The sequence below is a fragment of the Bos javanicus genome, chromosome 6, assembly GCF_032452875.1.
Source record: "Bos javanicus breed banteng chromosome 6, ARS-OSU_banteng_1.0, whole genome shotgun sequence".
NCBI lineage: Eukaryota > Metazoa > Chordata > Mammalia > Artiodactyla > Bovidae > Bos > Bos javanicus.
This window is the reverse complement of record NC_083873.1, coordinates 3,639,554-3,711,642: the sequence shown is the minus strand read 5'-3', so window position 1 is coordinate 3,711,642 and position 72,089 is coordinate 3,639,554. Positions and strand designations below refer to the sequence as shown.

Sequence of the window (72,089 nt, the reverse complement as noted above, 5' to 3'; positions counted from 1 at the left end):
GGCACAGTATTTTTGTTGAAAGAAATAATGAAGCTCTCAAGATCCTACTCAGAAGTTTCAGGAGACTGACAGTCACCTGAATCCACCCTTATCAAAAACCACTTATGTACTCATTCTTTCTTCCTAGTCTTCAACCCATCTCAATTAACCAGAATAGGCACCCAGTCCCCTGTAAGTGGCCCAGTTCCTACCCCTACCTCCACTCTGCCAATGTCTCCTGTATATCCAGAGTTGCTCTGTTCCACCCAAGACTATCAGAGAAGGCTCAGACTTCTATCTCCAATATACAATTAGGGCCTGTCTCACTCAGGGGGTCTCCTCAAGCTATTGCAAAGGATAAGCCTTTTCTCAAGTTCCAGGCCATGACCTCAACAACCTATTGATATAAATAATTATGTAAGTACCATGATGTCCTGTTCTTCCTCCTACCACAAATATTTTTAGGATCAGGCCATTATAAAACATGCATCTTCTAGACAGACTAATAATATGGCACACCTACAAAACTATATTTCACAAATATATGTTCAACATGTTTTAATAGTAGCAGGACTAGTGCCAGCAATGAATAATTTTTGTGAAGCTGTCATTTGTTTTCTTAATTTCTTCTTTAGAGAACTGTGTATGTTAATGGGAATGAGATATAGCAGTCTTCTGAAAATAATACCCATGTTTTAAATAAGATGATGAACCTTTTTGGCATCCTCTGTAACAGGTTAGCCTTCATGACCTCCATGAAAAAGGTGCAGTTGGCATAAAGAAATAACATCCTGAAATAAAACGGCTAGACAGGAAAGAAGCCAGGTAAGAGGACTGCAGAGAAAGCAAGTATTCAATAACACCTATTATTCACATTGGGAGAATAAAAGATCAGAATTAACATTACAAAAACTTGAGACCATGAGGGAAAGGACAAGTTTGAGATATAGTCTCAAAGCACAGAGAAAAATGATAAAGAAATGAAAACCAAAGTAAATACAGAAGAGAGATCCAACCTAACAGGGATTACATATTATATTTTTCCCTCAGGAAGAGATCAAAACAATTGGAAAAAAAATAAAACCTATAAATAAACAATCCTTTAAATTTTAAAAGGAGTCTTGTTATTTCAGATTAAAACAGTTCACCTCCTTCCAGGGAAATCATTTGACACAGCCTGGCAAATTTTTTAAATCAAAATAATAAAGAAAAGAAAATCTTATAAACTTTCAGTCTGATGGAAGCAAAGGGAGAAGAGGAAGTAACACAGATTGGTCTAATTTTTCTTGGTCTAAATGTTCTTTTAGATTGGTCTGAATTTGGTCTAAAATTGGTCTAAATTTTGAAGGGGAAGTAACACAGACTGGTCTAATTTTTCTTGGTCTAAATTTTCTTTTAGATTGGTCTAAATTTGGTCTAAATTTTGGTCTAATTGGTCTAAATTTGGTCTAAATTTTGGTCTAATTGGTCTAAATTTTCTTTTGGATTGGTCTAAAATTTTCCTATTGTGCTCAAGAGAAAAAAAGAAACATCTCCAGCTTTTGAACAATAACACATTTTACAACAAATCAAGTTGTTTTTCATGTGGAAGATAACAAAACGACATTCACAAATGCACAGACTTGAAAAATACTTCACAAATGTTCTTGCTCAAAAAACTCACGGATTATATACTGGCCAAGAAGAATACAAGTCAAAATAATTAACACTAATATCAGGAAATCATATATAATAAGATTAATAAATCCTTGCTGGAATTAAATCCCAAATTCAGAAATTTCGTTGAATTATCTATACTCACGTGGAGAAGACAATGGCACCCCACTCCAGTACTCTTGCCTGGAAAATCCCATGGACGGAGGAGCCTGGAAGGCTGCAGTCCATGGGGTCGCTGAGGATCGGACACAACGGAGCGACTTCACTTTCACTTTTCACTTTCATGCATTGGAGAAGGAAATGGCAACCCACTCCAGTGTTCTTGCCTGGAGAATTCCAGGGACGGGGGGGCCTGGTGGGCTGCCGTCTATGGGGTCGCACAGAGTCAGACACGACTGAAGTGACTTAGCAGCAGCAGCATACTCACGTCTCTCTCTGAGTTCCTCTTTGTTGATTTATTAAAAAAATAATGTGTAAGCACCTCCTTTGTGTCAGGCGCTGCATTGGGCCCTTAGACTATAGCAGTATATCAGATAATTGTAATTACTTCCTTTAAAAAACTTGCAGCCTAGTGTTTCACTTCTGCTCCTTTCCCAGTAGAAAAGATCATTCTTGGGTCATATTCTTCATACTACATTTTAGGCAAGAAACTCTTCTCATATCTACTGTCCACTTAAAATAACAATGTTATTATGTTCCAGCAACTTTAGTTAAATTCTTCTGTGCTGCCAGAATTATTCTATGAAAGACTTCTTGCTTCCCCTTAACAGAAGCAGAAATGCACAGGACAAAATAAGTCATTTTCATTGCTAAGAAACTCAGATAATGACTTTCTCCCTCTTTAAACATCATATTAATGAACACAGTCATTTGAACTTTTTAAGTGGAAAAGATGCAGATATTATTTGTCACCAATCACATTTTCATATAGCCTTATATACAAGAGTCAGGGCTGTTTCTGTGTTGACTATGTCTTAAAATTAACTCTTACAGCAAGTAAGTACATGAAAATGTTCAGAGTTCACAGGGGGCCTTAACTGATCTTGACTTCATTACCCTCTCCTTTAGCATCCACTTCCCTTATCAAACAAGAACTTGGTCCCAAGACCTGGAATATTTTGATTCAGTGATCTTTCTCTCTCCCCAGCTTGCACTGGAGGTGGTACAGATCTAAACAAATGGAAAAGAAATACCAGAATAGTATAGAACAGAGTGTTCCAACCCTTACACGAAATTAATAACTAAGAAAAATAAAGGTTATTTTCAAAATCTAATTCAATTTCACAAATCCTTCTTCCTTTTAGAACAATTAGACTGACTGCCCAAATATTTTTTGTGCCCAAAATTCAGGTCAATAAATTATGTCCAACATAACCAGTGTGAAACATTCTGCTGCCATTAAATAATATTTAATTAAATACTGATATTTATATTAAATATTATGTTTATATAGAACTTGAAACAGGAGACTCATTAGCCAGGTTGTGAGGGAAACTATAACCATCACATTTGATCAGAGAAGCAGATCCACTACAGAATATATGTAGTTCATATTTGGAGGGGGGGGATTTATTCCTTGTGGGATCTGATTAAACAATCTATGCGTGTCTGGTGTCTAAAGACCACAGAGCCGACAGGAAGGGAAGGTGGAAACAAAGTGCTATCAGAATCTAAGATTTTAACCTACTTACAAGCTCCTAAATTAGCTTTTTACTGTTCGAGGATTCTGGCAGTAGACATGAGATAAAGTCCTCTTGTTACTCACAGTACAGCAAGCAGCATGAACGAGAAGTTTGTTTTGGTTCCCCTTGTTCCCCAGTCCCATGCGGGGCAATGCAGAGTCCCCAATGGATGCTGCACAGCAGTGAATTTACATCCCAGCTGAGAAACACTGAGTTGAGAAAATTCACCAAAATAAATAAGTATCATAAACAGTAAGCAAACTGTTCTCTGTCCCAGGTGGAGGTATTATCTCTTCCTCAAGGTGGCTTGCTGTAAACACAACCCTGAGAAATGTCCAGGCAGAGGCAGACCTGTATTCCTGGCACTCTGAGTGGGAACGTCCACAGATACTCACAGCTTGTGGTGCATTACTTCCCTCAGCCCCTGGGAGGCTGGGCTTGAAGCCATATGGATGGACTGGACCCTGCCTCAGTCCCTCACCATCTCCGGGTCTCCAGCTTTGCAGGAGATGCAGCTGCCCTTCACCATAAAGCTAAACACACACCTAAGCCAGGAGTTGGGGAGTAGGGCACTGAAGGAGGACAAGTCAGGAGCTGCAGTTGACGCAAGTCCAGCTGCTGTGCCATGCCAAACAGATGAGCCTGTGGATAAATGACAGCATAACACGAGCTGTAACAGTGCTTCACTAAGCTTTAGAGCATTAAAAAGCAAGATCACTGGCATTCCACTTCTCCCTTCCAAGTCCTATGCAAAATCTCTCTCGTGACCCACGCTAACCTGGAATTACACAGCAAAGGAAATCCTGGAAAACACAATTTCATCTTAGCTAAATGAACCTAATATAATCCCCCACGGGCCGTGGACAAATGGTCTTCATATCAACTTCCTTCCAAAGCTGTTAAGCCTCGCTGTCCGTCTCCAGGCAAAGAGACTCCTATCATTCTTGTTTCCTGAAGGAATGGCTGAGAACCAAGGGGTAACAGAGACCACTAGTCACATTATCTCGGGGGTTCCCAAGACCACCCCAGGCTCAGTCATTCTCCAGGAGGACTCTCTGGTCTCAGCATATAATCATATTCACAGCTAAGAGTTATTACGGTGAAAGGATTCAAAACAAACTCAGCAATGGAAAAGCCATATGCAGAAAAGTCTGAAAAACACCAGGCACAAGCTTCCAAGAGTCCCCTCCCTGTGGGGCCCCATAGGATACTCTTAATCATCCTAGCAGTGAGTTTTAACAACACATATGAAAAGTTGTGTGCCGGGGACGCTCATTACTGATTTCCTGCCTGAAGTTTTCCCTGGGGGCTGGTAACATCGGCACTCTGCCTGGCATGTACCCGAGTTCCAGACTCCCAGAAGGAAAGCAGGGGTTCTGCATGAACCATACTGTTTGCACAGCACAGACCCAGTGAGCCTCTCTTAACAGTTGTAGCCACGATGGGAATCCTCTCAAAACCTAAGTTCCCAGATGCCAGCCGAAGGCCAACCAGACACTCTGGTTTAGAGCAAAGCAGGAGAGCACAGGCTGCGGTTATGGGGCTGTGGGCAGCAGTCTGTCTATGTGGGCAGAGAGTGGGGGCCAGGACTGCAAAGATGGTTGGGGGTAAAGAGGAAGAGATTTGAACTACAGAACATGATTCGGGTTTTACAGAGTTGCCTGCAAGAAGCTACTGAAGGCTTCTGGGCAAGTAGAAACAGGATGAATATGAGACCTCAAAAGTAAACCAGTGTTTTCTTTTTTTTTTTTCCCATCAACATCCCCTAACACACACACACACAAGCAGCTTTCATACAATTTTTTTTTTTTTTTGCTAATCACCACTCCACATGAATTTTTAATACCACAGGTATTCTGCTTATTTGCTTATGTACCTATGTATATGTATGTATGCTTTATACACAAAAAGAGTAAATTCTTTTCAGCCCCCAAGAATCAACTTTCACCCTCTTAGGGGTGATATTGCCCCCACTGAAAATAAACAGATTGTAAGATGTATAGAACTGGAGGGTGATTTATCAACAGCTGGGAATACAAAGGATTTCTGCGTTCCTTGCAGCAACCCAAGCAAGCGAGGAGGGGGAGAGGCTGGGGCCTAACGAAAGAACACGTGTTGGGTCAGAGCACAGTTTGGCGGCAGACTGAGCCTAGGGCAGGACGTGGAGCCAGGAGGACAAGGTGTTCAGAAGGTGGCCACTTCGGGGCGATGAGGCAGCAGCTTGCAGCTGGATTGCCAGGAGCAGAGGGAGGCAGAGGAGCATGGCACCAGGGCATCCGAGAGGGCGACGGGGCCCGCCAGCCATGACGACCCTGCACGTGTGCTGCGCGGCGGCCGACTCACGAGACCACCAGCAGGAAAGAGACTGACGCGAGACAAGGGTGCCGGGAGGAGCAAGGAGGCGCCAGTGACGTGCTGGGGGCCTGGGGCAGAAGCCGTGTCTGGAGGACAGAGCTGGAGCCCAGAGGTCAGCAGCAGGGCACCCTGAGACCACTCTCCGTGAGGCAGGCAGGGACACAGTTTAGTACTGCTTCCTGTATGTCACACTGATCGGCTTGGTAACAGAAATGGAGTCAAGGGAAGGAGCGATGCTGCTGGTGCCGAGGGAAATAGAGCGAGGGCCCGGGAACTCAGCAGCACAGGCCAAGAGGCTCTCAACAGCAGGGGCCGCTTAAAGGGCATTTCAGGACAGTTTTTTCCCCCCAAGGGAAATAAAAGTTTGCTTTATTTCAAAACAGTAACTTCCTTATATTGGAGCACTGGCTAAAATTCAATACTGATACAAATATAAATTCCTTAGGAAGTCAAAGTATATATATCAGGTGAATTTTCTGAATTCCTTTTAAAGACAGCATTTTTAAACCACAGAAAACTAGAAATAATTTACATCAACACATGTGTAAAATAAGCCATAGTTCAAATCTAAGCTGAATAACCAAACCATGAAAATTACCTCAACTAATATTTGCTATTATTTAGAACATTGCATGGATTTTCAACAACTTAAAACTGAATATATATTCTTTACATCTAATTTCCCCAGGAAGTAGAGCCCTTTTTTGTTTTTTTGTTTTTTACTATATTTCATTAGATTAATTAGGTGAAAGTCTGAGCAGTTATGAAACCTGGACTCTAAAAAAAAAATTCAGATGCTAAAAATCTCACAAAAGTGAGACTGGGAGGGAAGTCATCAGCACGAGGGAAAGGTCATCAAATGTCTGGGAACTGGAAGACGGGAAGGAGAAGTGATGTTTCACGAGTCAAAAATACACAGAAAAGAGGCTGCAGATGATGACAGACAGTCTTCCCCATGGTACCGCAGAAAAAGCTTTTGACTCACCAGTATTAAGGAGCGTGGACATGAGAATGGCATGTAGGACCTAAAACAGAAGAATTAATTGAAAATCTGTCTTTGAAACAAACCTCCTACACACATAAAACACTGGAGCTCAAGAAACCTAAGAAAGGAAGGAATGAAGGGAATGAGGGAAGGAGGATTGGGCAGTGAGGAACGAGAAGAGAGGGGAAAAGAGCGGAGCACAATGGAGCAGAGAGGAGAGTCCTAAAGATTGCAGGGTATGTCTAAGGAGAACCAGATCAGTGAGTGAGTACGGCCATCCTTGTGGTTAAGCCACACACGTGCTGGTATTTAGAGGTGCCCACTGTGCAGCACGTCTAGAGAGAAATCAGCTTCAGGACAGAAGTCCCAGGAGGAAAAACGTGGTCAAGGTGCCATACACTTGCAACAATATTACCAACACTTAAGAAACAACAAAGGCAGACAGCCTGAGGATGGGAGATAAAAGTACACCAGGACGGAAATAAAATCACAGAACACAGCCAGGTTAAAGATTCGTCAATACTTTCAACTTTTCTATTTCAAATTGTAGGATCAATAAACTGACAAAAGACTTAATTGGGATCATTGACCAGGGTGTACATAGGATGAATCCTGACCATTTAAAAAGTAAAATGACAGTTGACGAGAGGTGGCAGATGGACAGAGGAGAGAACTTGTGAAGAGTCTCATGTACCCTTGCCTTCCAAGCAAGGGGTCTAGAGATTCTTCCCATTGTATCTTTTAATGATACATAGGTAACCTGAGAAGAACTAAGAGCAACATAACTACACTGAGAGGAGAGGGAAGATGTGAGGAAAGTAGGATAAGTGTTACCATCTATTAAATCACAGAACCAAGAGCAGGTCTTGATATGAATAAATGAGGAAATAGTCTATATATACATAGTAGTAGTATAAGTATTACAAATATACATATCTCTATCTCAGATATAGATAGATATATAGGTTTTGTTGTTGTTCAGTTGCTCAGTCGTGTCCAACTTTTGTGACCCCATGGACTGCAGCACTCCAGGCTTCCCTGTCCTTCACCATCTCCCGGAGCTTGCTCAAACTCGTGTCCATCGAGTGAGTCAGTGATGCCATCCAAGCATCTCATCCTCTGCAGTCCCCTTCTTCTCTTGCCCTCAATCTTTCCCAGCATCAGGGTCTTTTCTAATGAGTCAGCTCTTCACATCAGGTGGCCAAAGTATTGGAGCCTCAGCTTCAGCATCAGGCCTTCCAATGAATATTCAGGACTCATTTCCTCTAGGATTGACTGGTTTCATCTCCTTGCAGTCCAAGGGACTCTCAAGAGTCTTCTCCAACACAGTCTCTTGATGCTTTTAACATTCCAAAAGCATCAATTCTTTGGCATTCAGCCTTCTTTATGGTCCAACTCTCACATTCATACATGACTACTGGAAAAACCATAGCTTTGACTACATGTACCTTTGTCAACAAAGTGATGTCTCTGCTTTTTAATATGTTGTCTAGCTTTGTCACAGATTTTCTTCCAAGGACAAGTGTCTTTTAATTTCATGGCTGCAGTTGCCATCTGCAGCAATTTTGGAGCCCAAGAAAATAAAGTTTATCACTGTTTCCATTGTTTCCCCATCTACTTGCCATGAAGTGATGGGACCAGATGCCATGATCTTAGTTTTATGAATGTTGAGCTTTAAGCCAGCTTTTGCACTCTCCTCTTTCACTTTCATCAAGAGGCTCTTTAGTTCTTCTTCACTTTCTGCTATAAGGGTGGTGCCATCTACATATCTGAGGTTATTGATATTTCTCCTGGTAATCTTGATTCCAGCTTGTGCTTCCTCCAGCCCAGCAATTCGCATGATGTACTCTGCATATAAGTTAAATAAGCAGGGTGAAAATATACAGCCTTGACACACTCCTTTCCCAATTTGGAACCAGTTTGTTGTTCCATATCTGGTTCTAACTGTTGCTTCTTGACCTGCATCCATACAGGTTTCTCAGGAGGCAGGTAAGGTAGTCTGGAATATAAGTTAATGCATCTATGAAACCTATGGGTGCATTACAACCAGGGATCCCATAACCTACTACTATTCCTCAAAATTGGCACATTATTATTACTGATTTACAAGATTTCCTTTTTAATATACTTTTACACCCTTTGGGAGATATTCACTTTCTCTCTCCCTTATCCTAATCATATCGGGCTTCATAAAAGATTTCAATAGACTGTATTACCTCAAGGTATGCTTAACAGTTCTACTATTTGTCAAAATTCTGTAGCCAAGACTTTACATCCAATGTGACAACAATTCCCTGATGCATATATCATTAATAAGATACTATAACTACAAAAAGGAGAAATGATATTTTTGACACTGAATGGCCATGATATTCTTTAGACTCCAGAGAAAACTGATTAAAATAAAATCTTTTTTGAAATTACAAAACTGATTCTTCTTACACATGCAGTTAGAAAAAGGTTAACTTGTTGAAATACTTTTTTGGAACTCCAATTCTGCCTGGAAAATAAAAATAGGCCTAAGAAAAAACCTAAAGTTAACTCTTATCATGTCCTTGGGATACACAGCCCACTCTATCTGGGACTCCAGCCATAAACAAATTGGTGAAAATCAAAAAAAAAAAAAAAAAAAGGACAAAAAGATATTTTAAATTTCAAGCGGAAAACTATGTCTGTCTGTCTATCTAAAATTATCTATGTCTCAATCTATGTCTTTGTTTTTGGATAATACGAAGTTAATGAGGTCTATTTAAATTCAAGTTCATGTGAACTGAAAAATATTCAATATTAAATATAATGTTTATTTAAATATAAATATATAATTTAAATATAATTGTTTGCTAATCTAATAAGACATATCTTAAGTCATCAACATTGTATAATACTTTTATTATGCCTAGGTTTAAGGTAAAACTAAATTTGTCAACAAAAAACTAACTCTTTATATATATATAAATATATAAATAAGATGAAAACTTTTAGATAAACTCTATTAAAAATAATTATAGTTTAAAAAATGTCTATCTAAAATAATCTCTTAAGATTGCGGTAACTTAAATTTCTAGAATTGTACTAAATTAAATGATAAAAGTTTATTAAATAGCTAGGTTATTTCCAAATAAAGTAAGATTTTAAAACATTAGTTACTGAACACTAACTTCCTCTTACAAAAAGTTACAGAAAAACTAAAGAGATTTTAGACTATTAATAAATTTATATATTTATATAAAATAAATATATATTATAATATAATAAATGTATTCACCAATATATAAAATGCTAATATACAAGACACTTCATAGTTTCTAAAAAAAATATGTATGCTTTTAATAAAAAGATATAAGAAATGGCAAAATGATGAATATGAAAATATAAAAAAGGCTTATGACAATGAAAGAAAATTTTATGTTAAACGGATGTAACTCATTTCCATGAACTTTCTTCCTCTTCCTTCTTATGTGTCTCGATGGATACAAACTCTTCTCTTTTATGGACCACGCCTCTCCGAGGTGAAACTACATGACATGTTATAACCCACCTGATAGCTTACTTTGCAATAATGAAAACACCTAATTCTATAAAAACAGACAATGGCCCTGCTTATATTTCTAAACAGTTCAAACAATTTTTACATTCATTCTCTATTAAACAGATTACAGACATTCTTTATAATCCACAAACACAAGACATAATGAAACAAGCACATTAGACACTGAAACTACAAATAAAAAATTAAATAAGGGGGAATACACAGAAATACTTTTATCTTCCTTATCCAGAACACACTTTACTAGATTCCAATGCAATATATCCTTTAAGCCTATAACTATTGTTAATATAGCTTTATTCCTGTTTCCAGTCTGTAAGATTCTTAAAACAAAATAACATCAGCTTCAGTGCCTATTTCACAATACAAAACAAAAACAACATAAAAAAGACACTATTTGCCAAATAAGTTATTTGTTCCTAAGAGTATCAAAAGTGCAAAATATTCACCTTCTTTTCAGGTCTGTCTTGAAAATATAATCATCTCCCTTGACACACTGAACAGAGAGATTCAACAATTGCCAGGCTGCATTTCTTTCCCAGAGACAAGGTCAGGTATTTGAATGTGAGCAATGTTTCATTTATCAAGTTGTTCTGCATCAGCTTTTCAGTAATTTCACTTAAAAAAAAATGTTTGAGTGTTTGCTACTAATCCTTTGCCCCAAATAACACAAACCACTTAAAACACAGATCCCATTTCTTTTTATGTTAAAAAAAAAAAAAGTATGTACTAAATGAGGAGAAAATCAACCCATTATTTCAAAACCACAGCCAAATTTTCATGGTTAGTCAATGATGACAGCAAGACTGTGGTGCCTCATGGGAGTTAGGACAGGCTTGCTTACTGATACGTTGCTTGGTTGAAGCTGATGAACTCTACTTTAGACAGAATGTGCCACCGACACCTGGGCCTAATGAAAAAATATTTTTGAAATGGGTGCATGTGTCTACAAAGGCTTATTTGTCCAGTGTTAGGCTTGTTAGGCCAGTGACTGTCCCATCTGTTAAACGTAAGGCATAAACTGTATCAACCAGAAAAACCTGCCTCTAACAATATCAGTGTTGTCAGTGCCAAGATACCCAAAGACCAAGAAGTTAACTTAAAGCCAAAATTGGGTCTGTTTGATTTATATATGTGACAAAGAAAAACAATAACATTGGCTGAGCAAGATGGTGGCTCATACATGAGACACAGAAGTAAACAAATTCATGGAAACAACATTCAGGAAAAAAGGCTTAGGTAGTCAAGAGTCAAGTTCAGTTTAAAATAACAGCTTCTCGGTGTCCTCTTGGGGGACATTATCAACCAGTCCCCAAACAGATCTCTAGATAATTGTTTTTGGACTGAAATATTTCCCAGAAATGTTTTCATCCTTATCACTTTCCTTTCTTTCTATAACTATTGTTAATATAGTTTTGTTTTAAATTTTTAAACTTACTGCAAAGAGATATTTTGACAAAAGCAAAAAAAACATTTTGAGACATTGAAATACACCTCCCTTCCTTTGCCCATTTGGTATGTAGACGGGTTAACTATCAATGAAAATCTAGAAAACTAATCTTACAGGGAAAGGGGTAGCTTCTATTTATCCAGTAGATCCAATGAACTCACATGGCCTCCTCTTCAGAGGATTTGACCTCAGGGGGCCCCCAACATTCAAACTAGAGACAAAACAGCAAAAACCCCAAGGAAAAGAAATTCTAATACAAGCCATGGCAGCTTTAAAAATTTCCAAAAAACGCCGTACTTGATGTCATCGACCTCATGATTTCCCTACTTGGAGACAGATTAAAAACCCTTCCTAATCAAGCTGAAAATCTGATTTCTCACCAGGGAATGCCTCAGAATCCTAAAAATATTTTTGTCGTTATGCTTGCTTTGCTTGCTTTTGCTTCCCCCCGCTCAGGCTGACTTGATTGATTACACTTATTGGGCTTATATACCTAACCCCCCTTTTATTGTAGGTTATAGAATGGACATATACAGGACCAATCGTATCCACTAATGACTCAACACATATGCCCCCTCCTTGGAGCTTGGAGGGGCCCTCTCATCCTGAGGAAGAAGGAAGACTAATTAACATTTCTCTAGGCTATGAAATCCTTCCTTTATGCATGGGCCAAACAAAATTATGTATTAATGTGTCAACAAACATGGGCTTTCATCCTGCCTCCAAAAAGGAACTTCCACACATTGCTTGGACTGTTTACTGCCCTGTCCTTTTATAAAAACCATGACAATACTACCAAAACTCTAGGAAAAAGACAAAAGTTAAAATATAAGGGGTTTACTTATAAAGACTTTAAATATACTCCTGTTTATTGAGATAAATGTCAAGCTAAATCAGGGAAATTAATGTTTATGGCCAATTACACCATTGTTGACTGGGGACCCCATGGTATGTGGGTATCTAACTGCTCAGATGGTATTAATAGCACTTTGTATGACTATGCTACTCAAGTAGCATAGAAGGTTACTAACACTGCAATGGAGCATTACCATGACAAAGGACTTCTTGGGTGGCTTGATGGTGGAATGGCCCCCCTTCATCCTCAAATCTTTCTCAATAAACAGATTGGGCCTGAACAATGGGACATCTGGAAACTTCCTGAGATCACCAAAGAACTTGGGACTTGGACTAGACATTTCACAGGGACCAATCGTAGTCATAGAAACTATTTCTTTTGTTATAATCAATCACATTTCATACAAGCTTGTGTTCCCCTTCCTTTTGTTCTAGCTATAGGAAATTTATAATTCAATAAGACTTTCCGTTCTATAACTTGTATAAATTGCAAATTATATACTTAACTCTTCTGTTTCCTTAAGAAGTGAATCCCTTTTGATTCTTCGATCTCGATGTAGTCTGTGGTTACCAATAAATCTTCAGTGGACCTGGGAAGATGGTCCCGTAGCATGATTTTGCTTCCTGGTTACTTACTAAATTGCTCCGGCAATCTAAACAATTCATTGGATGGCTGATTTTTGGCATGTTGGGATTAACAGCTATTTGCACCTCTGCTGCCATCACTGGTGTTGCTTTACAAACCTCAATTCAAACACACAATTTTATCCAAAATTGGACTAAAGATGCTTATACTATGTGGGCCACTCAGGCTCAGATAGATGAAGATATTCAAGATGAAATACAAGAACTAAAAACAGCTGTCAAATGGGTTGGAGATCAATTAATAGATGTACAAAAACAGGTGATGCTAAAATGTGATTGGAATTCTACTCAATTTTGTGTTGCTGCTGCTGCTGCTAAGTCGCTTCAGTTGTGTCCAACTCTGTGCGACCCCATAGATGGCAGCCCACCAGGCCCCCCCATCCCTGGGATTCTCCAGGCAAGAACACTGGAGTGGGGTGCCATTTCCTTCTCCAATGCGTGAAAGTGAAGTCGCTCAGAGTGTCCGACTCTTCGGGACCCCATGGACTGCAGCCTACCAGGCTCCTCCGTCCATGGGATTTTCCAGGCAAGAGTACTGGAGTGGGGTGCCATTACCTTCTCTGCAATTTTGTGTTACTCCTGTTCAATTCAATAACAGTGCCTACAACTGGGAACAAATCAAATTTCATTTACAAAACATACATGATAATGCCTCTCTGAATGTACAATTATTACAAAAAAATCTTTGAAACCTTTTATAAAAATCTGTCCTCTTCCACTACTTTGAAAACTTTAGCTGAACAACTAGCTGATCAATTATCTGGGCTAGACCCACTCGGATGGTTTCAAAGCATCACTCACAGCTTCGTGTCTAAAACTGTAATTTTGGTGATTATCTTGGCAATTATATTTGTCATTTACAGTTGCCTTCATGCAAAAATTGTTAAAACTAAACAAACTCAAATGGTCAAAACCCTTTTTACAAATATTATGAATAAATAAGGGGGAATTATCAGGGAATGTTTAACAGGAGGATTCCTACATGCTGTTTCTCATAAATCCTCTGTTCTTTATTAGTTTCTGTTACCAGAAACCAGTGGAGCGGCATGCTGCTCCCAGGACTGAGGTCATAGGAAGAGACAGGCTTGAATCTCCTTCAGTAAACATTCTCCTTACAACAAAACTGCTTAGTCTCGATCCTCTTTCTTGAGATATGGAATGTCTCCTGAACTTGTGATCATTTTTAATCCCTTGTTCCCTTGGTAACGGTTGCTGTACATTTGCTTTTCTGATCTTTATCACTGTCAAAAGCAATTTCTTGTACAACAGCCTATATATACTCACAGAAAGATCACTAAAGCACTTTTGCTCCATCAGAGCATAGGTCTCCGTGTCTTTCTTTCTTCCCCCACTCTCTCTCTCCCTCCCTCCCTCCCTCTGGCTCTTTCACTTTCTTATCGTGGACTCCAGACCACCAGGTTCTGGTCCATTAAAGGACCCCAACACCATCTCTTTAAGAATTTCCATTTCTTGTGATCCACACAGTCAAAGGCTTTAGCGTGATATTCAAGCTGGTTTTAGAAAAGGCAGAGGAACCAGAGATCAAATTGCCAATATCTACTGGATTATCAAAAAAGCAAGAGAGTTCCAGAAGAACATCTATTTCTGCTTTATTGACTATGCCAAAGCCTTTGACTGCATGGATCACAACAAACTGTGGAAAATTCTGAAAGAGATGGGAATAGTAGACCACCTGACCTGCCTCTTGAGAAACCTGTATGCAGGTCAGGAAGCAACAATTAGAACTGGACAAGGAACAACAGACTGGTTCCAAATCAGGAAAGGAGTACGTCAAGGCTGTATATTGTCACCCTGCTTATTTAACTTCTATGCAGAGTACATCATGAAAAACACTGGGCTGGATGAAGCACAAGCTGGAATCAAGACTGTTGGGAGAAATATCAATAACCTCAGATATGCAGATGACACCACCCTTATGGCAGAAAGTGAAGAACTAAAGAGCCTCTTGATGAAAGTGAAAGAGGAGAGTGAAAAAGTTGGTTTAAAGCTCAACATTCATAAGACTAAGATCATGGCATCTGGCCCCATCACTTCATGGGAAATAGATGGGGAAACAGTGGAAGCAGTGGCTGACTTTAGTTTTTGGGGCTCCAAATTCTCTGCATATGGTGACTGCAACCATGAAATTAAAAGACACTTAGTCCTTGGAAGGAAAGTTATGACCAACCTAGACAGTATGTTAAAAAGCAGAGACATTACTTTGTCAACAAAGGTCCATCTAGTCAAGGCTATGGTTTTTCCAATAGTCATGTATCGATGTGAGAATTGGACTATAAAGAAAGCTGCACCCGTGGCGGATGCATGTTGATGTATGGCAAAACCAATACAATATTGTAAAGTAAATAAATAAATAAATAAATAGATAAATAAAGTAAAATAAATTAAAAAAAAAAAAAAAAGAAAGCTGAGTGCTTAAGAATTGCTGCTTTTGAACCGTTGTGTTGGAGAACACTCTTGAGAGTCCCTTAGACTGCAAGGAGATCCAACCAGTCCATCCTAAAGGAGATCAGTCCTGGATGTTCATTGGAGGGACTGATGTTGAAGCTGAAACTCCAATACTTTGGCCACCTGATGGGAAGAGCTGACTCATTTGAAAAGACCCTGATACTGAGAAAGATTGAGGGCAGGAGGAGAAGGGGATGACAGAGGATGAATTGGTTGGATAGCATCACTGACTCAATGGACATGAGTTTGCGTAAACTCCAGGATTGGTGATGGATAGGGAGGCCTGGCGTGCTGCAGTGCATAGGGTCGCAAAGAGCCAGACACGACTGAACGACTGAACTGATCCATGTCTCATACATATATAGAGATATATATCCATATATGTGTGTTTGACAAGTCGCTCAGTCGTGTCTGACTCTTTGCGACCTTATGGACTGTAGCCTACCAGGCTCCTCTGTCCATGGGATTTTCCAGGCAAGAGTACTGGAGTGGGTTGCCATTTCCTATGTGTGTATGTATATATAAATGTGTATATATATATATATATATAAAACCAAGTTAATCTCTGGTTCCTCTGCCTTTTCTAAAACCAGCTTGAATATCTGGAAAAGGCACAATGTGTGTGTGTGTGTGTATATATATATATATATACACACACACACATACATTCTACTTCTGCTTCATTGACTATGCTAAAGCCTTTGACTGTGTGGATCACAACAAATGGAAATTCTTAAAGAGATGGTGTTGGGGTCCTTTAATGGACCGGAACACACACATATATATGTGTGTGTGTATATCTATCTATCTATCTATCTATCTATCTATCTATCTATATATATATATCTGAAATATGGATAAAGTTTCCTGGAAAAATTTAAATGAAAAATGATAAAAATGTTTAAGGCTTTTGATACCCACCCCAGTGGGGAATGGAATGGGCTGGGAAGTGAAAGGATAAAGGCTTCTTCCTTATAGTTAGTTCCACCCTTTTTTAATTGTTCCATTTATTGCTTTATTAAAAAACAAAGAAATTTTTCTTTAATAAGTTACTTCATGCTGTAATAAGCTAGTTAGTTCCAGAAATAGGGAAGTAGCAGGAATAGAAAGGAGGGGGCAGATGTGACAAACATATTGAAGGAAGTATTATTTGGACTTGATAATTAGTTAACATGAAACACAAAGAAAGAGAGGATATAAAAATATTTCCAAAATTTTGAGACTGAATAATTAAAAGAATTTTAGAGCCATTATCACAAATAGGGAATTTGGGAGGGCAAACTCGTCTGTGGGATGTGTGATGAATATAGATTCAGACATTTGTGTATAAAAGCCAACGTTTTAAAAGATGAATTTAAATTTTTAAAATATTTCTCCATTTCAAATATCAAAACCCAGAAGACAAATTCCCTCTGTAGAAGGTGCACATTTTCTCTATGTGTACCTCTGGCTGTATCTTCAAACGTTGTCAGGTTGAAAAATGAAGAGAAATATATATCATGCATAGAAAATATCCAAAGACTGTAGGAAAAGGTGACAGTCCTCCATGCTCCATTGCAGGGTTGGGAGCAGGAGAGAAGGTGAGACTAAATTAACTACCAAACATCCTGGGAGAAAAACAAATCAGTGCTTCAGAAAACAACACTGACTTGCCTAAACCAGGGAAAGCAAGATGATTCTAAGCTACCAAGCTACAGATGAGTAACCTAGAAGGGAATTAAATTTTAAATTCACTTTTTGTCTGAGGGTTGAGGTGAGGAAGATGTGTAGGAGTATCTTCTGTTGCTGAAAAATGAACAAGCTCAGTTGATGTAGAAGTGCAGTTTGTAAATTTATGCCAACAGCACCACCTACTGGGCACAAGATGACTGTCACAGACCTGGTATGAGAGTCTTCAAAGTGTGCATGTGTACACACACACACCCACACACCCACACCCACACACACAGTGTACACACACACACACAGTGTACACACACACACACACACACACACATTCGAGGGGGAAAAATACCCACAGAGATTTTTGATCTTAAGTATATATTCAAAATCCAGTGATAAAATATTTTTCCCCCATCTATGTCAGCTAAATTAGCTAAGGGTATGTATATGATTTGGAAGTTTCACTTATACTTGGGATATAGAATATCATTTCTACCCTAACAAAGAGAAAATACTGTGTGTACCACAAAGCATTTTTTTGGAAACCATCTGTGGTTGGCAGAAAAAATGTCCCCACTCACAGCAAAAAAAAAAAAAAGTCAATGTCTTAATTCCTGGAATCTGTGAATACATGATCTCATGTGGCAAAAACGTATTTGCAGATGTGACTTTGAAATGGAAAGAGGGCCTAGACTACCCAGCTGAGCCCAGTATTAACAACAGAGGTCCTTAAAAAGGGGCTGGGGAGGGAGTCAGAGACAGAGAAGGAGATGAGAGGTCAGGAAGCAGAAACTGGAGTGAACTGATTGCTGTTTTGAAGATGGAGGAAGGCCCCAACGTGGAGGAATCCAGGTATCCTCTAGAAGCTGGAACAGACAGGATGGATTCTCCCCAGAGCTTCCAGAAGGACACAGTCCTACTGACACCTTGATTTTAGCCCAGTAAGAATGATTTTGAACTCTAACCTCTCAAACTCTTAAGATAGTAATTTGTGTTATTTTAAGCCACTAACTTCATGATTATAAAGAAAGCTGAGTGCCAAAGAATTGATGCTTTTGAACTGTGGTGTTGGAGAAGACTCCTGAGAGTCCCTTGGACTGCAAGGAGATTCAACCAGTCCATCCTAAAGGAAATCAGTCCTGAATATGCATTGGAATGACTGATGCTGAAGCTGAAACGCCAATATTCCGGCCACCTGATGTGAAGAACGGATTCAATGGAAAGGACCCTGATCCTGGGAAAGATTGAAGGCGGGAAGAGAAGGGATGACAGAGGATGAGATGGTTGGATGGCATCACCAACTCAAAGGACGTGAGTTTGGGTAAACTCTGGGAGTTGGCGATGGACAGCGAGGCCTGGCGTGCTATGGTTCATGGGGTCACAAAGAGTCAGACATGACTGAACGACTGAACTGACTGAACAACTTCATGATATCTGATTTCTATATATTAAAAATCAGATGGATGAGAAACGGGATATTTCCTGCCATATAAGACAAAGGATGTCACAGTCATCAGTGACCACGGCCCTTCAACGGGAGCCTTTGAGACCCCAGGGAAACCCAGGAAGGAGAGGGAGCCCTGCCATCCAACAGGTACAGACCACAGCTGCTCCCTGCCGTGTGCACCAAGATAGCTCAGGGTGTGAGAACAGGAGGCGCTGGCCCCAGAGAGCCGGGGTGCATATCCAAGGGGTGATCTCAATGAGCCCAGACTCCTGCATCTTCCTGTACAGAGAAAAGTGCCAAATTTCTTGAGGTATTTGGTTTTCTTTAACAATGATCCTCTGACATTCAGACTACCTGCCCGTTGTTGCTAGACTTCTATATAACCTGGCTCCCCGCCAGCTGCCTTGACACCCTGGAACAGTTCTCTCAGGGTTCCCTGAGATGCTATCACCCAGGCCTGAGGTCCTAAAAATTCCTGTCAAAGAAAACGTAACTCTCAACTTTCAGCTTGTGTGTATTTTTTCAAGTTGACAATAGATATTTTAATTTGTAGTTTAAAACTACCCTTCTCCCCAAAATAGAAAGCTCATGACAGGCTTCAATGGCAAACCCACTAAACACCAAACATAAAAGGAAACAGGAAATTTTTCATACCAGCTCTACACAAACCCACACAAGATAGATTAGAAATACTTCTCAGTTCATTTTATGAGGACAGGTTTACTGTGATATCAAAACTAGACAAAAAAGTATTTCAAGAAAACTACAGTCCCGTATCCCACATGAACACAGAAAAATCCTCAAACAAGTACTAGAAAAAAACCCAGCAATACATACAAATGATAAAGCATTGTTGACAAAGTGCAGTTCCATCCTGGGAATGCAAGATTGTTCAAGATTTGAAAACTGTCGACAAAAATCTGGAGCTCGCCAAGGACATTTGCCATCTACCTCCGTGGGGACTGAGTCCTGTGCGCTGCAGCTGTCGACCTTTGACATGCCTGAAGAGTTCAGGGTGGACAACAGGAATGAGGCGCTCTGTGCTCCAGGAAAACTGGTGTACCAGTTATTTTCAGGAATTGATTTTATGAGCCCAATGCTTGCATCTCTTCATATCCAATAAAAGTACTAAATCCCTTCATGGTGACATCACCTCCTCATCACTAGTAGAAAACATTTTGTGCAGTAAGTGCTTGACTGCATGAACTCTCCCTTCACCAGAATCACATAAACTGACCTTCCCCCGCACCCCACCTCTTTGGAGCAGTCTCTCAGAACCATCTGAGGTGCCATCTCCAGAGTGGCAGTCCTCATTTAAATAAATAAATAAATAAATAAAACTTAACTCACATCTCTCACGCTGTGTATCTTTTTTAAGTCAACAACATCAGTTGATGTAATTCACCTTATCAACAGAAAAAGAAGAAAAACCAAGAGTCTGGTTCAAAACGGCGACATAGAAGGATCTTGAATTTATCTTCTCTAATGGACACTAAATCTACAGCTCAGAAGGGAAAATTTTCCTCTATGGGAGATGGAAAAGAAAAAAAAAACACCTAGCTAAGTAACTCCTATGCATCAGACAAATGAGGAAAAACCTACAATGAAGCTAGGAGGAGAGACTGAGACACAGTCTCACCATAAACCTCACCCCAGCACACTCACTCCACCTTGCCCCAGACTGCCAGGATCTCCCAGGATTGCTTGCACATTCACTCCGCCTAGCCCCAGTCTGCCAGGATCTCCCAGGACTGCTTGCACACACACTCACTCCACCTTGCCCCAGACTGCCAGGATCTCCCAGGATTGCTTGCACACTTGGTCTGGCACAGCAGTCACAGAAGCTGCTACTCACGAGACACCTCCTGGTTGCCTGGCTCTGGTGGCCACTGGGGCTTGCACGCAAATGTCCCACAGGAATGTTACAATCAATCAATCCTTGACTGGTTGCCCCTGCTCAGGGACAGCAGCTTGAAAGAAGTAAAACTGTCATTATTTACAGGTGACATGATACTAAAAAGAAAACCCTAAAGACACTACCAAAAACTACTAGAATAAACAAATTCAGTAAAGCTACAGGATAAAAAAATATATATACAGAATGCCCCTGCATTTCTATACACTATAACAAACTACCAGAAATTAAAAAAACAATCCTTTACTACCGCATCAAAAAAAATAAAATAAAATATTTAGGGATAAACTTAACCAAGGAGGTGAAAATTCTAAGAAACTAATGAAAGAAGTTCAAGAAGACACAAATAAATGGAAAGATATATATTCCATACTTATGGATTGAATAATTAACACTGTTAAAATGTCCATGTGACACAAAGCAATCTACAGATTCAATGCAATCCCTATCAAAATCTCAATAGCATTTTTCACAGAAATAAAACAAACAATCCTAATTTTTATATAACCACAAGACTCGAGATGGCTAGAGAAATCTTGACAAAGAAAAACAAAGTTGGAGACAACATGCTTCCTTATTTTCAACCATATTATACAGCTATGGTACCAAAACAGTAAGGCATTGGCTTAAAAGGGCTTCCCTAGTGGCTCAGATGGTAAAGAATCTGCCTGCAACGCAGGAGACCTGGGTTCAATCCCTGGGTTGGGAAGATCCCCTGGAGAAGGGAATGGCAACCCACTCCAAAATTCTGGCCTGGAGAATTCCATGGACAGAGAAGCCTGATGTATAGTCCATGGGGTCACAAAGAGTTGGACACGACTGAGTGACTAACACCAACTATTGGCATAAAAACAGACATATAGTTTATACAGATCAACACAGCAGACTAGAAAGCCTGGAGATAAACCCAGGGATATATGGTCAATTAATGTTCGACAAAGGAGCCAAGGATATGTAATAGGAAAAGAATAGTCTCTCCAGGATACAGTGCTGGGAAAACTGGACGCCACACGTAGAAGAGTGGAACTGGGCCTACACCATATATAGGACTTAACTCAGAACGGATTGAAGTTGTGAATGCAAGACCTGAAACCACAAGACTCCCAGAAGAAAAACATGGATGGCCACCTCCTTGACATCAATCTTGGTGATGATTTTCTGGACACCAAAAGCAAATATAAACATATGGGGTTACATCAGTCGAAAAGCTTCTGCACCGCAAAGGAAACCATCAACAAAATTAAGAGGCAACCTACAAATGGGAGAAAATATTTGCAAATCCTATGTCTGAAAAGGGGCTAATATCCAAAATATTGGCAGGTAATATCCAAAATATATGAAGAGCTCAAATAACAGTAACAACAAAAAATAATCTGATTTAAAATGGGCAGAGGATCTGAACAGACATTTTTCTACTTAAGATATAAGATGGACAAGATATACATGGTGTGGGGCGTCTCCCCAGGCTCACATGAGTCATCTTCGCCTCCACAGAGCAGAGGGAGGGCTGTCCCCAGACGTGTCCCCCTGAAACCCAAATGCACTCCGTTAACCTTCATGACTCATAGAAGCCGCAGAAAAGAAAACATTAAGACAGATCTGGTAACATGTTTTATTCATATGACTTTTCTCCGAGTGACTTTCACATCAGGAATGTTTGGGTTTTATTTTTTAGTTTAGGTTTTTAAATCAACTTTTCCAATAAGCAACTAGTGTTAGCCCACATAAATATGCTACCAATAAATGAGAACGCTTAATGGCTTATTACATGCTATGTATGTGCTTAGTTGGTAATTTGTGTCTGACTCTGCAACCCCATGGACTGTAGCCCACCAGGCTCCTCTGAGAGTCCAGGGGATTCTCCAGGCAAGAATACTGGAGTGGGAAGCCACTGTGTTTCCCAGAGGATCTTCCCCACTCCAGCATCTCTTAAGTCTCCCAAATCAGCAGGCGGGTGCTTTACCGTCTGAGTTACCAGGGAAGCCCCCCAGCTTCAACTCCTCCCTCGTCCCCTACGCACAGGAAATTCATTCTGCAGTGTTGTTATTTCATGCTTTTCAACCAAAAGTCAACTTTTAATAACTTTTGACAATTCAGTTGTCAACTGATAACACTGTCAACTGATTAGCCTGAAAAAAATATATTCTTGTTCAATACGTAAATCAAGTAAGTTTTCTAGACATACACCCATGAGAAATTCAGGAAGACAGATATGTTTATTATTCATTAATCTTTTGATTACAACCATTATAATTTTTTTGGTTTAACTTGGTAGCAAACTTGATTAATAACACTTCTAGGAGTTCACAATTTCAAGGCTAAGGTTCCGATTAAGGTAATATGGTTATCAATTTAATATAAATGAAGCTTTTTAAAAAGGGTGAAAGCAGTCTGCCTCTTACAGGAAAATATAAATGATCCAGACTTTAGTCCTAATAACATAAGTACACTTTAGTGCTACAACAGTTAAAGAGAAAGATCTTAACTAAAGATCAGAAAGGAGCACCGCTACATTCTTCTACAACATTTATGTTTTGGCCACAGCATGCTAGCGTGAGGAAGGCAGTGTGCTCAGCACTGGCGTGCAGAGTGCGGTGAGCTGCGCTGCAGGAAGGCAGTGGTGCCGGGCGGACAAGGCGAGGGGCGGCTCCCCAGGCTCCCGTCAGTCATCTTCACCTCCACAGAGCAGCAGGAGGGCTTTCTTATAGTCCCCAGACGTGTCCCCCTGAAACCCAAATGCACTCCGTTAACCTTCATAACTCACAGAAGCCACAGAAAAGAAAACATTAAGACAGATCTGGTAACATGTTTTATTCATACGACTTTTCTCCAAGTGATTTCACATCAGGGATGTTACAGAGAGTATCCTACTGATAAGACTGATGTTTACCTTTTAATTTTACCCCTTAAAAGCTCAGTCCTGTCTAAGACAGTTAAGTGTGTTTTCCCCTCCAGTAACACAGCGAACAGGTAAGCTTTTATACCATGTTCAACTCAAGCTTTCTGAACAAACTTAAGTCTCTGTCACACGGTATATGTCTGGCCATGGTGGGTGGGCCACACTGGGACTGCCTGGCTGTATGGCTTTGCCTCAGACAGGAGGGCAAGGTACATTTTGCCTCTGCTTGTCCCATGCACAGATATGTGTGACTGGTTATGTTTCAAGCTTTGAGTCACCGGGAGGACTCTGTAGTGCCCATCAGCCGAGCCACATCTCACACACGCACGCAAGGAAAAAGCTTGCTCAACTGAAACGCTGCTCTGCACACAACCCACATACCCCTTTATCAAACATAAAGACAGAGACAGGAAGGAAAGAGGGAAGGAACAAAGGCAGGGGGGAGGGGGTGGCGGTGGTAGGGGGAAGGGAGAAGAAAAACTCAAAAGGCTTTAAGCCAAATTTAATCACAAACCAGTGTCCCTTGCTTTTAAAAGAACAAAAATGATAGCAATACTTAAGCTCTTTACTTATACCTAATATGACCTGTTTGGTTCTTTGCTGAACTATGAACCAATACCAGAAACCAGGTGATAACAGACAAGAAAGAAAAGACCGATACATTAATAAAAGAAAGGAGAAACTGATAAAGACAGCTGGAACTGATAAAAGGCAAAAAGAACAAACATTACTGTGGACAAGACTGGATTTAGTGAGTCATCTGTCACCACTACTAAATAACACTCCTAAGCTCACCTAGAGCCTCAGCCTCACCAGGAGCCAACCCTTCACCCGGGAGCCAGCATCTGCACTTCAGGAGACACTATGCCAAATTCTGTACCTCAGAGCTCTAATCACAACACTAGAATTTTAAAGTTGACAGAAGAATCGGGTTCTCCCATCCATATCTTCCACGTTATTTATTGTCCTGCTGAGGATTTCCAAACATAATTTAAAGAAAGGTTTTACTACCTTAATCATGGAATAAAGAGAGGTGCCAAAATTCTTCCTAAACTCCTTCCTGATGTTATACAGATCAATCTCACTTCTGGAAACCACAACTCTGATGAGGGTATGATCATCTGTTCCAGCTCCCTTTGAAAAAGAAAAAGAGAGACACACATTGTTTAAAAATATCAATTATAGCATCAAACTCTCCTGAGTTGGGTGAGTCAATAAAGTAAAACAAGTAGTAGAATTCAACCACCTGTTTTAAGGAGGGGAAAACAAACCTCAAGGTCTGTTCTCTAAAACATATTACAGAGATAATTTAGATAGAAGATTCAAGGCATGCACTTACCTTCATAGCATAGTAGAGGGTTTCTGCAAGGTAGGCAGGTATACTGCGAATGGATTTCACTAAGAAAATAAATATAATGGTCACAGGCTATTCTCATGTGAAAAGGATTAAGTAATTAAAATCAAAGGTGCCCCATGCCTATGGCTCTTCTTAAACACAAGTATGAAAGTAACGCAGGTCAAAGAGCTGCTCATTCACAAGCTGCTCTGATTTCACAGAGCATCTCCACAGACGGTGGCTTGAGTTCTCCTCAGAGTTCTGAAGTCTACACAGAAAGGCACGCGGCACAGGGGCTGCTGTCACCCCCTTTCTGCTATGACCACCTTTCTGCCGAAGTTTTGGCAGCCTGCGCCGTTAAGCCACAACCTCCTTCATCCCCACGAATTATACAGATCTCCTAGGAGTTTTCATTTCAATATATTCAAGCAAACAATGTACACCATTACCCTATGTAATCTGCCAACCTCAGACTATCTGCCTGTAATCTTAATCTAGGTATTCCCTCTGTATTCTATAACATCCATGATTCACACAGAGCCGTGTGAGACTTGCCCATTTTGGTAGAAACACTCAGACAAACAGAAGAGCACCTTCCCTGAACATGTACACATCTACTGTTATGTTAGGACTCCTCAGAACGCAAGTCCACTAGCTTCAGAAACTATCACATAAAAGTTCCTTAATATTCAAAAACAGGGAATTCCCCAGTGGTCCAGTGGTTAAGACCCTGTGCTCTCACTGCCAAAGGCTTGGGTTCAGTCCCTGGTTGGGGAACTAAGATCCCATAAGCTGCATGGTATGGCCAAAAAAAGAACAGGAACACTTAATACACAAAAATAACAAATCGCTGATTGGAGGCTGTATTTTCTCTTTTCCAATACTTAAGAAAAACAGCTACTGGTAACTAAAACTGTCATAACTTTTCTGTGCATTCTATTTTGAACGGACCATCTAAAAGACTTCTATTAAAATTCATTAACTACAGATTGAAATGAAAGGCTACTGTTACTGCTGGTTCGTGCACACATTGAGCTTATTTTCCAGAAGACAGACAGCACAAAAACTTCAGCTCAACACCATATACTTGGAACAAACAGCAGACAGAGGTTCACTCCAAACCCATAATGAAAACTGGGACTACAGAAAACTTACAAACTAGATTTTCCCTGGATCTGGAGAGTATGTAATAATACTACAGTAAAATGCACAAACTCGGTCCTCCAATTTTCCACGTTATTGAAAATATTTAGCTAAAATAAAACTAAACTACTTATTCAGGTTAATAACCACTATCACATTTTCCATTATAGCAAAGATACTTTTTCTAAATCAGATCCCAACTTCTCAGTGTGCTTCAAAACTGTGACAATGGTATTCTAAAGAAAAAACTCCATGGGTATCAGAAATAACATTTACAAGAAAAATGTTTACCTCTTGAGATAACAATGCCCATACTTCAAGTTCACAATGAAATAGTAATATTTTTAATGCCACTTCAAAGTGATTTCTAAAAAAAAATTCTCTTAGTGTTTCCATAAGATAAAATGAAATAACCAGATATTACACTTTTTTGCAACATCAAAACAGATTCTGAATTGGAAATCAAGGAGTTTGCTTCACCCGTATGTCATGATTAAGTTCTCTTTTTATATAAAGAAATTGATGGTTATTTTTTACATATAGCTTCAACAGAATAAAATACTTTAGCTCTTAACACAATGAATATTATATACATTATAAAATTACTTACCAACAGCAAGGAGAAGCTGTTCCAAATTGCCGGAAGTCTCCCGGTCAATGGTTTCTTCAATTTGAAACCCGGATATAGTCATGTATTTGTCAAACACTAGAAAACATGAAGACAGTTTCTTAATCACATAGGAACCACTCTTTCCAGAAAGAAGACATTTACTCTAACCAAGTACTGTCTGACCAAACACAAATTTCCCCTTGATCCTTGCTGACAAACCTTGATTTTGCTCAGAGTCTCAATGTGCCAAGCTCAAAACAACAGATTATAAATGTTCGTTGTTCACTCATTTCCCAGCCCCTCCTTACCAGTTATAACCAGTAAAACCCAAAGGTAAATTTGCTGGAAAGGATTCTGAAAAATCTTTCTCTTTACTTACTAACTAAAAGTAATGGACGAATAGGATTAGTTCACCCTTGTCTTCTTGCTGTGAAAACGGCTCGTATGTTTGGAGCAACATCAGCCGACTTGTGACAATGAGGTACGGAGCATGAGAAAGAACCAGAGCAGAGAACAGCCGAGCAGCAAGCAGAAAGAGCCTGGGTCTGCCAAACCACCCAAGTAACGCCCGACAGAGAGCCCCACCCTAAAGCCACTCTCAGCAGGGTTCCCTGTTACTCACAACTGAACTACCACCCGCTAGAAGGACCGATGAAAATCCAGAGCAGAGCTCTGAGGTACCACCTACAGCTCGGTGATGTGTGACTATGAATAACAATCTAGTGGCCTATCTCCCTCGTTACCCTGACAGCAAAGAGTGAATAAGGGTCTCGAGTTTTGTAAAACCTACAATGGCAGTAAAAAGAATGATGAGATTTCCCAAGGTCACCAAAGGAAGAAAAAAACAAACCAGATTCATTCAGTAAAAGCCTGTTATGCATCAGGTATTTTGGCATACTGGCTCTTTACTTTCAAAATTAATCAAAGTACCTGTATCATACACATTTTTCTCACTCACCTCTTCTCAAGTGAGATACACTTCGTGTTCCAAAGATGGTAATAAACTTTTCTTCATCTGTTCCCCATTTCAGTTCTCCAGCCTGGAACAAAGCCTATAAAAAAAAATTCAAATAAATTGTTCCCCCATCTCATTTCCAGGTTCTTAATCACACATGTGCTGTATTCCCTGAATATTAATTTGCCTGACTCCTATTTATATTTCAATTCTAATATTTCCTTCTCTGAAACTCAGTTCACGAAGTTTGGAGCCACTTCAAAGCTCAGCACTGAACTCTGCCGCAGAAAATTAAAGGGTCAAAACAGTAAAGCAGAACAGTGCTCGGTTAAATGTTTCCAAAGCGTCTACCGTGACTTGTAATCATTCAAGAGCAATGACATGTGTGGTGGAGAGTCCTGATTACCTCACTGCTCATACACCACCCATTCACAGACCAGGAAGGGGTCTGTGATGTGTGTTATGCTTGCTCTGCAGATGTTCAATAATATATGATAAAACTCCATAGTCTCTTTACAACTGAAATTTATCAAATGCTAGCTACAAAAAGTTTTCCCATTTCTAAGAGATTACATGAATTTTTTTAAAGGCTGTGACTATAGCACAGTGCCTGGCATACAGCAGGCACTTAACATACATTTGTTGAATAGTTTGAGTGTCTATATTTACTTTTTTGCATGCAAAAGAATATACTCTCCAATATTCTTATCATTGCTGAAAGAATTATTCACAAACATCATCATTAAATCTGAGTCCACATATTGAGACGTCGGTAATTCATTAAAAGTCAAAGAATCAATCTTTATAATGTCTATGCTGCTACTGCTGCTAAGTTGCTTCAGTCGTGTCTGACTCTGTGCGACCCCATACACGGCAGCCCACCAGGCTCCCCCGTCTCTGGGATTCTCCAGGCAAGAACACTGGAGTGGGTTGCCATTTCCTTCTCCAATGCAGGCAAGTGAAAAGTGAAAGTGAAGTCGCTCAGTCGTGTCTGACTCTTCGAGACCCCATGGACTGCCGCCTACCAGGCTTCTCTGCCCATGGGATTTTCCAAGCTAGAGTACTGGAGTGGGGTGCCATTACCTTCTCCTATAATGTCTATACTACCATTTTAATCATTTCAAGGTAAGTATACTATTACAGCAAGCCAAATGCAATTGCTGAGACTACTACTGAGCTGTCCTTATGCCCACAGGAGGCGAACAAATGACAGGAGGTGATCAAAGCACGTGTTTGGATGCAGAATTTTTGGTCACAGTATGTTTGAGAATACAGGTGATACTACTGCTCGATCTATTTTCTTTTACACTTCCAGAAAAACATATTCACACCCCATATCGAAATTAACTTATTTTAATGATTAAAATAAACAGTATCAATCCTGGTCATGTGAGCATGTTCTTCAAAACTAAAAAGTTATTACAAGAGTCTTGCAAGTATCTAAACTTTAGAACCATATCAGGATGGTACAGACTTCTTAAGGTAACTTTTTTAATCTAATTATAAAATAACACATTCATTGATAAATTTTATAAAACAGAGAAAAAATGTAAATAAGGAAATTTAAATTACCAAGAATTATCAACTTTCTGAAGATACTGGCTACTACCTCTAGAATGTTCTCACATATACGTAAGATATACACATACATTAACACTTAAAAGTGGGGAATTACTCACCCTGTACAATAATGCATGCACTGCTGAAGCTCTCCTTTCTTATCAATTGTTTTATATTTCTAGGGTTATTCTCTAGTAGCTATAGCTTGCATGGAATTAACTGGTGAGATGGCTATTTTTAACTACAGTCCCCTAATTTTCTTGTAAGAATTATGTTTGGGATCATTATCTAGTCTAAAACTACTCCTAGGGAACCTGGTGGCCCAGGGGTTGACTTGGCACTTCCATAGCAGGGGGTATGGGGTCCATACCTCGTCAGGAAACTAGGAACCCACAAGCTACCCAGCACATCCAAAGTATTAAGAAAAAAACCTAATACTAAATAAATCATATGCAATAATAATGATGGCACCATCAGAGCAATATTTTAAAGTTTTTATTTTATCTTAAGGTAAGGCTTAAAATGGCCCAATATCCATGGAGCTGTTTTAGCTGAGGGATCGTCACACTTCCTCACTCTCCTGCTTCTCTAAGAAGGGGCTTTTCAGTTCCCCCAAGCAGTGTGATAACCTCCGATTCCCATGAAGAATACAGAGGTTTAGGAATCAAAAAAAGACCTGCTGCTGCTGCTAAGTTGCTTCAGTCGTGTCCGACACTGTGCGACCCCATAGATGGCAGCCCACCAGGCTCCCCTGTTCCTGGGATTCTCCAGGCAAGAACACTGGAGTGGGTTGCCATTTCCTTCTCCAATGCATGCAAGTGAAAAGTGAAAGTGAAGTCGCTCAGTCGTGTCCGACTCTTCGGGACCCCATGGACTGCAGCCCACCAGGCTCCTCCATCCATGGGATTTTCCAGGCAAGAGTATTGGAGTGGGGTGCCATTTACCTGGGCCTTGTATTTATCTGTGTTTGTATTTATTTATCTTAGATGAATTCTTAATCGCTTCTTAAGCCTCAGTGAATACTACACAGGAATACTGTTTCTATAGTTACTGATGGGGATTCTATAGCTCACATGATGAATTCATGGAACAGTGTTAGGCAATCAATAGAAGGAATTCAATAAATATTGATTCCCTTGTCCCTCCTTCCTTTAAGAGCTCAACTTTCTCTCCACAGAAAGTAGAAAACAAAGATTTGGTACGGGAAGAAGTAAAATCAGATCAACACACTAAAAATGTTTTTTAAACAAGTGAATTATCTACAGAATGTTCAATTGCCAGGTGAATGACTCACTGAGGCTTACCAAATCCCTGAAATAATAAGAATCTTCTTGGTGCCAGGTATCAGCAGAGAAAAAAAATTCAAAAGCTTATGAAAGGGCCCTTTAGTTGTCTTGGATTACTCTGAATTACGAAATCTGAAATTCTCACTGGGGCTTCCCTGTGGCTCAGATAGTAAAGAATCTGCCTGCAATGCAGGTGACCGGGGTTCAATCCCTGGGTTGGCAAGATCCTCTGGAGGAGGAAACAGCAACCCACTCCAGTGGTCCTGCCTGGAAAATCTCATGGACAGAGGAGCCTGCTGGGCTACCATCCATGGGGTCGTACAGAGTCAGACACTGACTGAGTGAGTAACATTTTCACTTTCAAGGGATTTACAGGCACACTGCAAGCCTGAGAAGCACCTCTTTACAGTGCGTGCTCCGAGCAGAGGAATCAGTGAAACGGAGGTGAGAATGTCCCGTTTGCACTCCGTGGCCTCACCCTGCAGCAGGGCTCCCATCACACCAGCAGCCCCCCGCCCGCTAACACAGGCCTCGCTGCGGGCACCAGAGACGGCTGAAGCTGCTCCTCTCACGGTGCCCACGGCCCTGAGAAGCAGCCAGGATTCCACTCCTGAGACTCAGAGTGTGAGGACCAGCTCGGCTCCTACGGAAGCGCACACAACGCCCGCCCGGAAGGCACAGGGCTCATCTCAACCACGCTCAAAGCCCTGACGTCGGGAGTACAAGTGTGCAGGCTGCGTCAGCTTTGTTCCCTCAAGGCCAAGGCGAAGCTGTATCTTTCCTTCCAATCTATTTTAATAAGCACATTTTGGAGAGGGAGAAATAAGAGAGAGGAACGAACAGGTAAGAACAGCAAGACTGTGGTCTAGTGAGAGAGGAAGGGCTTCAGAGGCAGATAAGCCCAGGTGGAAATTCCAGCTCCAATGTGACTCAGTGGGGGCCACGGGCTTGTTTCTCAAACCCCTGAGCTTCAGCTTCCTCATTTATAGAATGGAAATGATGCCCTCTATGTTAGAGTTATGCACTGGTTCACGCATTAGTTCTTTACTGAGTGCTAATCGTATGCCCTGGGTGGGCACTCAGGTCAACAGGCAGCTTCCAGGTCAGGTGGCAGGGCGGTGACAGGAAGCTTGAGATGCTCCCGTCTCCCCTGCAAGGAGCACCTGGCACACGTGGGCATCGGGCAGGGCGACCTGCAAGGAGCCAACAGGAGGGCTGAGCCCTGAGGAGGAAGAGGTGACGGAGTGGAGGCAGGGCGGGAGGAGAAAGCTGGAGGCGTAAGAAAGCGAGAGATGATAAAACCACATTTAGGGGCCTGAACTTTATCCTGCAGACACTCGGCTCCACTGAAGGTTTTTAAGGTTTTAAACAGAGATGGGACACAGCAGATTTGCATTTTATAAGGGATAATGAGGAAAATGTCAAATACTTCACACTGCCCCCTGCACACATTCATTTCCTTTTTCTTCTCCAGCCACACACAGATGATAGCATCCTAACACCATAACAATATCAACCCAATTTAGATTAGAATAACGTTCTCCTCTTTCCTATTAACAAAGTCAGATCACACATCCAAAGGCTGCTTCACAGCGAACCATCAACTGGAGGAGTGAATATAGCTTTTTCTCTTTCAATGGTGAATAACTAACAATCAAAATTTTATATTTTATTACAGGCATACCTCTTTATTGCATGCTTTACAGATATTTCATTTTTCACAAACTGAAGGTTTGTAAACAACCCTGAGTCAGGCAGGTTTACCAGAACAATTTTTCCAACAATGTTTGCCCACTTTTGTCTCTCTGGGTCACACTGTGGTAATTCTCATAACATTTCAAAACTTTTCATTATTATTACGTTTGTAATGGTGATGTGTGATCAGTGATCTTTGATGTTACTATGTAGTTGTTTTGGCATTTTTTTAGCAATGAAGTATTTTTATTTAGGGCTTCCCAGGTGGCACAGTGGTAAAGAATCTGCCTACCAATGCAAGAAACACAGAGTCAATCCCTGGGTTGAGAAGATCCCCTGGAGAAGGGAACGGCAACCCACTCCAGTATTTTTGTCTGGAGAATCCCATGGACAGAGGAGCCTGGTGGGCTACAGTCCATCGGTTTGAAACAAGTTGGACACAACTTTGCAACTGAGCTCGAGCACTGTTCATTTAAGGGAGATACACTGTTTTTAGATATAATGCTACTGCACAGTTACTGAAGTATCGTGTAAACATAACTTTTATATGCACTGAGAAACCAGGACAATTTCTGTCACTTGCTTTATTCTGATAGTCACTTTCGGGTGGTGGTCCAGAACCAAACCCACACTATCTCCGAGGTTAGCCTACGTGCGAAACGTGACCGGAGAGACAGGACTAGGGTATCTGCTTCTGGGAACCCAAGTAATTCCTTTGTTAACATTTTCCAGTTTTCAGGTCTCATGTTTCAAATTTCGCAACACTTGTTTCCTACATTTGACTACTTTACAAACCACATTCAGACTATAATGGGATTTAAAAGCAACTTAGCTACAAAAATGTCATTAGGGAGTTGCTGAAGAGCAAATGACGAAAGGACAATTCTATTTATAATTCTATCAAGGAAAAGGAGATGGAATCTTCAAATACTACAATAATGTGTCATTTCTTATGTAATAAAACACCATGTATTACTAAAATACTTTATTTTTTCTTTGTCTTTTCCTGCCAAGAAACTGACTGCCACATTGCCAGTAGCATTCATAACACCTGGTTTTCCTGTAAAATTCTCTATTTGGGGTGTGTTCCATAATCTAAAGAAAAGTAACACATCCAGGTGGAATTCAATATTTATATGAAATTTATTTTTTTCTGTTTCAGCTTTGGGATAAAATATCTTGTTGTCCAGATCAAAATGAGTGACACTGACTTACATGTGTCTTGTGATTTGTAAATAACCCATTAGGTTACTTTTAGATGCTATTATAAGACGTCATGGTTTTCCACTAGCATGGTTTTCTTTTCATTTCTGTCACAGTAAAGTCATCACCTAAGTCCCACTTACCTGAGCATCTTGTTCAACCTGTGCTTCATCAATTCTAGCGTCAGGGTCTCTATTAGCCTAGAAGAGATATGTCACATTATTGGATGACATGAGCATTTTCATTCAAAAAAAACAACAGTTCCACCAGAGAGTTATGCACATAAAGCTTTTTCTCTTAGGAATAATATGCTTTTATTAAGATCTTACCAATTCTGCAATATTTTAGGTTATCACACAAACACTGTTCAAAACCAACCTAATCCTTTTGGTTTTAAAATCTATGAATAAAAGAGGATAGTGGTATTAAAAAAAAAGAAGCAACTATGAGTTAGCTATTAAGAATTCAGGTCAGATACGCTGAAACACAAACACACACTGGCACCACACAGCCAGAATCAAGCAAGTACCAGAAATAATTACAAGAATTTTAAGTGGCCTTACTTAACCAGTTTCCGACTGGTCCAGCTTTAGATTTTTAGTCAAACCACAAACAGTCTCTAGCCAATACCTGAAGGAGGACCACCAACATCCTCTGGTAGTACCCTGAAGTATCCCCCACCACATCATCTTCCAGGCTCGAGCCATACTCTGCAACAGAATAATGTCACTTATTTACAGCTTCTGTCAACTAGAAAAGGGTATCTTGCCACGTGAATCAAATGGAAGAGACATGGAAGAAGAAACATTTGATTAGCGTAATAGTTTATCCTTCTCTGAGTGCTCTATAGACTGAAGGGTAAATGCTTTGAGTGACAGGCTGGATGAAAACAGTCTCCCAAAAGCATTTGGTTCAAACCTAAATCATGACTTAGTCTTTTAAGAAATGCTCTCAACCAATGCAGTTATTCATCTGTAGATACCAGATGGTGCTGGAAAGCCTCTAAAATATAACTTCAAATTTTTGCTTTGCTTTCCTTTCAAATATTTTACATGATTCATCTCCTAAGGTCTAATAAACTCTAATATTCTGAGTTTTTTTCCTTTGGGGAATGGCCTTTTCCTAACAAGATATTTCTCCTCTACAACAGAGTTATTTCTTAGAGACAGCAGGGATATTTTTAAACATGTCTTTCCCCCCTCTATTTCCAGCTGTTCAACATAAAACCACAGCAAAGGGGAGAACCAGGATTTGCACAAGTCTAGAGGCACCTTTCACTGTCTCTCTACCAGCTACTATTAAAGGAACAGCTACTGAAGGTACTGAAGTGAAAGTCTGTCGCTAATGGTGTCTTCCGTGATCTCATGGACGATACCGCACCAGGCTCCTCTGTCCATGGAATTCTCCAGGCAAGAATACTGGAGTAGGTTGCCACTTCCTTCTCCGGGGATCTTCCCAACCCAGGGATCAGACCTGCATCTCCTGCATTGGCAGGCAGATGCTTTACCACTGAGCCCACTGAAGGTGTTACTCCAAGGCATTTAAATACTTCATTATTTGAAAGGAGACAAACTTTAAAAGCTTGAAACTTCTACTTCTAGAAGTACAAAAGACACAATGGAGTATTACTCAGCCATTAAAAAGAATACATTTGAATCAGTTCTAATGAGGTGGATGAAACTGGAGCCTATTATACAGAGTGAAGTAAGCCAGAAGGAAAAACATAAATACAGTATACTAACGCATATATATGGAAAAAAGGTAAAAGTGGTAAATGGCAATGAAACATGTAAAATATCATGTAGGAAACGAGTTGCCAGTCCAGGTTCGATGCATGATGCTGGATGTGGGGTGCAACACATGTATACCTGTGGCGGATTCATTTTGATATTTGGCAAAACTAATACAATTATGTAAAGTTTAAAGATATATATCTATTTCAATCAGTTGCTCAAATACAAAAACTTTGAAGGAATTTTTTAGTCCTTCCTTTACTACCTCCCGCCAACCTAGGCTGAGCCACAACTGGCCAGCTTACCTCCCCTAATACGGCTACCTAATCAGTCTCTTAAGTCTCCCCCCTCCCTCAATTGTCCCTTTTGTCACCCCACCATCCACTCAGGAGCTTACAGCGCCTTTGAAGCAAGCTCAAGCTTCTACTCTAGCCGTACGAGAACACCTGTAACAGAGGCTGACTGCAGCTGTTCCGTTTAGCCTATCTCCGCAGTGGACGTACACATCCCCCCACCAGTCAGGTTCTCTCTGTCCCTCAACCCTGTCTCCACAGCACAGCACAGCACTCAGAGGGTGCACGGGACCGAAAATGCCCACTTCACCCACGCAAAGCCTATCCTGCCTGCAAACCCTGGCTCAGTGTCCGACTGCACTGTGAAACCTCCCTTAACACCCAAAGCCACAATGACTTCTCTTCTCTGAGTGAATTCTTGCATTAAACACGTTTTGAACTTTACTAGCCTGTAACTCTTGAAGTTTTTCTAACCCCTAAACAGACTGCAAACTTCTTGAGGACAGGAGCATCTTTTGCATCCTTCATGACAGCCAGTACACTGCTGGACACAGAGCTAGTGCATACGAACACAGGGAATGGACAGACCACACACAGTTACTATGCTCTTAGGGCACCGCATCTGCCATCCAGCAGTACAAAGGCTCACTCACCAGTGTCAACATCCCGCAAAGAGATATCTGAATATTATACCAGGTAAGAATCAACAGTGATCAGCTGCAGCTGAGATACATATAGCCCCTTTGCTTTAGTGGCTTGGACCTATCCAACGATAAAAACAGGAACAGGAAAGAAAGACCCAGCACTTCAAAAGGTCATTATTTAGTTGCCACAGATTTCACAGTTCTAATTAGCTGGGTTCCAGTGTCATTTCTAAGATGAACAAACTAATGGTGAGACAGCGACCTGTTTTCCAAGCCGCAGGCACTAGGCTTGGAGGCCTACTGACTGAGCTGACAGCCTGGATGATCTGATCCTCCTCAGCCAGGCAGAGGGCAGAGTCCTCTACGGAAAATCTGATGAGAAAAGAACTCTCTACTTCTACCTTTCATTACATTCTTTTGGTTCCATTAACAGGATATGCTTCAGATCAAATCAAAGATTTTTTTTTTTCAACACACACCCAAAAATGTATTAAAAAAAAAAAATACACCAAAAAGAAAAGTCAAAATGCAGAGTAGTCAAGTACTGTGCTTAGCTAAAACAACGTTCATGTACTCAGACATTATCACCTCTGATTTGGGCGAGGTTTCCTTTTCAGTAACTTTTAACTTCTACTACTACTACTAAGTCGCTTCAGTCGTGTCCAACTCTGTGTGACCCCATAGACACCAGCCCACCAGGCCCCCCCGTCCCTGGGATTCTCCAGGCAAGAACACTGGAGTGGGTTGCCATTTCCTTCTCCAATGCATGCAAGTGAAAAGTGAAAGTGAAGTCGCTCAGTCGTGTCTGACTCTTAGCGACCGCGTGGACTGCAGCCTACCAGGCTCCTCCACCCATGGGATTTTCCAGGCAAGAGTACTAGAGTGGGGTGCCTTGCCTTCTCCGTAACTTCTACTAACATAAAGCAGTATTTTTAAGGAAGAAGGACCACTTACAGCTTAAATTTAGTGTAAAAGAGACAACCTGTATATTCCTACACTGACTGTAAATCCTGTGTGAAAATAAGCTCCATCCTCATCAGAAGGTTCTTACAAATACTAGAATAGTTACAGGTACAGAAAAAAGGCAGTCTTTTCCTCCTGAAAAAGAAACTACTCTGAACTGTTGCTTATCTGTTTACTCATTCACTCACTCATCCATTTGTGCATGGTCTACCTCCCGGAATGCTAAAGAACTGCATTCACTTTAGAGAAATGGAACAGTGACAGTAGAAATGAAGGGAAATATAATTCGAAACATTTACCTTCTTCATACACTTGTTTTATGGCTCTCAGTTCTTCAGGTGTCCTTGACGCAATAATTTCTGTCAGGACTTTTTCATCTGTCCCAGCTCCCTGTTTGGAGATTTATTTTTTTATAGAAAAAAAAAATGCTAATAAGATTAAAAAGAAAAGGATTTTCTCAGAATAGCTGTTATTAAAATTTCAAATATACAGAAATATTATCCAATATAACATTCACTTCTTGTATATGAGTTCTATTAGTTATAGAAATACAAAATTTCATATTTTCTTTCTAAAGACAATTTTATCATTTTTTGTCTAATAAAAAATGTTTACTGTATGTTATGTGTATACCTAATATACAACAGATCACATAAATTTGTAATTTTATCAGTTTAATTCTAAATAGTTTAAAAATGAAACATTTTAATGAAACAGGAAATAATAAAAATAGTAAAATAGTAAAATGAAAAATTTACATAAATTTACACAGACGAACACTGATACTTATATCATATGTACCTCAAAACATAAGCAACTCTGCCCTCAAATTAAGTGCTCTATGGATCACAGGGAAACTCTATAATGAAAGTATGTAGCACAGCTTAGTTATTAGGAATCAGTTATTGGGTCCCTATAAAGGAAGTGGCACTTGTTGTTTGTAGTTTTGAAAAGTAATTGTAGTTTGTTTTCCTTCCTGACAAAAGTCTTATCTACATTGCTAAACTAGAAGATACAAGCAATGACACAGCTGAACTTAATTTTAAAAGGTAACATACTGAAGACTTGATTTCTTTATATTTCTGTTTCTTTACCAAAAATGAAACACTGAAAAAAAACTACGTTTATATTCTGGCAAAATTTTAGCTACTACTAACATTTCAGAAGGCTGAAAAAAGATTTTCTTTATTCCAGAGAATCACTGTAAGAAAATGAAGCAGCATAGAAATGTTCTAACTTGACAAGCCCTCTCTTCCCTCCACCTGAGCTACATGATGATCTAGTTGTTAATTTCAGTTTGCTCATGCAAAACCTAGACACTAAGGGCTGAGTTACTTCCAGTCCCATAAACCTAAACAAATTATTCAATGTAGTCATATTTTATACAACATTCCAAACACCAGGCAAGGGAATATACATTTAAGTTACTTGCTACAATGAAATTATATCAAGCTTACCAGCTGCTTCACTTTAGTATTCAGAAGTACAGAAAAGTACAAAAGGGTACTAGAAAATCTTTCTTATCTCAAAGTTCCAAAGTTCTCTTCAAAACTTCATCTTAGCTAAAACTTTTATTGACAATATTGTTTCCTAATCAGGTAACTTTCCAAACTAAAGGACTGAATAACTAATCTGTAACATTTTCAAAACATATCTCAAAATTAGGAAACAAGCATGAAATAAAACATAAAAGTCTGTAAAATATATTAAAAATTAAAAAAAAAAAAACACTTATTGAGTTAACTATACAAAAGGGTTAAATAACACACTTATCATTGTTTTCCCTCCTTTTCTTATTGCCTCCTACAATTCTGTCCTTCAAGAAACCCTCAGTGAAATCAGTTTAATATAAAAAACACCATCAAGTAATTACCAACACAAAATAATATTATTCATGACAAGAATATTCCTTGCACTCATCTTTTTACCTTAAGAGCATGCTTCAGTTCATAGGCATCATAAAGCCGAGAGGGTTTCATCAGAGCCACGATTAATTTTTCAAATTTTCCAGTCAGTTCTGATTTCAGGTCATCCAGAAGGTCCTAGTAGACAGAAAATATAAAGTTGTGAACCAGGTAGAAACTTTAAGGAGATTCTTCTTAAACAGGAACGACAACCCTTTGTGCTAATGAATTCTTTATGTTGCTATCTCCAAGTAAGATGCATGAGCTAAACAATACCCTATAGCTTTGCCAGCTGTACTTTTGAAATCTGACCTACCACTTGGGCAAAGTAAAGACACTCATGTGTCAAGGTATTTGTTTTTAAGATGTTTTTCTTATTTTCAGAGATTTTAAAAACTGACTATTTTTAAAGTAAGCTAAAAATATTTTAAAAATACTGTTCTGAGAAGCATGTCTATTGCAAAAAAAAATACCCCCAAAAAAAATCATAAATGCATTTTTACAAGGAACAAAATTTGGCCTATCGAATCTAAACAAAACAATGTTTTCTCTTCTCTCCATATCAATAATAGTATAATACAAAACATACTGTGTTCTAATACAGAATACATTCTAAAACATAACAGATTATGTATTCCAGGACATAACAGATATGTTCATTACTATGCCCCTGACTACTGCAGGACAGTTGCTATTATGGGGAACTTGTCTGTGTAATTTCGAAGATAAAAGCAGTATTTTGCATCCATTTCAGTTTCAGTACACAGGCAACCAGAACTTGTGTTTAAAATACTTTCTTTTTTTTCCCCTTTTTATTTGTTTCTTGAAATAATGAAAAAAAATTGTCAGAATAACAAAAGTACATTCAGCTTTTCATGTCTGTACTAATTCACTTAGTAACAAATTTAGTTTTTACTTTGAGTTGTTAATCAAGTAAGAATATTTAAACCAATGAATTAAAAATCATTTATTAAAACATCACTCCAACGGAACCAGACTGTGACTGCGTCATAACAAAACACGCTGCAATACAGGTTTACACCTGGGAGATAATACAACAATCCTGAGTGTGAAACACAGAAGGGAAGAGGGCTGTTAGCACCATGAGATCTTTCAGTGACTTATGGTGTCAAACAAGGAAAATCAATCACATGAAGGTAAGCTGGGTGAGCATCTTAACCAACAGCTCATAACTAAGAAACTAGAAAAGAAAAAAAGGGGGAACAGGATGTCAGGATCATAAAATAAATGATATTTACAAAAGAGTATCAGTAGATTTTCAAACCAGTCTTAAAAGATAAACTGCTCTCACAGTTCTACCTTGGGAGGAAGTATGGTCTTACCCTGCCAAACAGAGTTTTAAAAGCCACAGCAATCTCCTGGCGCTGAGCATTACTGCGGGATGTCAACAGAGTCAGGATGCTCTCCTCATCCGTGCCTGCAATTACGTTCAAACCATTACACCTTGGCTCCTATGCCCCCTCTCTCAAAAACCTTTGTAACCAGATCCCCAGTCACTTCAATTCCTTGCCTCATAAAAAATATTTTATTAAACCATTTATTAAAATGCAAAATTTACAATATGAAAATGTTACTATTTCCAACAATGCATACTACCCCTAAACATGATAAAGTAGATGCAAAAATCCTCCTCACTTTTTAAAAACTAGTGCACCTATTTTTTCTTGAAACGAAAGTTATTCAAATAACACTTCTTCACAAGGCACAACGTGTTGGGAGTTACAGGATATTGAGAAAGGAGAAAAGATACAGACCCTGGTTTCAAGATACAAACAATGTAGGGAAAAAAAATACAAATAATCACAAGCTAAGGTAGAATGTCGGAGAAGGCAATGGCATCCCACTCCAGTATTCTTGCCTGGAAAATCCCATGGATGGAGGAGCCTGGTGGGCTGCAGTCCATGGGGTCGCTAAGAGTCGGACACGACTGAGCGACTTCACTTTCACTTTTCACTTGCATGCATTGGAGAAGGAAATGGCAACCCACTCCAGTGTTCTTGCCTGGAGAATCCCAGGGACTGGGGAGCCTGGTGGGCTGCTGTCTATGGGGTCTCGAAGAGTCGGACACGACTGAAGCGACTTAGCAGCAGCAAGGTAGAATGTGACAAGGACCTTAGGAGAGGTCCAGGTGTTACACGGGGGTTCAGAGGAGGTTCTCTAAGCTGACAAGTAGTGGAAGACAGTTTTGGGGAAAGCTTCTTGGAAAAGGTAAATTCCACCCAAAAGAGCCTTAAAGGATGAAAAGATTTTGACAGGCAGTGATATAAAGAAGGGAAACTGGCTTTTAGAATTCAGGGAAAGCTCAGCAGTAGGAAGATGCAGATCTTTCCTCATCACCAGAGAGCAGCTGGATCAGGGGACACACCAGGCGGTGATGTGAGCTGGCGAGCTGGCGGAGAAAGTGGGCTGGAACTCCAGGGAAGGCCGTGCAAGGCTGGAAGGCCTGCACCTGACCCTGCTACAGCAGGAGACCTCACGAGACGTTCAGAACGCAGAGTGCTGGGGTCAGAGCATCAGGACTGAGAAAGATGGAGCCCTTCACATGGAATTAGTGTAGGAGGAGCCTGAGGACGAGGGAAGCAGTTATCTGTGGGAATTCCCATGGTTCGAGGTTTCCAAAAGGGCAAAAAAAGAAAAAGAAAACACACACACACACACACACACAGCAAAAGAGAAGACAGTGGGATGTAAGACACTTACAGAACCAGATATCTGATCGGACACTGAGAGCAAAAGGGCTACACATCTCATCACCCTCAGATATGTCTGCTTGTTTACTCAATCAGCTACTGTGCAGGTAAAGTTGAAAAGCTAAAAAAATAAAGAGGCTGGATTTAACTCCTGTCCAGTTCTACAGGCTGAATACTAGGGATGGTTAGTCATTATTTTTGTTCTTAATTACCTATTCCTTCTATGTACATTCAGCTCAAAATATTCTAAAATTAGTCTTACTGTAAAACAAGATTTTTTGTTCAGAAAAACAAGTGTCACATTTTTTTTAGAACAAAAAGAAGGCTGAATTTACCCAGGCCTTTCATGGCCTTCCGAAGAGTTTCTGCATCGGCCCGCTCATCGAATCCAGGGAAGTCAGCTACGGTGCCTCTGAGAACCTGGTGAGGGAACATTTTTTATTATTAACGGCATGACTAAGACCACAAACAGCATAAATTTCCTCTGTATCATGTTCAGACTTTACATTAATTTGGTAAGATACATAGCTTCATTTGAAATGGGAAATACACCATTACAACGTGGATCAGCAGTGCACTGATTCAGCACATGGGTTCTCCAGGCCCACCTGAGCTCCCAGGAGTGGGAAGGCTGGTGTCCCGCCTGCAGGCACCGCCCCAGTGAGCAAGCCCCACCAGCACCTCCTGGTTCACGGAGGGCGCTTCCCTACAGGCTTCTTTCCCATTCAGTCTCTCATCACTTTGATTTGCATGCATGCTCAGCTTACCCTAAGCACTCAACTCTAAGTGATGCTCTTAATACATCTAGTCCTATCTCTTAGGGATTTGAAGATTCGGCAAAACCTGAAGAGATACTCGGTTGCTCATGTGCCTGAAGAATACAAATTTCTGAATTTAGAGTTTTATAAAGATATATTAGAATTATTAGAATATTCTATTTATAAGGTTTCCTATTTTATCATATATAGTACTTTTAATCATCCAAGTATTTTAATATTTTTAAAAATGTTTATAATATCATTAGATCTTTAGAATCCAAAGGCTTTACTAATTCTGAGCCATAAATTTTTATCTTGTGATAAAAGGAGGCTCCCAGGATTTATTTTTACCAATAAATGTCCCTGAAGTACCTCACAACTCCTGGCAAGGTTCCATCTAAAACTGAGAAATAAACAGTTATAAGGAATGGAGGTTGAGAATACTTGTCTGGTTCATAATCACTTGTGTTTTATTATGAAGGAATGGAAGCGCAATCTCCTACAAGGAAAAAAATTTCTCTTCTACCTTAACATCCAATTGCTGCATTTGCCAACAATATCATAACACCAACCAACCAAACAACCAAAAAAAAAGGTGACAGAAAAAAGAGCACTATCCTTGGGGAAGAACTTCCAGGGGACACAGCACCAGAGGTCAGCTCAGTGACCTCTCATCAGTGCACTGAATTACACCTCCTGAAGTAGCACTTGAGATTCAGGAGACAGATTCTCTCCTTGACCAAACTTTAGACAGAAACCTCAAAGCCTTCTTTTTGACAAGTGCTGGCATCAGCCTGCCAAGCCCAGCTGCACAAGAATCTTGCTGAGTCAGTTTACAGAGAATCCCCCTGATCCTTAGTAACTGTTCAAGTTCCTCCTCTTCCACCTTTGATGTATGAATCTGTGGGCTGCCTTTAGCAAGTATCCTATTAGGCCAGTTCAAAAAGAATCCCTCTGCCCTTGATGTCTCCTCTTAGTAACTTCCCACCCAGTAGCACCCTCAGTCTGCTCATTGGTTATACATCCCCAGCCGCCTTTGCTATATGTGCACTTGAACTGAATCTCTCTCTTCTACTGAAACAGTCATGACCCTTACTGCCATAGTCTTGAAAGTATTCCTTGCATTTTAACAACTGTGAGAATAATTTTTTAACAGTAGTTTTCTCTCATTCAAAGAAAGAAGAAAGATTCTTCTTTCCTCTAAACAGAGTTAGCCTTGAGAGAACGTACAGGAAGACCTTAGTGCTATAAAGATGTGGCCAAAAGTATATAATCCCAGGGAAGAGATGTTTCCCAGTTTGATCTCCCAACCCAGACTATTGACTGGTAGCAACTTTCATCCCCACCCCTACCCTCTCCTCACACGTGGAAAACAATCATGTGTGGACCTAGCCTGACCACATAGTGACGAGAAAACTCCCCTGCCCACCCTGGAGGAGAAGCTGATGACGGAAATATGATGTCTACTCAAGGAAGACAAAGAAGTCTTCTCCGTCTCCCCACTTTTCCTTTGATTATAAAACTGCAGCCCAGTAAATTCTTGGCATGGCATCTCTCCCCCATCCACTTGTAAGCCTCACAAGCGTCCTATTCTCATAAATCACTTATCTATCACTTTACCTCTCACTGAACTCTCTTCTGCACTGAGACATAAAGGACTATGGTACCCGAGCTCGTCAGACCCCATAAATGACACACGATGCTTTCTTTCCTAGATACCTTGCCCGATGTATCTCTTCATCTGGCTGTTCCTGAGTTGTATCCTTTTATAATAAACCAGTGATCTAGTAAGTAAAATGTTTCTCTGAGTTCTATAACCCAATGATGCGGTCACTGGAAACTCCAATCTATAGGTAGTCAGTTGGAAGCACAGGTGACAGTCTGGACTTGGAACTAACATCTGAAATGGCTGGATATAGGAAGTTTCAAATGGTTCAATGTAATTAAAAAAAAAAAAATTAGGCATTAGGTTGGGAGAAAAACTGGTAAAATTTGAAGAAACGGCCCTTCAAAATTAGTATGGGTTAGGAAAGTTATTTCTCTCAAGTCCAACTGCAATTTCTGTTTAGTAAGACCACTTCAAATCGGTGAGAAAGATACCATCAATATCATCACAAAAACGAATAAATACCATGGATTTTCTCAATGTGAGAACTTGAATGACTTAGTTCACCTGTCTGCTTATTTATTCATTCAAAACCATTTTATGAATGGCTTCCTCATGCCAAGTACTGTACTTATCACTAGGGAAAAGTCAAGATCCCCTAAGAGAAAATGATAGACACGTAAATAATCAAGTGCAATAGAGTATATTCACACAGAAGTTCCATCAGGGTGATGTGAGCACATAAAGGAGGGACTAAGATGGGAAAAGTGGGAAGAAAAGAAATTAGAAAACCTTCCCCATAGCAAGGGACAGCTAAGGAGTTTGGGATAGACGTGTGCACGTTGCTATATTTAAAACGGATCAACCTACTATATAGCACAGCAAACTCTGCTCAATTTTATGTGGCAGCCTGGATGGGAGGGGAACTGGGGAGAGAATGGATACATGTATATGTATGGCTGAGCCCCTTCACTGTTCACCTGAAATTATCACAACATTCTTAATTGGCTATATCCCAATATAAAATAAAAAGTTTGAAACATGTCAAAAATAAAAGAAAGAAAGAAAAACTTCCGCCCAGTGTCTGAAGAGATGCCTGTGACTTTGCCAGGCAGGCTCAGGAAAGCAGAGAAGGGCAGGCAGGTATTTCAAGGGGCATACCGATGTGAGAGAGGAACCAACGTGGCACTTTGAACAAGGGGTTAAGCATTTCAACAGACTGGAGCAAGCAGGAAGACTGGAGAGAAACATAAAGAAGGGAAATTTCGTCACCACGGGGGAAAGGAAGGCTGGAAGCCACTGAGCCAGACTTCCCTGGGGAGGGAAGCCCCTGGAGGGCATTTCAGCAACCACGGAAGAACAAAGTTGACTCCGCAGGGCAGCAGCCGGGAGAACAGGACAGAACTGTGCAAGAGTGGAGACAGAAGGACTGGCTTAAAAATGACTAAACAGAAGAAGCTTAAACAGACCTGATTGAAGTCAGGAGCAGGGGAGATGGAAAGGAAACGGCAGCTGGGCCAGGAAAAAGGAGAAGGAAACCATTTGGGATGACTTGCTTTTTGAAAAGGGACAAGGATGGCTGGTTCTGCCTTTCTCCACAAACTGAACCAACAGCAGGCTTGTCAGTTGCTGGGGCACATCAGCAGTAACTGGAGCTGTGTGTGGCGCCTGTCACCAAAGACAATACTAATGGAATGGAAAGAAGAGCCAGAGGACAGGGGAAAGTCATCGACAATCAGAAGAGCAGATAGTATCAGCGAGAGCAGCAATGAGCTCAGAGCTTCACGGGGTCCTCTCAGTGAAACCCCATTTCACATATGAAGAAACACGCTGGCTTAGAAGGATTTGGCAGGTCACTCAAGTGACCGGCAAGCAAACAAGCAGCAGAGCTGGGATGGAACACAGGCCATGGGACTGTGGGCTCTTGACTAGGATGCTACTCAGCCTCCCAAAGGCAAAAAGATAAAATCCAAAGGTGATGGAAGAGAAGCCAAAGCAAGGAAAGGAAGAAAAGGCAGTGTGCAAACAGGGCGTGAGCCACGTGAGAGAGAAGGTCAGAAAGGGTCCACTGGGTCTGGCAACCAGGAGGTCTCTGGTGGTGGTGAAAGTCTGGCTGAAGGACACCGACGACTGAATTGAGAGGCAGAGCATCTCTGTGAACTCCCATCCTACAAACAGGTGGGGTTTTTTTTAATATATATGTATTTTTAAAAAACACTTTAAAAAGTACTTTATCCAGTTTACAGGCTCTGAAGAAGCTGCCAGTAGAAAGAGAAGTTAAAAATACAGAAGAGATTAAGAACAGGAGACAGGAGGGGTTTGCCTTAAAAAAGACAGACATTTGACCCATGATCCTGAAGAAAATGAGGTGAAGAATAGAAAAAAGAGACAGGGGTGTTTCCTCACGTCTTAGCTACTGTGAAGGAGAAATAACTGCTGGTGGTATTTCTGAGAGTTTTCTAGAAACTGGGAAACACTCTTGCTACATTCCACTTGATCAGTCATCGTGAAAGCCACGCAGCAGTAGTAAGGGGCCAGCTGTGAATCACAGGACATGAGTCACACAGACAGAACCTTGCTTGGACAGTCGTGACCAGCTCCATCCCCACCCTCGCCCACACCAAACCGTCTATGTTGGGCCAACGGGACTCTGAGTGACTCATAGAGGGCTTACCCTGCTTCCTAGCATTGCTGCTAGCCTCAAGTTCCAGACGCACACCTTCCCCAGATGAATTCCAAGGGCAAGCAGCCACTGTTCCCTGTACCTGTCCTCAGTTCACCTCATTTACCCTGATTCTCTGCCACCAGTGCCATAACCAAGGGAATTATCATATATGCTTAGACAATAGGTGGCCAAAACATGTAATTCACTCTGCTAACTCTAAACTTCAAAATTACCCATTCTTCTAGGTCTATAATTTTGTGGGCTTTGTTTTTTGTTTGCTCTAAATGAAAAAGTTCTTTACCTTCAAAGTGTAGGTATGCAAAATAAAATGAATAAAATTAAACCAAAACACAAGTGGAGGGTTGCTTTTCTAGAATTTAAGACACAAGAAAATAATACAGAAATACCCCTTCAAATTTAAAGATGAGAAAACATTCAGCTGGGTCTGGAACACTTTAAACTGAAGGCACAGAGGAGAACTAAACTCTCTTCAAGTCTGTCATCTAGTTCTATGAAATCAATACCTAAACACCTACCAACCATTCCACATAGTATTAATTGAGCCAGAAATCATTAAGCAAAGCCCTGTAGCTGAGCAGCTGTACAGTGGGTTTTAAGTATGGTTCTTCTGAGGCTCAGGTTTTGCAAAAAGCCTTCTGGAGGCCACCAAGAAAGGGCAAGGGTGGAAGGCCAAGGGCAGAGTCCTGCCTTTCCTCTCGAGTCAGAGCAGCTTAGGTCTCATCTAACGGACAAAGTACAGAGTAGGCCCATTAATATTTCCTGTGATAATGGGACTCAGAGATCAGCACAGGGAAAAAAAAACTGAAAATTACTGTACTGAGAAAGAAATGAGATAAGCAAGAAAAGAGGGAAAAGCCACGGCAGCATGATCATGATTTGAGACACAAAGTAAATTAATATCAGAAAAAAGCAGAATCTCCAAGAGTAGTGAGAGGTACAGGACAAACACCTATCACGAGGGCTCAGAAACAAGATATCAAGCCCTTATCTTCGCCATTATGCAATGCCATCAAAACAGGTAAAAACTACAATTCAAAGTCTCCAATTCAAACTATCGCTACTATTAAGTTTCATGTAGCTTCCTTTCCCTTTCATGCTCCTTTTTGTTTCCTTCCATTTTGTCTAGTTTTTCAACTACCTTTGACCTTTGAATGTTGCTGCTGCTGCTGCTGCTGCTAAGTGTTGCTTCAGTCATGTCCGACTCTGTGCGACCCCACAGACGGCAGCCCACCAGGCTCCTCCGTCCCTGGGATTCTCCAGGCAAGAACACTGGAGTGGGTTGCCATTTCCTTCTCCAATGCATGAAAGGGAAAAGGGAAAGTGACACGACTCTTAGTGACCCCATGGACTGCAGCCTACTAGACTCCTCCATCCATGGGATTTTCCAGGCAAGAATACTGGAGTGGGGTGCCAGTGCCTTCTCCGCTTTGAATGTTAGGTGTAAGTAAAAACAGCATCTCTATAAAGTAGTTTACACTCAGCAGTAAAGAATCCGCCTGAAATGGAGGAGGTGCAGGTTTGATACCTGGGTTGGGAAGACACCTGAGGCGGGCATGACAACCCACCCCAGTATTCTTGCCTGGAGAATCCCATGGACAGAAGAGCTGGCAGGCTACAGTCCATGGGACTGCCAAGAGTCAGGCACAACTGAAGCAACTGGGCCCACATGCACACACAGGAGAAGAAAAGGTTTAGTAACTTAATAAAGATTTTGTCAATATAAGTCAGACTTCTGTTGTATTTCTTTAATGCACCTATGGCTACCGCCTTGCTAATTATAAGAATGCCTTCCCTTGGCAAATACTAATAAAATGGAAAGTTTAACTGTCTATGAATAATGGTGATATGTTTGAATCAGTTAAGTGAGCAAATTCATTAACCTCTGATGAAGGGGCTATTATATCTAGTTGTTCAATGGGCCATTTTGCACACAGCACATGAATACCTATTTTACTAACCAATTCATTCTCACCAAAGCTTCGGAAAATAATCAAGTTTATAGATTTCTCATATTAGAGAAGAGTGTACATGGATTCACAACTTCCTTTTGCATTGAAACAAGAGACAGAAAACAGAGGTAGAAAATAAGCTTCAAATCTTTAGTTGCAAGAAGAGATAAATAATACATAAACAAAGGGATGACCTATAGAGATGGAAGATTATAGTCCACGGAATTCTCCAGGCCAGAATACTGAGTGGGTAGTTTTTCTCTTCTCCGGGGGATCTTCTCAACCCAGGGACGGAACCCAGGTCTCCCACATTGCAGGAGGGATTCTCTATCAGCTGAGCCACAAGGGATGCCCAAAAATACTAGAGTGGGTAGCCTATCCGTTCTCCAGCGGATCTTCCGGACTCAGGAATCAAACCAGGGTCTCCTGCACCGCAGGTGGATTCTTTAACAGATAAACTATCAGGGAAGCCCTTATACATAAACAAACGGATGACCTATAGAGATGAAAGAGGGTAAAATCATATACACCCGCTACACAACCTAAATATTTTATGAAGAACTCAAGGTAAACAAATCTACGAACTGTTTTTCTCTCACCTCAAACCTGCATTCCTTTCTCAAAAGAAAAACACAATCTACCACTTCATCAAGCAAGCCACTCATCTTGAAGGGTGGTGGCCCTTCACTAACCCCCATTCATTCATGCATCTGATTTGCCCACTCTCTCCTACAGTCCCCTCCTACCCAAAGTCCCAGCTACTGCCTAGGTTAAAATCTTAAAATTTCACAGTGGTTACAGCAACAGATCCCCAAGTAGCCATCCAGCTTCCCCTCCCCTCCTCAACTCCCACACCACCATCCGGGCATGACCCTGGGGGCCATCTTCGTTAATTCAAACCTGACCGTGGCACAGCCTAGCCTCTGACTCTACGATAGCCCCCCACTCCCTACAGAATGGTCCATGTTAACTCTGGCTCCTGGACAGCCTCTCCAGCACCCTTTCCCAAGGCAGGCTCCATCACCCCACCTGCCAGCCCCTTCAATCCAGCAGAACCAGACTGCCTGCAGCGCTGGGCCCTGCCTCCCAAACTCCTCTAAAGCCCTGAGCATGTGCTTTTGCTCTTATTGCCTCAAGGTATCATGCCTTTCCTCTTTTGTCCCCTATGACTAACACCAGCTAAGGAACCTCCGTTTCCTCTTCTGTGAAACGGAAACAGTAATACTTATTTCCAAAACTGTACAGTGAGCACCAAACACAAAGGACAATGGCAGCTTTGTATCAATAAATCTCAGTTCCATTCTTTATATATCCCGCCTCTAAGAATACTGGCACAGAGGAGGAACTCAAAAGCTTCAAATGTTCACAAATATATGCATGAATGGCAAAGTAAAGACAACAGTTAGGAACTGGAGTCCAAAGAAAACAACACCGACTGGAATATGCACTCCTTTCAAATAATCAACTGCTTATAGATTTACATATTCTACAAACCAATAGACGTGTCCATAAAACACAAAGCAAAGGTGTTAGGAGCACTAATTTGTGTTTTAAAAAAATCAACGGATATATTTGTGAAGTTTTAGAATAGTACATAGGTTATATGAATAAATTTTATTTCAGAACTAGAACTCTAACTTGCCACCTGTGTCAAAGGGACACTAGTTCAACATAAGAGAATTAGGTTTACTGAACAACAAACAACAAATTGCTTTGCCAGCAAAGGTCGGTATAGTCAAGCTATGGTTTTTCCAGTGGTCATGTATGGATGTGAGAGTTGGACCATAAAGAAGGCTGAGTGCTGAAGAAGTGCTGCTTTTGAACTGAGGTGCTACAGAAGACTCTTGAGAGTCCCTTGGACTGCAAGGAGATCAAACCAGTCAATCCTAAAGGAGATCAACTCTGAATATTCATTGGAAGGACTGATACAGAAGCTGAAGCTCCAATACTTGAGCCACCTGATGCAAAGAGCTGACTCACTGGAAAAGACCTTGATGCTGGGAAAGACTGAGGGCAGGAGGAGAAGGGGTGACAGAGAATGAGATGGTTGGATGGCATCACCAACTCAACGGACATGAGTTTCACCAAACTCCAGTAAATAGTGAAGGACAGGGAGGCCTGGCATGCTGCAGTCCATAGAGTCACAAAGAGCCGGACATAACTTAGCAACTGAACAACAAAAATGACTTGCTTAGTGGCTTGCAAAGCTGTCAAACAGCTTGGGATTGAGTTCTTTCTCAGCATCCAAAATGAAGACCAGAGTCAAAGGAATTAGGAACTGAGAGAGACTAACCCAAAGCAGCAGAGGCTATGGGTAAACAGGTAAGCTAGCCTAAGAACCACCAAGGGAGTAACTACAGAGAGATTTGACCTTAAAGTGAATGGCATGAAAAAAGGCACTCAAAATCCAGCCAGCTCCTCTGGAATGAAGGTCATTTCAAATTTCTCCATTTCCATTGATAGTGCTTGCTCTGCGCAGGGCCTTTGTCAACTATCACTAAGCAAAGATGTCAAGCCAACCAAAACAATTTCTTATTCAAATCTTGGAGAGTTTAAACGTGAATCAGGCTGATAACTATGATGTTCATGAAGCTTCTAGCCAAAAAGTATACAGCCTCCTTTTGCTTCATGACATTCCTAATTCCCTGAAGATATTTACTCTTTGTAAACAACACTATAAATAAAACTAAGTTTAGACAGTCAAAAATCTAACTTTTAAAAGTTTCATTATCTTAAAAGATAGCTAAACGACATAAAAAGCTTAAGTTGAATTAAAATGTATTGTATGGATCATTTGTCTATGAAATAGAGCCAACTCTTGATTTTCCAAACCAAAGAACACAGAAGTACACAGTGTAATTTTAAATACTTAAATAAATTAGAATATCTATGAAGGAATTTGGTTCTAGCTAAATACCAAGATTTAAAAAAACTTGTGTAAGCAAGTAAAGCCAGAGAAGAGAAATAGGTCAGGACTCTATTTAAGAAATCCAACCCAAAATATGGCATATCAGATTAAAGAGATGACCCTAAAACATAATGAAAAATTCACTTTTATAATCAGAAGTTGATTGTTGAAAGGAAAAAAGGTGAGAAAACATTAAAAAATACTTACTATATACAGTAATTCAGGCAATTTTAACAGCTCTTTGGTCATTCCTTAGTAAATGTCTTCAACCAGCTTGTACCCAAAGTTAACACAGTAGAGTATGTGACTGATCCAATAATCATAATTTATTATTCATTTGGCACTTTATGTGAAAATAACACGAATGCTGTGGTTTCAAACCATATAAATATAAAACCATCCAAATGAAGAGTTTCAAACATAAAAAAGAAAAAGTAAATATTACCCAGGTATTGTTTACACACAGGCACATTTGTAATTTATATTCGTCTTGTATGTCATGAGAAGTTTACAGTTATCCAGTGTGCTCTCTTTGAGAAAAACTGGGAAGCCTCAGGACAGACCACTTCTCGCCTGTAACAGTTAAATGGCTGAATCTCAAATATTTCAATACTAACGGACAAGGATTAGGACCAGAAAGAGGTCAGAGCTCAAGTAGTAGCTGCCCCACAAATGCCTCTAACTCCACATGCATTTATCTAACATCACATCACTTTTTAAAATTTTTATTTATTTTTTAATTGAAGGATAATTGCTTTTTGTTGTTTTCTGTCAAACCTCAACATGAATCAGCCACAGGTATACATATGCTCTGTATCAGCCCACCCTCTAGGTTGATACAGAGCCATACAGCAATTCCCATTGGCTGCCTATTTTACACGTGGTAATGTAAGCTTCCATGACGCTCTCCACACATCTCACCCTCCCCTCCCCTGTCCCTGTGTCCACAGCTCTATTCTCTATGTCTGCGTCTCTACGGCTGCCCTGCAAATAAACTCATCAGACATCTTTCCAGATTCCATATATATATGTATTAGCATGCAATATTTATCTTTCTCTTTCTGATTTACTTCACTCTGTATAATAAGCTCTAGGTTCATCCACCTCATTAGAACTGACTCAAATGTGTTTCTTTTCATGGCCGAGTAGTATTCCACTATGTATACATCATGTCATTTTTTAAGTAGTTTCCAACATTTGCTACAGCTCTGTCTCCCTACACTGACATCATTAGGGTAAAATTTAACTAAAAGGGGGGCATTGATATGAATTATATTAATGTTATTAATATAAATATACACAAGAGTATAAAATATCCCTAGTATTTGTTTACATAAAAAAAGAAACTCCAGGGTATCTGTCAAAGACTCATCAATACTATCTGTCAAAGATCTATCAATACTGTTTTTCTTAATAAAACAGTCATGACATTCATTTATGTATGTGATAACTGATTCCTGGGTATCTGCTGTTATCTGCAGGGTGGTCTCAATATTAAGTAAAAAGAGAAAACCATTGGTATGGAAGATTTAGTTCATAACCGTGAAGCATTACTACTGTGGGAGGATGAATTTTCATTTTTCAGGAAATAAGAGACACTCACATTTAATAATACATTTTAAATTGCCAGAATGTGCACCTCCTCAACTCAGGCATGATTCCATTACTCTACAGATGGCCACAGAGTGGAGGCCTCTGGTTCCCAAATCACACATCAACAAATGGAACTACCATGGAAACTGTTTGAAACCTAACACTGAAGTACTTCAGCTTTCCTACAATTACGTCAGAGCCCAAAGGAAATTTTAGACAGTTAAAGTGCAATTCCCAGAGAAGGCAATGGCAACCCACTCCAGTGTTCTTGCCTGGAGAATCCCAGGGACGGGGGGGCCTGGTGGGCTGCTGTCTATGGGGTCGCACAGAGTCAGACACGACTGAAGCGACTTAGCAGCAGCAGCAGCAGCAAAGTGCAATTCCATAATGTGCACATTCTGCACACCATCAAACGTTAAGTACAAAGCCAACAAAACTCCCATCTTAAATATTCTAACAAACTATTTCACTTCCATGGTTTCCAACGATAATAACAAAGTTACTGTAAAATTCAACACTGTATTTCTTAACATTACTTGTAAGTTTTATGATAACTAAACACTGACTTGGCTAGAAAACAGTCCTGTTATATTATAATAGAGATCACATACAAAATTCTATAATACAAGTCACCAATCTCCCAGGTTTTGCATATACAAAGGCTTTTACATTATTTTTAATTAATGTAATTACAATAATATTCTTTGCAATTATTAATATCCACATTTGGAAAAATATGTTCATTTATGCTATTTTGGGTAAGGAGTCTACATAATTAAAGGAATTGATTGGAAAACTTCAGGACTCACTGGGTAATCTTACAAAAGAGATAAGAGAAACAGCCGAATGAGCTAAAATAAAGAGAATTATTCTCTGATGCTTGCGAAATCATCATTTACATCGATACCAGCATATCAAGATAGGAAAAATAATTCTCAGCGAAGTTAATCCCATATAAAAGTATCCTTTATATGGTTAAGAATCTAAACCAAAGTTTCCACTTGAAGTAATATGAGAATTGGTTTGCTGTAATTCTTAAGTGCAAAAGAGGAAGAATGGAAGTACTGTATAAATTTAATAAAATTACTAACTTCTTTTAATCCTCCCATTTTCTCTTGGAGAAGACTATGAAAACTTTCAATTTTGGTTAAGTCGATCTGATTTTTTTTTAAAGTGAACTATACATGAAAGAGGGCATTGTTTGAGCAGTTTAAACACTTCTTTAAATAAAAGTTTCTGGACTCTTAACAAGCCAGTTAGATCGATGAGCTCTGTGAAATTAGTTTCGGGGTGGAGCTGTCTTAAGTATCGATTTTTTTATTCACTGTATATTGAAGACTGTATGACACAGTCTTTAGACGACTTTCTCTTCCCTACACTTTTGATAAATGTATGCACAGCAAAGAAAGCAATATTATTAGGTAATCAAATTCTGAAACAGTCCCAAGGCAGATTCAATTCAGAACTCGTTGCACGAGTTCGTTACTTAGGAAAAGCAGCTCTTTGGTTTAATCTTTTGGCATGGAGCCGGGTGGAATCAGTTCCTTTGGGTGAGGCTAGGTTGAGCAATAGGAAAAAGCTCCACTACAACTCTACTAGAAAAAGCCAACGCCCACCCCTAGTATTGAAGTACAAAAAAGTTACAGAAAATAAAGTCAAAAGAAAAAAGAAATGCGTTCGCATCACATGGCCAGTGAGCTGCATTTGCTTTGGTTCTAACTTCAGCAACTCTCAGCTTTCTGAAAGGCTCCCTTTCACACATTTACTCACGAAAAAAAAGCGCACAAAAATCCGGCCACGTCACCGGCGGCTGCGCCCGCGGGCTGCAGCGCCGGGTGGGAGCAGGTTCCGGTGGACTTTTCCCAGTCAGGGGAGCAAAGGGGGAACGAAACGGGAATAGAAGATTTCCCGCAGGCAGATTCAGTTTACTCCTAAACTTTTCTGACTTTCCAACAAATTCTCGAACTCCTGAGCAGTTTACAAAGTTGGAAAATCCGAGCGCTGCGCGGGGACGCACGGCCCTTACCTGTGCCATGGCGCCTGCCCAGGTCAGGAGAAGGTGAGCGACACAGGACTGCAACAGAAGAAAAAGACCGCGGCTTCAGCGGGCCAGACACCTCCTCGAGGCGCCCAGACAGCCCCCCGGCGCCCCGTCCTCCCCGCAACCGGAGACCGCTGTCGGCCCAGCGGCCGCGCCCGTCCGGCGCCCCCGCTCCCTCTGCGGGCGCAGCGAGCGTTCACTCACCCAGACCCGAACTGCGGGGAGAGCGACGGGGCGCGCAGAGCCGGCGAGGGTGAGTGGAGGACGCCGCGGCAGCTGCTTGCTGGCGGCTCCAGGCAACGGAAACACAGCGGCTCGGTCGGGCCCCGCCCGGCCCAGCCCAGCCCAGCCCTGCCGGGCGCTCCCCGCACCGCCCCTGCGCGCCCCCGACCGCCTCGGGCCTCAGTGCGCCTGCGTGTGGCGCGGCTGCTCCCAGTCCTCACAGCCTGGGTGGAGACCGGCCGCCGCTGCTTTGAAACCGGGAGGGGGCTCGGCTCCGCAGGGCACCGGGGAAAGTCTGGCCTTCGTGCAGCGAGGAGGCCGTCGGGAACAGTGTAGGACTCCGAGTTTGGCGTGGGGGATGTTCCTCCGCTCCGTGGCCGCAGGAACGTGGGCCTCACCCAGTGCTCGGACGTCACCGTGCATGCGCATCTTTTTGGAAGACCAGACAGTCACTGCCGTCTAGAAGATTGCGTCTTTGACCACGGTCTAAAATTCCCAAGTTTATTTTTGTTTAAAAAAAAAAAAAAGTGTCACTGCTTGCTTGTTAGATAGCCATGTCTTTTATTTGGTGTCTTACTTGGGAAATTTCAAAACCTCCGCCTGGGGTCAGTTTCTATACTTAGAACCAGCCTGCTGCTGCTGCTGCTACGTCGCTTCAGCCGTGTCCGACTCTGTGCGACCCCACAGACGGCAGGCCACCAGGCTCCGTCATCCCTGGGATTCTCCAGGCAAGAACACTGGAGTGGGTTGCCATTTCCTTCTCCAGTGCAGGAAAGTGAAAGTGAAATCGCTCAGTCCTGTCCGACTCTTAGCGACCCCCATGGACTGCAGCCCACCAGGCTCCTCCGCCCATGGGATTTTCCAGGCAAGAGTACTGGAGTGGGGTGCCATTGCCTTCGAGAACCAGCCTAGAACCTTCAAATAACTTAAATTTGGGCTATTTCCTATTATTAATTAAACGTAAAATATATGAATATCTGTTGGGGGCGGTGGTGGACAGAGACAAAGACAGACACGAAAGGATACTGAAGTAGGCTGATGCAGAGAAGGCAGACAGAAAGACCGTGCCTTTCTCAGACTCGCAGGCCTCGGGGAGGGGAGACACTGGAGTGGGCTCCAGGAGGCAAGAGCACAGAGCTTGCAACTCTAGACACAGTAATGTGTTCTAGGATCAGAAGAGCAAAGTCCTGTGGCGATACAAGATAGATAAGAAGCTAGTCTGCTTTGGGGAATTAAGAGGTTTTTCTCATAAATTATTAATAAATGTAGAACTAGTGTGGTTCTTTGTATGGATAAAACTTCTCTCTCTCTCTCTCTCTCTCTCTCTCTCTCTCTCTCTCCTCTTTCAGCTTGCCTTTCCTCTTCCCTGGAAGCCTCTTCTCAGGCAGCCCAGCGTCTCTACAGTGGCCTCACGCTGCCTAATTTGAACCTCTCCCTGAGCACTGTAGACAGGTGCAGGAGTGTGAAGGCAGCCCTGCGTTCTGCATCTATATCTCCGCAGTAATGCTTTTCATTTTACTGAACTTCACCAAGAGGAGCTCCTTCAGCGAGGCCTGCAGCATTCTCTTCTCACACATTCACTTATTTAAAGTCCTTTTCTTTATGGTCTTTCTCACTTTCTACTGTGAGAATAATGGAATGCCACCAGACCTCAGTGATTCTGTTCTTAACAATGTTGTTGATTTTATAGAATGATGCCTATTGTAGGTTAACAATTTGCTCTGTGTCCTGCAGCTAAATAATGATAGAGTCAGTGAATTATTAAACAGTATTTTGATATATAATCAGTTGGTATTTCTTTCACTTTCGGCCACGTGTATCTATTCAACTCCTACTCTGGATCAGGCATAGTCCTAGGCACTGGGGGTAGGATGATGCAATAAATGAAACAAAGTGCCTGCCCTCACAGGTCATACATTCTGTGCAGGAGACAGACGATAAAATAATACTTATGTCCAGTATGAAGTTTTCTATAAGGAAAATAAAGTGGGGCTGGGGAATCAGGCTGAAGGGAGCATTGTTTTGCAAAGGTGATCTGAGGAGTTTCTGAGAGACTTGACAAGAAACCTGGATTGATATCATATTTGACAACAATTTACTAGGCATCTGTAGAAAAGGTCTACATAAGAATCTAGCCCTTAGTATTATAGACAGAGCATGAATACAGATACTACAATGGAACAACAAACTAAATTTTAAGAGATATATAAAGCACAATCAAAATGCAGTTGGTGTCAGAAGTCCAGTTCAGTCACTCAGTCATGTCCAACTCTGTGTGGTAAAAGCTCAAACTACTGCACAATTGTACTCATCTCACACGCTAACAAAGTAATGCTCAAAATTCTCCAAACCAGGCTTCAACAGTACATGAAATGTGAACTTCCAGCTGTTCAAGCTGGTTTTAGAAAAGGCAGAGGAACCAGAGATCAAATTGCCAACATCCACTCTATTATCAAAAAAGCAAGAGACTTCCAGAAGAACATCTATTTCTGCTTTATTGACTATGCCAAAGCCTTTGACTATGTGAATCACCACAAACTGTGGAAAATTCTGAAAGAGATGGGAATACCAGACCGCCTGACCTGCCTCTTGAGAAATCTGTATGTAGGTCAAGAAGCAACAGTTAGAACTGGACATGGAACAACAGACTAGTTCCAAACAGGGAAAGGAGTACATCAAGGCTGTATATTGTCACCCTGCTTATTTAACTTCTATGCAGAGCACATCATGAGAAACGCTGGGCTAGAAGAAGTACAAGCTAGAATCAAGATTGCCGGGAGAAATATCAATAACCTCAGATATGCAGATGACACCACCCTTATGGCAGAAAGTGAAGAAGAACTAAAAAGAACCTCTTGATGAAAGTGAAAGAGGAGAGTGAAAAAGTTGGCTTAAAGCTCAACATTCAAACTAAGATCGTGGCATCTGGTCCCATCATTTCATGGCAAATAGATGGGGAAACAGTGGAAACAGTGGCTGACTTTCTTTTGGGGGGCTCCAAAATCACTGTAGATAGTGACTGTAGCCATGAAATTAAAAGACGCTTACTCCTTGGAAGAAAAGTTATGACCAACCTAGACAGCACATTAAAAAGCAAAGACATTACTTTGCCAACAAAGGTCCCTCTAGTCAAACCTATGTTTTTCCAGTAGTCATGTATGGATGTGAGAGTTGGACTATAAAGTTGAGCACCACAGAATTGATGCTTTTGAACTGTGGTGTTGGAGAAGACTCTTGAGAGTCCCTTGAACTGCAAGGAGATCCAACCAGTCCATTCTAAAGGAGATCAGTCCTGGGTGTTCACTGGAGGGACTGATGTTGAAGCTGAAACTGAAATACTTTGGCCACCTGATGGGAAGAGCTGACTCATTTGAAAAGACCCTGATGCTGGGTAAAATTGAGGGCAGGAGGAGAAGGGGACGACAGAGGATGAGATGGTTGGATGGCATCACTGACACAATGGACATGGGTTTGGGTAGGCTCTGGGAGTTGGTGATGGACAGGGAGCCCTGGCATGCTGCGGTTCATGGAGTCGCAAAGAGTCGGACACAACTGAGCGACTGAATTGAACTGAACTGAACTGAATCTGTAAAAATGCCTAGCAAAGGTGTTCCTCCTTTGAAAAACCGGCTAATTCTCAGCCCCTAACCTGATGGTTCAGATGCCCCCCTTCGCATTTATAACAAATGAATCTCTGATGGTCCTACTGCTCCCCTGCAGCATGACCCATCCTATCTGCAGATGATCCCTCAGACCTGACAGGCCCCAACTCTCCAGGGCTAACCTGATGCTTCCTGGTTCCCTCCTACCCTTCTGCACTGGAGTCTCCCACCAGTGGCCTCCATCACATACAGCTAAAGGAGACTCCCACACTCTACCCTCCTCTCAATATGCAGGCCCCCGCAGTCCCCATGTGCTGGGGCCAAAGGCATCAGAAGCAACATCTCAACCTGAACTCAAGCCCCCTGCCTGGCCTCATCTTGTCCATCCCTGAACTTTCTGGGTGAGAGAGGAGGGGAGGGCACATTGTTCTACAGATTCTACCCCATCCATTTTCACCATCACTTTTCTCTCCCAGAAGTGATACTGAACATAGCCAGCATTCTAGTGGCTCCCCAATCTTTCCCTTTATATTTGAAGTGGTTGTAACGTCTCCTGGGGAAACAGGTCCAGAGAAACTCATCCTGAGCCAACAATGTGAAATTATTAGGAGACTTCTTCATTTTCCCCTTATTGAGATCCACATGCTCACCAAAAACTAAAAGCAGAGACTCCTCGGGAGATTTTTAGCTTCAGAAGTCCTTCCACTGCTTTTATTCAAAACAATATTTGTGTTTATTCAGTAAAAGCTAAGTTAATTTCCTTAGCAGGAGACTGGAATGTAGGTCTTAGGTAAATAATTATGTAAAAAAGATTCTTAAAGGAATCTTTCAGGCAGAATGTTTAATTAAGCCTGGTTAAATCTTCAGAGAAATTAGTAAAAAGAACCACAGAAGTACTCAGCATATTTATAAATGGACAAGCATCCTGTCCCTCTTGCTCGTTGCTAAATCCCCAGCACCTAGCACAGTGCCCTTAGCACTTAGTACCTACTGAGTGACAGTTTGGTGAATGTTTCGAATAAATGAGTGAATGGCTGAATGAATCCACTGTGGTGTTGGTTATTAACTGCAAGCTGGTGATATTCAGAAAGATGAGGAAAACAAGGAAAAAAGTTAAAAGGAAACCTTGTAAGTGAGAATTTTGCCAGTGGAATAAATATATTGTCAGACTGGGATTCTGAATTCTGGAGAGGACTCATCTCCGGGTGGGTGAAGTTTTGTTTCATGATCTTATTCATGTGTGGCTTCAGACAATGATTTGATTTTTCCTAATTTGGAGTGGTGGTTAGGATCACATGTGCTAACTTTTTTAAAGTTTAAAAATAACAGAAGGGCTGGTTTCAACTTCTGATTACTCTTCCTCCTTCCAAAACCTCTTACCACTAAACCCCACCCTCATCTATTCCATGCTGATGATTCAGTCCCTACCCGTCTCCCTCAGAATCCCAAATTAAATCCCTATGAATCCACTGCTCCACTGAGGCAGGCTTTACCTATCAACAGATAGCTTCTCAGCACTGGCCCCCTATACCCAGCCCACCCCCACTTCTAGGGTCAGTGTTAAGTCCTCTCAGCACTGGTTTCTTTATCTGAACTTTATCTTCATTCATTCAATGACTTTATTGTGTGTTACATCCTGTCATTGGCACTAAGGATACAGTAATTTACACTGGGAAAAAAAAAAAGAATCTAATTATAGTGCTCCGTCTAACATTAAATGGAGATGACACAGCAGAATCTTGTTAACTTTAGGGTAGGAGGCAAGAGAAGAAAGTAGGCTTGAAACAAGGAAAGCTTTGCAAGGTGGGTATGTTTGTGTGATTAGGGGGCTGAGGGGGTTGTCCTTCCCAGAAGTCAGCCTAACAGAGATATTAAGGCACTTGATGGATGGAAGCAGAGTTCCTTCTTTCCCCTTCATGCAGTCTGACTATTTGGATGAGATGGGCATGAGGGCTCACTGTGTCACACCCCGAACACTGCTATCCTCTCCACGGTTCCTCCTCTAATACCTTACTTACTATTTCTCACCCCCAGTGGCTCCTTCCTGTCCTCCACGTTTTCTTACCATTCCAATCATAAATCTGCTAGTGTTCTCAGGCTTCACCCACCGCTAGCCTCTCTTTCCACCCAGGCTGCCGTCCATCCTTTCTCCTGCTTTATTTCTTCTCCATCCTACCTACGGCCTGTTGACTGCCCCCCCCCCACCATCTTGTCACTTTCCTTCAGTCTGCCTACTCTCTTCACACGTCCTGCTGACCACTATCCCACCGTCATACGCCCCTATCAACGCTGAAAGCTCAGCTTCTCTGTACACCAGTGCCAAATCAAATCTCAGAGACAGAGTTTTGGGTGAAGTTCAGTTCAGTTCAGTCACTCAGTTGTGTCTAACTCTTTGCGACCCCAAAGACTGTAGCACGCCAGGCCTCCCTGTCCATCACCAGGTCCTGGAGTCCACCCAAACCCAAGTCCATCGAGTCGGTAATGCCATCCAACCATCTCATCCTTTGTTGTCCCCTTCTCCTCCCACCTTTAATCTTTCCCAGCATCAGGGTCTTTTCCACTGAGTCAGTTCTTTGCATCAGGTGGCCAAAGTATTGGAGTTTCAGCTTCAGGATCAGTCTTTCCTATGAATATTCAGGATTGATTTCCTTTAGGATGGACTGGTTGGATCTTCTTCCAAGGGACTCTCAAGAGTCCTCTTCAACACCACAGTTCAAAAGCATCAATTCTTTGGTACTCAGCCTTCTTTATGGTCCAACTCTCACATCCATACATGACTACTGGTAAAACCATAGCTTTGACTAGACAGACCTTTGGGTGAAGTAGAAAAAGATAGATCTATTGCCTCCCGAGGCAAAGGGGGACATAGCAGGCTCCTGCTCTCAAAACCATATGTTTGGGGAAAATAGTGCCAACTTTTATAGTAATTGTTCAAAGAGGGCGTGATCAGCTCATGGGCATTTTTTAAATGTATTGCTATATGGCTATGCTCGGTCTTCAGTGCTCCCTGTGGGCCTTCTCTAGTTGCGGTGAGCAGGGACTACCATCTAGTTGCAGAGGGCAGTCTTCCCATTATGGCTGCCCCTCCCGTTGCAGGACATAGGCTCTAGGTGCGTGGGCTCAGTAGTTGTGGAGTAGGGGCTTAGCCACTCTGTGGCATGTGCAGTCTTCCAGGATCAGGGATGGAACCCATGTCCCGTGAGTTGGCAGGCAGATTCTTAACCACTAGAGCACCAAGGAAGCCCATGTGAACATTCTTCAGAAGAATGAGGTGGTAAGTAGGAGCCCACATCATCAACCTTCAGCTCCAACTAGTCTGGGGTTTCACATGCTTGTGGCAGCATAGCATCATGAATCATTAACTTCTTCTACCTGGAGAGGGTTTAAATATCTGCAAAATAGCTCAGAGATACTGTGTGTCTCCACTGATGGGGAAATAGGACCTTGCCCCCGTTGCTCTTGACTGTTTCTCCTTGCCCTCTCATTCTCTCCCTTCCCTAATGAACAACTACTTGAATCTGCCCATTGGAACTCAGGGAAGGTCATGAAGACTGCATGAAGGCTGTTTCCCATAATCAAAGAAATGGGAGACACAAAGGCCCCGCCCAGGAGCCCCACAGGGTATCACTATATGCATGCTGCTGAGCACAGTTAGACACAACAAAATCACACAATAGATCAGCGAAAAAACCAGTTTGGAGGCATCAGTCTCAACTGGGCCCTCAGCTTTAACATGTCCCTGCTTGGGCCTCTCTCTTACCATCCCGCATCATATTTGATCTTCAGTGCTCTCCTTTACACCCTCGCCCTCACCCTTTCTCCCAGCAGATGATCTTAATTCCTACTCTGCAAGTCTACTTGCCCTAAATTCTCACCCTACACCTACAAACGCATCTTGGCCCGTACCCATTCTTACCTCCTCATTCACGGGTGAGAGGACCCTCTTCCTATTTGTTCTAAGATTTAAAGTTCATTCTCCAGGACTGTGATCTTATTCCCACCTATATTTAAATCTTTTCCTTTCACTAGCTTCTTCTCAGGCTAAATTAACAAAGCTGTTTAAATCAGGACTCTCTTAGTTGCAATTGACAGAAATCCAAGTCAAGCTACTACTACTATTACTACTAAGTTGCCTCAGTCGTGTCCGACTCTGTGTAACCCCATAGACGGCAGCCCACCAGGCTTCTCTGTCTATGGGATTCTCCAGGCAAGAACACTGGAGTGGGTTGCCATTTCCTTCTCCAATGCATGCAAGTGAAAAGTGAAAGTGAAGTCGCTCAGTCATGTCTGACTCTTAGCCACCGCATGGACTGCAGCCTACCAGGCTCCTCCGTCCATGGGATTTTCCGGGCAACAGTACTAGAGTGGGGTCCAACTCAAGCTAGTTTAGGTAAAAAGGCAGAGAGCTAAGAATTTGTCATTAGTCATACTTCAAGGTTTTGGGAAGTGAGTGCAAGTTTCAACTTTATGGAATCAGTATCCTTCCTTCCTTCCCACATCAATTCATAGAAGTTAAAACAGAAAAAAAAAGAAAGAAAGAAAGATGAAGAAGAAACATCAGTAAAGGGAAAGTATGACTGATCACACATTCTTAGCTCTCTCTGTTTCATTTTCCTGTCTCAGAGACCAGCTTTGTTTTTGTGGCAAAATATGGCTACAAGAAATAATAGTTCAGCATTAAACAGAGCCCTAGCTCCTCCTCAAGGAACACACAACAATCTGCTACATATCTTTGAGATCTGTAGGAAATAAAGCCCCACCCAAGAGGAGGATAGAAGGAGGCTCCTGACTTCCTTTGCTGACTTCAATCTACTAAAGCTTGGCCTCTGTTGACCTATGCCCCAATTCTATGCTGAATTCTCCTCTGCTCAAGCCCGTTCATGACTATGTATGTAACCTTAGCTTAAAATTTCCCCAATCTTGCTGTTCAAGGAAACACTGCTTCACTGCTTTGGAGAGATCTTCCGGTGTTCTCTTTACTTGCTCCGTGTGTGTGTGTGTGTGTGTGTGTGTGTGTGTGTGTGCCTGCTCAGTCGCAACTCTGCGATCCCATGGATTGTAGCCCGCCAGGCTCCTCTGTCAGGAATAGTAGCCATACCAAAGTACCCTTCCACATCTTCATCTGCAGCTCAGACCTCTCTCCTGTGCTCTAGGCTCACATAGCTACTTGCTTGCTTCTCATGTTTCAGCCAGGATGGGCCATAGATAAAACCAACACATCCAAACCAAATTCATCATTTTTCCTCCAAGATTTTTTCACATTCCCTGTTCTGGTTAAAGAATCCCCTGTTAACCAGTCACTCGTGATGAATCCAGGCAATGCTTCTGGGTTCTTCACTTTCCTTTACCAGCCCTGCCACCACCACATTTAAGGTGGTAGATTCTAATAACGCCCTTCCTGTCTTGCCCTGGCTCACTTCTACTCATTTGCTACAGCAATCATTTTCTACTGACCTCTTAGTTTCTCTTCTCTCTAATTTGTCTTCTAAATGCAAATCTGCTTGTGTTACTCCATGCCGAAAATCAATAGATTCTTTGCAAATCCAAATTCTTTCTAGGAAACATTCCGAATTCTCTAGCAGGAAGTACAAAGGCCTTCCAGAAATTTTTCTCCAACTTTACTGACACTCTCTATTTTTTTTTTGCTAATGAACTACTTAAAACTCCATCTTTTGCATTTACCTCCTCTGCCTGCTTCAAACACACTCCCTTACATTCTCTTAGCTCTCCTGGTGAGTTCCTATTCCTCCTCAGGGCCCACTGTTGAGCATCTTCTCAATTTTTTCTCCTAAGACTCCTCTTACGGGCTTCCCTGGTGGCTCAGTGGTAAAGAATTCACCTGTCAGTGCAGGAGACATGGGTTCTATCTCTGATCGGGGAAGACCCCACACGTCATGGAGCAACTAAGCCTGTGAAAGTGAAAGTTGAGTCTGACTCTTTGCAACCCCATGGACTATACAGTCCATGGAATTCTCCAGGCCAGAATACTGGAATGGGTAGTCTTTCTCTTCTCCAGGGGATCTTCCCAGTCCAGGGATTGAACCCAGGTCTCCAGCATTGTGGACGGATTCTTTACCAGCTGAGCTACAAGGGAAGCCCAAGACTACTGGAGTGGGTAGCCTATCCCTTCGAAAGTAGATCTTCCCCACCCAGGAATCGAACCAGGATCTCTTGCATTGCAGGTGGATTCTTTACCAACTGAGCTATCAGGGAGTCCCAACTAAGCCTGTGGACCACAACTCCTGAGCCTGTGCTCCAGAGCCGGGAACTGCAGCTGCTGAGCCCACACGCTGCAGCCACTGAAACCTGTGCACCTGGAGTCTGTGCTAGGCAGCAAGAGCAGCCACCGCAGTGAGAAGCCTGCGCACCACGACTACAGCGCACCTCAACGGGCCACAGCTAGAGAAAGCCCGAGCACAGCGACGAAGACCAAGTAAAGCCACAAACAAATAAAAGACTTCTCTGGCCCTGTGTCCCAACACCTTGATGGCAACCTCACAACAGACAATGAGCCTCATCTGGCTAAGCTGCTCCTGAATTCCTGACCGACAGAAATGAGGAAATAAAAAGCATTTACTGCTGTAAGCCAGCAAGGTTGTTTCGGGATAATTTGTGACAGAGCAATAGGAAACCAACTGAAACAGTTTACTTGCAGAGGTCGACATGAATGAAATTCTAGACCCAAGTTTCAAGTGCAGGGGCTTGGTCTTCCTAACTCAGTCCTCAGGGGCCTTTAAACAATACCAACCAGCCGCCTTTTATTTCTCCAATTTCTTTTTGAAACATAGTAAAACTAATTATGGGTTAGTAGTGGATTAACTACTTAATGCTCATACAGTAATATGCAAAGTAAGAGTTCAAAATTCTATTATTATTATTTAATATGTCCTTAAAGACTCAGGATGGAAATTAAGAGAACATTAATATATTTTGTTTTTCTTTTCTTTTTTGGCCACACCACTTGGCTTGCAGGATCTTAGTTCTTCAACCAGGGATGGAACCCGGGCTGTTGGCTGTGAGAGTGTGGTGTTCTACCTGTAGACCAGCAGGGAATTCCCAGGACATTCTTGTTTGACATTCAAGCATCTATTTTCAGTAATCAGATTCTATAGGATACAGAGAATCTAATTCCCGTATTTTAGATAATCAGCTAGGGATGTAATTTTAAAAAATTGATGTATAGGTGCTGTACAGTATAATACTGGCATACAATATTGGTGTACAATATAGTGATTCATAATTTTTAAGGGTTATATTCCATGTATAATTAATATATTGGTTATATTCCACATGTTATATAACATACCCTTATAGCTTATTTTACACAGAATAGCTTGCATCTCCAATCCCCTTCCTGCTCGCCCCTCCCCACTTCCTCTCGTCACTGGTCACCACCAGTCTGTTCTGAGTTAGGGATGTAACTTTGATTTCATGAAGAACACACTCCACTGTAACACTCTTTCTATACAATTAGTTTGCATTTTAAAGATTGGTGTGTAGGAACAACTGAAATGATCATCAAAATGAGAATAAATAAATAAACTGTGGTATATTCATATAATAAGATGGTATTCAGCAGTAAAAAAAGAACACAACAACAGGGAATAGTCTCAAATATGTGTTGAACAAAAGAAAAAGAGGCAGAACAAAAGAAAGATTCTATCTGATCCCACTTATATGAAGTTTGGGAACATGAAAACTAAGCTAAGGTGATAGAAATCAAGAGTAGTTTTCTGTAGGATTGAAGCTATTAACAACTGAAAGAGGAAAAAAAAAAAAATCTGGAAAGGACCGAAAGGTTCTCTATCTTGATTTTATTATAATTACATGGGTGCAAATACTTATCAAAAATCACAATTTACTTATGTTCATTTTACTGTATGTCATCTTTAGCTCAATCTTAAAAAGATGTTAAAAAAAAATAGTGCATAACACCAAAACAAAATCATGTTTCCCTTTTGAAAGGATAACCTCTCTTTCAGAAGGAGAAAACTGGGAATTCAGAAACCAAATACGAAGAGCTTTCACATCACGCAAGTGGAACAAAGTAAATATTTCCAAATATTTTCCCAAATACTACCTTTGAGAAAAGGAAACCCCAGCCCCTGAGCCACGATAAATACCCACTGGTTCTCAGCTGAGTTGGGTGGGGAAATCAGCATTCAACTCTCTTCACTTTGGACAGGCTCTGTCCAAATATTAATAGCACTCTGCAAGACAGGGACGCTCCACGCAGCAGAAAACCCCAGAAAAAAAACTGGAGGCAGAGCAAAGTAGTTAGGGTAGAGGGCAGGGCGCCATGTGTGACTCATCGTGCAGGAATCCCTTAAGGATGGAGGAGGAGGGCTTTGGGCAGAGAAAAGAGACGAAGAAGGAAAATATATTGACAAGGGCTTCACAGTTGCGGACTGGGACTGCCTGAGAGACAGGTGGGATGGCTATGGAAGAGGAACTGAGCACTGGACGCTGAGCCCAGACTAGGGAGAGCTGGGCCTTCAGGGGAGCAATTAGGAATAAGGGCACCTCGCTCCGCTCTATGCTGGAAGGCAGGAAAAGGCAAAAACAGGAAGCTTGCCAAGGCAGAAAAGGACCACGTTACGGGAAAACCTCTTTTTAAGAAACTGGTGGTGGTCGTGGTGGTGGTTTCCTCCCTAAGTCTGTCTGGACTCTTGCAACCCCAAGAACTGTAATCCACCAGGCTCCTCTGTCCATGAGATTTTCCAGGCAAGAATACTGGAGTAGGTTGCCATGCCTTCCCAGGAGATCTTCCCCACCCATGGATTAAACTGGTATCTCTTATGTCTCCTGCATTGGTAGGCAGATTCTTTGCCATTAGCGCCACCTGGGAAGCCTTCACATATACTACAAATGTCCCTAACTTGCTTCAGTTCAGTTCAGTCACTCAGTCGTGTCCAACTCTTTGCGACCCCATGGACTGCAACATGCCAGGCCTCCCTGTCCATCACCAACTCCTGGAGCTTACTCAAACTCATGTCCATCAAATTGGTGATGCCATCCAACTATCTCATGCTTGGTTGTCCCCTTCTCCTCCCACCTTTAATCCAGCATCAGGATCTTTTCCAATGAGTCAGCTCTTCTCATCAGGTGGCCAAAGTATTGGAGTTTCAGCTTCAACATCAGTCCTTTCAATGAGCACCCAGGACTGATCTCCTATAGGATGGACTGGTTGGATCTCCTTGCAGTCCAAGGGACCTCAAGAGTCTTCTCCAACACCACAGTTCAAAAGCATCAAAATTCTTTGGTGCTCAGCTTTCTTCACAGTCCAACTCTCACATCCATACATGATTGCTGGAAAAACCATAGGCTTGACTAGACGGACCTTTGTTGGCAAAGTAATGTCTCTGCTTTTTAATATGCTGTCTAGGTTGGTCATAGCTTTTCTTCTAAGGAGCAATTGTCTTTTAATTTCATGGCTGCATTCACCATCTGCAATGATTTTGGAGCCCCCCAAAATAAAGTCTGACACTGTTTTCCCATATATTTGCCATTAAATGATGGGATCAGATGCCACAATCTTAGTTTTCTGAATGTTGAGCTTTAAGCCAACTTTTTCACTCTCTTCTTTCACTTTCATCAAGAGGCTCTTGAGTTCTTCACTTTCTGCCATAAGGGTGGTGTCATCTGCATATCTGAGGTTATTGATATTTCTCCCAGCAATTTTGATCCCAGCTTGTGCTTCATCTAGCCCAGCATTTCTCATGGTGTACTCTGCATATAAGTTAAATAAGCAGGGTGACAATATACAGCCTTAATGTACTCCTTTCCCTATTTGGAACCAGTTTGTTGTTTTATGTCCAGTTCTAACTGTTGCTTCCTGACCTGCATACAGATTTCTCAAGAGGCAGGTCAGGTGGTCTGGTATTCGCATCTCTTTAGGAATTTTCCACAGTTTGCTGTGATCCACACCGTCAAAGTCTTTGGCATAGTCATTAAAGTAGAAGTTTTTCTGGAACTCTCTCGCTTTTTCAATAATTTAGCAGATGTTAGCAATTTGATCTCCAGTTCCTCTGCCTTTTCTAAAACCAACTTGAACAGCTAGAAGTTCACGGTTCATGTACTATTGAAGCTTGGCTTGGAGAATTTTGAGCAACACTGCCGTCTGCTCATATTTAAAAATAAAACAATTTTTAAAAACTGCCTGGAATAGACTATCCATACCTGTATGGCAATCTGATTTGGTTTTTCATTGTTTCTTTTATTTATTTTTTAATTTCTAAAAAATTTATTTATGATTAATTGCAGGATAATTTCCTTACAGTGTTGTGTTGGTTTCTGACATACAACAACATGAATCAGTCATAGGTGTATATATATGTCCCTTCCCTCTTGAACCTCCTTCCCACCTCCCATCTTTTCACTGTTTCTTTGCTTTTATTTTCGTCTGGCTTCCCACAGAGGACTCAACCACACTCTCACCAAGAAAGTAAAAGTTGGGCTGCTAATTAACTTCTTTTACAGACCTGCCTGCAACTAATCCTCCTATTGTCATCACCTCCTACACCCTTATTCTAATAGTTCTAAGTATTCCTGGGATTCTGTAGTTCAAATCAGCCTTCTTCACTTTCCTTACTGCCAGCTTTGGTTCAATTGTTAAGTCACTTTTCCCACTGGTCCACCTACTTTAGTTTCCAACATTCCATTGCTGTCATATCCTCTGTTTACAACTATTTCATTTTTTGCCTTCATAAGTTCATGGCTTTTATTAATAAAGAAAAAGCTCTTTACCGTTAATTTTATGTAATTTGGGGAGAGAGAAAACATGTGGTTACTCTGCCATATTTTAACCAGAAATCTTGAAATTGCTTCTTTCTTGTGTGCTGAGGACTGTAGCTCATTTATCATGACAGTCTGGAGTCTAGCCTATTGCCTGGCATAAAATAGAAGTTCAATAAGAAAGAAAGAGTCTATTAAGTGAATACACAGGTAACACGGTAACTTTCTTGAAATAGTAACCAATGTTTTGCTTTGTTTTTCTCTCTAGTATTTCATTTTCCCCTTTTCAGCTAGGTCAATATGTTATCTAGGTTCCAGGGAATGCATAGGACAACAGAAAGAAAATTCTGCCTGGATTTTGAATTTCAAATATTCATGTCTTTAGGAAAATTCAAAGCACTTATGGCATAAACAAAATATTGGGACAGAAAGTTGTGAAGTATACCTCTATCTCTCCTTTAAAACTGAAAATCGATCCAAAAGATAGTCAGATCCTAGTTCTAGGGAGGCACCAAAGCCCTACAGAAAAAATAAATAGCATGCCCAGGCAGTGGGGATCATTTCTTCCCTCTGGGCTCGCTTAGGATCCCCAGAAAGTTTCCTTTGCATTCAAGGGTGAAAACAAAGTAGACAGAGAAAGCCAGTGGATCTAAAGGGTACTTCACAGATTAAGAATGAAGGTCAAGAAATGCCAGGCTGGACCACTGAATGGGGAGACAGGATGGCGTCATGTCAGAGATCATGGATTCTGGGATCAGGGCATCGTGGACAGGTGATGCCCATGTGGGCAGATACTTCATGGACAGATGACACTGAGATCCCTCCCATCCCTGAGGGATCTATGACACCATGACATTCTTGACACTATGTAAGCCTCTCATTATTTAAACACAACCCTAGGGAGATCCTCAAATCGACTGAGATTAAGTTTATGCCACCCAAGTAAAATGGAAGCTCAAGATTGAAATTAACTTTAGTTATAAAAAAAAAAGTATCTGTACACCAGAAACTAACACAAAATTGTAAATCAACTATACTTCAGTTTAAAAAATTATATTTCCCCAATATATTCTGTTGCTCCATTAAAATTCATGTACAGTACATAAAATATGGCGATTATGACCATTAAATATTCATTTTTATATAAATTCATGAAAACTTCCATAAGTATTTACATAACAGATGATCAAAGATGTTAATATAGTGACATTCTAAATTAAAGTACAAATTCATACTTGTGAAAGACAAATCACCCATAAAATCAAGCATGTAGGTAGATTGCTTGGCTAAAGTCTATTATTTGTTAATAATAACAAATAGTAGAATAAATTATAATTATGAGACAAATTATATATATTTATATAATTTACATAATAATTTATATGATTAAAAACAAGATATAATTCTTAAATAATATATTTGCTAATAGTAGAATAAATGAGAAAATATGGATACACATGTCAGCAATGTATGTCAGGACTTCTGCTTTCAGCTGAGATGAAGGCCAATGCTCCCACTGAGAATGACTAGAGAAGCTACATAAAATATACAAAACAGTACCTATTTGAAGGCAAAGAAGAACTGCAGGGGAAACTCAGACTTGAGCAATCAGATTCTGGAGAAGGACGAGACTTGGAGAGGAATGCTGACATTCTTCAATTGATTTTTCCTTTGGGGCACTTGCCAATTCTGAGTACCTGGCAAGAGGCCAGGAATCCAGGCAAGAGATTTGGGCAGGAGGTCACCAAGGGCAGACAAGGCAGCAGAATTCTTAGCAGTTTGGGGAGCTAGAGAGAAAAATTGGAATTTTCTGAGGCAGGGATGCCAGTGAGAAGGGTCATTACAAAAACGAGTCTAACACTTACCCTGTTTTCCCAGGTTCCAATGCTGCATGGATCAAGCTAAACTAAGCAGAAGGTCTCTGTAAAGTAGAGCAGAGATTTGGAAAACTCAAAAGACTCACCAGGAGGACAGGGACACAGTGAGAACCAAGTACCCAGGTGGAACCCCAGGAGGTGTTTTAGTTGGGTGGGATGGGTATACCAAAAACACTATGGCTGTGTGATTTAAACATTTATTTCTCACAGTTCCGGAGGGTAGAAGGTCCAAGATCAAGAGTCTGGCAGATTCAGTGTCTGATCAGGGCCAACTGCTTGGTTCACAGACGACCATCTTCTTGCTGTTTCCTCAGATGTTAGAGGGGATGCACTCTACAGGGCCTCTTTTATATGGGCACTAATCATATTCATGAGGGCTCCTCTGTCACGACCCAGTCACCTCTCAAGGCTGCACCTCCTGATACCACCACATTTGGGCGTTAGGATTTCAACATAATGGGCTTCCTTGGTGGCTCAGACAGTAAAGAATTCACCTGCAGGCAGGAGACCTGGGTTCAATCCTTGGGTAGGGAA

General features: G+C 41.2%; 1 protein-coding gene across 2 annotated transcripts; it reads right to left on the bottom strand.

Moving 5' to 3' along the window:
• Positions 1-22,242: 22,242 nt before the first annotated feature.
• ANXA5 (annexin A5) lies at positions 22,243-55,415 on the bottom strand. Of its 2 annotated transcripts, XM_061419270.1 has the most exons (14): positions 55,325-55,415; positions 55,106-55,153; positions 42,347-42,450; positions 41,915-41,999; positions 40,212-40,306; positions 38,893-39,006; positions 37,264-37,354; positions 33,962-34,041; positions 33,475-33,531; positions 27,591-27,684; positions 26,633-26,728; positions 24,883-24,941; positions 24,555-24,677; positions 22,243-23,369 (listed from the first exon to the last, which is right to left on the bottom strand). In XM_061419270.1, exons 4-14 carry the CDS (start codon positions 41,925-41,927, stop codon positions 23,307-23,309), a joined length of 885 nt encoding a protein of 294 aa, XP_061275254.1. In that variant the 5' UTR covers positions 41,928-41,999; positions 42,347-42,450; positions 55,106-55,153; positions 55,325-55,415; the 3' UTR covers positions 22,243-23,306. The 2 variants fall into 2 exon arrangements, with proteins under 2 accessions (XP_061275254.1, XP_061275253.1); XM_061419269.1 differs by lacking the exon at positions 42,347-42,450 and having other exon boundaries at positions 55,325-55,409.
• Between the last annotated feature and the right edge of the window lie 16,674 nt (positions 55,416-72,089).

Bases quoted from the DNA above. Each gene is read 5' to 3' on its own strand.
- ANXA5 (XM_061419269.1), bottom strand. The intron at 37,355-38,892 runs GTAAAAAGATGA...ATCTCCAAACAG, and splicing joins AACTGAAGCATGCTCTTAAG to GGAGCTGGGACAGATGAAAA. The intron at 33,532-33,961 runs GTATTGGCTAGA...TATCTCTTCTAG, and splicing joins TGTTGGTGGTCCTCCTTCAG to GCTAATAGAGACCCTGACGC.